Source organism: Benincasa hispida, chromosome 8, assembly GCF_009727055.1.
Source record: "Benincasa hispida cultivar B227 chromosome 8, ASM972705v1, whole genome shotgun sequence".
Taxonomy (NCBI): Eukaryota; Viridiplantae; Streptophyta; class Magnoliopsida; order Cucurbitales; family Cucurbitaceae; genus Benincasa; species Benincasa hispida.
In genome coordinates, this window is record NC_052356.1 from 35,486,851 (window position 1) to 35,558,939 (window position 72,089).

At 33.8% G+C, this 72,089-nt stretch overlaps 5 protein-coding genes across 11 annotated transcripts in view; 4 read left to right on the forward strand and 1 right to left on the reverse strand.

The window, feature by feature from the left end:
- The first annotated feature begins 12,949 nt into the window (after nt 1-12,949).
- LOC120083170 lies at nt 12,950-24,383 on the forward strand. 2 transcript variants are annotated; one of them, XM_039038782.1, is made up of 10 exons: nt 12,950-13,174; nt 15,430-15,490; nt 15,572-15,837; nt 15,990-18,529; nt 18,651-18,772; nt 20,264-22,096; nt 22,790-22,838; nt 22,958-23,202; nt 23,320-23,427; nt 23,582-24,383. In XM_039038782.1, exons 3-10 carry the CDS (start codon nt 15,645-15,647, stop codon nt 23,814-23,816), a joined length of 5,325 nt encoding a protein of 1,774 aa, XP_038894710.1. In that variant the 5' UTR covers nt 12,950-13,174; nt 15,430-15,490; nt 15,572-15,644; the 3' UTR covers nt 23,817-24,383. The 2 variants fall into 2 exon arrangements, with proteins under 2 accessions (XP_038894710.1, XP_038894711.1); XM_039038783.1 differs by having other exon boundaries at nt 12,950-13,172; nt 15,590-15,837.
- A 4,233-nt stretch (nt 24,384-28,616) lies between these two features.
- On the forward strand, nt 28,617-35,507 carry LOC120082617 (diacylglycerol kinase 1). The gene is made up of 8 exons (XM_039037868.1): nt 28,617-28,868; nt 29,388-30,819; nt 31,250-31,616; nt 31,838-31,914; nt 32,585-32,704; nt 32,967-33,131; nt 33,764-33,904; nt 35,140-35,507. The coding sequence occupies exons 2-8, from the start codon at nt 29,650-29,652 to the stop codon at nt 35,287-35,289; spliced, it is 2,190 nt and encodes a 729-aa protein (XP_038893796.1). The 5' UTR covers nt 28,617-28,868; nt 29,388-29,649; the 3' UTR covers nt 35,290-35,507.
- A 149-nt stretch (nt 35,508-35,656) lies between these two features.
- Nucleotides 35,657-44,855, forward strand: LOC120082618 (zinc finger protein ZAT9-like). Its single transcript, XM_039037870.1, has 2 exons — nt 35,657-38,563; nt 43,017-44,855. Exon 2 carries the CDS (start codon nt 43,086-43,088, stop codon nt 44,634-44,636), a length of 1,551 nt encoding a protein of 516 aa, XP_038893798.1. The 5' UTR covers nt 35,657-38,563; nt 43,017-43,085; the 3' UTR covers nt 44,637-44,855.
- A 19,506-nt stretch (nt 44,856-64,361) lies between these two features.
- On the reverse strand, nt 64,362-66,606 carry LOC120084030. Its single transcript, XM_039039934.1, has 4 exons — nt 66,376-66,606; nt 66,074-66,322; nt 64,716-64,979; nt 64,362-64,607 (listed from the first exon to the last, which is right to left on the reverse strand). Exons 1-4 carry the CDS (start codon nt 66,604-66,606, stop codon nt 64,362-64,364), a joined length of 990 nt encoding a protein of 329 aa, XP_038895862.1.
- Nucleotides 66,607-67,672: 1,066 nt separating this feature from the next.
- Nucleotides 67,673-72,089, forward strand: part of LOC120083557 (liprin-alpha-2) — a 4,801-nt gene continuing 384 nt past the window's right edge. Inside the window, exons 1-8 of one of the 6 annotated variants that reach the window (XM_039039367.1) lie at nt 67,674-67,871; nt 69,178-69,237; nt 69,510-69,612; nt 70,245-70,821; nt 71,179-71,311; nt 71,508-71,675; nt 71,769-71,874; nt 71,986-72,089. The exon at nt 71,986-72,089 is cut by the window's right edge and continues 384 nt beyond it. In XM_039039367.1, coding sequence (XP_038895295.1) covers nt 67,710-67,871; nt 69,178-69,237; nt 69,510-69,612; nt 70,245-70,821; nt 71,179-71,311; nt 71,508-71,675; nt 71,769-71,825 — 1,260 coding nt within the window. In that variant the 5' untranslated portion in view covers nt 67,674-67,709 and the 3' untranslated portion in view covers nt 71,826-71,874; nt 71,986-72,089. Of the gene's footprint in view, nt 67,872-67,921; nt 68,081-68,289; nt 68,424-69,177; nt 69,238-69,509; nt 69,613-70,244; nt 70,822-71,178; nt 71,312-71,507; nt 71,676-71,754 lie in introns of those variants that run through there. The other 5 variants (XM_039039370.1, XM_039039369.1, XM_039039371.1 and 2 more) reach the window with 5 other exon arrangements.

A 72,089-nucleotide genomic window follows, 5' to 3' on the forward strand; every position in this document is an offset into this window, starting at 1 on the left:
AATCCCAATGAATATGAATCCCTATTCATAATCTTGATATTTAAATTTAATTTAAATATCTCCTATTTTCTCTCTCTTTATGTTCAATTCACAATTAAACATTAGGTTAAATATATTGTATATATTTATCGCTTTGCTCCAAAAATCGAATTTGAACACTTCAAATTCGTTCGTCGCACTGTTCTAAGGTTTAGTTCGATATGAGCTAGTAGGGGAACTTCATGGACCTACAGATCATGGGCTCCAATGATCCACAATTAACCGACTAAACTCTTTAACTTAATTAACCACCACTTGTTAACTACCGAGTCATTCCATTAAAGCCCAGTAGTTGCACTCTTTTCACTATAGATATATTATGTCCACTCGATATAACTATGATTAGTAAGTTAACCATTCATAGGTTGTTCGTAATAATGGTTGGGTCAAAAACTGTTTTATCCCCGATATTATATCTTACTCTTTAAGTCCCACGGATCCTATAATGAACGATTGGTCTGTGATCCAATCGCTAAATCGAGTCCTTCTCGGGCCAATGAGAGGGTAGGGCCCATTGTTTAAGACCCGGAGTCAGCACTTAAGGGAACAACCTTTCTACAATCCCTAAAACCGGGTAGGAGTGAATTCTGTCTTGCATCTTATGTCCTCAACTATCTACTAGGTCTTACCCCTGAAATAGGAAGCTTATTGAGCTGATGCTGTTGAGCCAACCCTCGCTCATGCAAATCTAAGGATAATCCTAAATAAACTGAATTTTATAGTTAGCTCAGGATTAAGGTCAAGTTACCTAGGTCATTGTTTTGAAATAGTCAGTCTTAAATAGTAAATAATGTTATAGAGTAAGAGTGACTTATTTCTAGGTCCAATCTTATGCAAATTCATTGCATAGGATGCCCCCACTTCTCATGTCAATACATGAACGAGAAGAAACTCTTATATAAAAGTACCTTTGAGCGGAAGCAAATCGTTCCAAATTCATTGTACAAAACTACCGCATTTACATTCTAACAGAACAGATATGCATTACACACTAATTACAGGCATGCTTAGAACAATAAATAACAAGAGAACAAAATACGTACCAGCTGAAGAACTCCACTTCACAAAAATCTCGCTCTCAAATAATAGACTGCTCCTCTCGCTCTCGCTGGAACGTCCAAGCAATCGTTCACCAAATCATCCGTCGTCTACCCATGAACGACCTCCTCAAAAACACAGCAATGGGGATGACACCACCACTTAGAACTCTCAGTATTCTCAATGTGAGAATTTAGGAGGTGTGGGCTCTGTTAGATTTGGTTGAGGGAAGGAGGAGAGGAAGATTGTATACCATGACCAAGCAAGTGGGAGAATATTGGGTCTATCGTATAGACAATGCTTCATGCTTGATCGTTTAGGAAACGGTACACGATCGTTTAATAACTAGGTCGCGATCGTATAGACGGTTGTTTAGTAAACACTTGGGCGCGTGATCATTTAGGAAAAAACTAGACAATCATTTAGCAAATCCTATGCGATCATTTAAAAAGAGGCTCGTATGTATACGATCATTTAGAAACATTGTGCTATCGTGTAGGCTCTCAGTTTGCTATGCGATAGAAAGTATACAACTCGTGAGCAAATTCTCTAATATTTTTCAAAATGAAAACGATTTTATTTTATTCTTCAGTTATGAAAACTGAATGAAACCTCCCACTATCACACGGTTACGGAGAAAATGCGGCATAATTATCCTACAATTGTCTAATTAAAATAATAAATATAATCATATGATATTCATCAACCTATAATTTAATATCACATATAAACCATAGCCTTTTCTCCTCCACTAGATATAAATCTTATTTAAATCATTTTCCTCCAAATAATGTATCTCATACATAAAGTCAATCATATCATATATAATTAACCAGTTCAATCATATCATATATAATTGAACTCTCTCTTGTCAATTTGAACATTTCAAACTGACCCAAAAACTGATTCTCAGCTTGAATCCATTGAACTACCAAGGGGACCTTATGGACCTATGGCTTGAAGTTCCAACAGTACGTGAATAGTTGACTAAACTCTTTAACCACGAGATCCACCATTCGTTAACTGTCAGGCATTCCACTAATCGACAGTTGCACTATTTTTACCAGATATATTTCAGTGTCCATTGGATATAACCGATCAACAATACCATAATCCTTCACAGATGCTCATAAGTACAATTGGGCCACTTTACCGTTTTGCCCCTGTAGTTACATCTAACTTTTTAAGTACCACTTATCCCTCTAATGAACAATATAACATAGTCCCACTATGTGTGGACACCTCTCGAGCCATGAGAAGATGTGTGGCACCACATCGTTCAATCCCCGGGATCAGCCCTTAAAAAAGTAATCTATCTACTTACCCTTGCTTTGGGGGAAAGAGTGAATTCCATATTATGTAACTGAGTTCTCAACTCCCAAATCAAACAAATCCCTAAAGTGGTAGGGTTAAGTCGACGACCTGGCCACTCGCACCCATGCAAATCAAAGGATCGCCCTTACAGGCAGGAGTTCCCAACTCACTCAGAATTGAGGTCGTGTTACCTATGGTCATCCTAGTGAAGTGAAGTCTCTGTCATGAACGAAATTATATGACGAGACATTAACACTTTGTGGTCAGGTCTTATATAAACTCTTTGTGTAGGACGCCACTACTCACATATCCCCTACACGAATGATTAGGATTAGACCATCTGTGACAAGTCACAACACTTGTGACCATTCCACAGAGCGAGCCGCATTCGTAGCGTTACCAGGATAAGGTTTCCTTTCTATATCCATATACTACAGACCATTTTGGTTATCACTTGAGACATGATCCATTTATATATTTCTACATACATGCTTAAGTTAAAAATGACAATCAGGGATTTTAGTTTATTGGTTTGTGGTAAAGCAAATAAAACATCCAATGTCCATAGACAATAAGTGAAGAAAGTATCATATATTATACATCACAATCGTTTGTTCAAAACTGTGTTTACAAACTACAGGACACGAGAGTCTAGGGCACCATCCTTAACAATCTCCCACTTATTCTAAAGTGAGTGAGGTGTACATACAACTAGTACAAAACAATAAATTATGAGATAAGGCCCAGTATAAAATATCTCCCACTTGCCCTAGTCCAGCCGCGGGCGGTCCCGTAGACTCATGCTCTGAAGGTGACCTTCAAACATTATAGTTGCGAGAGCCTTTGTAAACAGGTTAACAACGTTGTGCTCTAAAGCGATCTTTTTGACTATCACATCCCCTTGATGCACTATCTCGCAGATCAGATGATACTTCCGCTCTCTGTGTTTATCGCGTCTGTGACTCCTAGGCTCCTTGGAGTTGTTCACAGCACCACTATTGTCACAATAGAGGGCGATGGACCTAGACATGTCTGTAACAACTTCCAGCTCTATTAGGATCTTTCTGAGCCAAACGGCCTCTTTAATAGCTTCACAAGCCGCTACGTACTCGAGCTTCATCGTGGAGTCGGCGATGCACCCATGCTTAGTGCTTTGCCACACCTCTACTTCTCCGTTAAGAGTAAAAACTGACCCTGAAGTGGACTTTCGAGAGTTATTATCAGTTTGAAAGTCAAAATCCGTGTATCGAGCAAGGATCAAATCCCTAGTTCTATACACGAGCATATAGTCCCTCGTTCTCCAAAGATACTTGATGATGTTCTTAACTGCAGTCCAATGACCCTCACCTGAGTTAAACTGATACCTACTAACTATTCCCATAGTATAGCAGATGTTTGGTCTAGTATAGAGCATCACATACATCAAACTGCCAACGACAAATGCATATGATACTCATCTCATCTCCTCAACCTCTTGAGGCGTCTTAGGACATATTTCCTTAGACAAAGTAACTCCATGCTTGAATAGCAGTAGGCCCCTTTTGAAGTTCTGCATCGAATACTTTAGCAATATCTTGTCAATGTACGATGCCAGATACAAGGGTGGCACTTTGTTCTTACGATCCCGAAAGATCTGGATACCCAAAACAAACTAAGCCGCTCCCAAATATTTCGTTTGAAATTGGGTCAGTAGCCAGTTCTTAACTGCAGCCAATAGACCTACATAATTTCCAATGAGTAGGATATCGTCTATATACAATACTAAGAAAACTACTGAATCTTTGACGATCTTCTTGTAGACACAAGACTCATCAACGTTTTGGTCAAAGGCGTATGATTTGATCGCAGTATCAAACCGAATATTCCAAAAATCTAGATGCCTTTTTTTAGCCCATAAATGGATCGCTTTAGTTTGTAAACTTTTTGCTCTTGACCTTGGGCAATGATCCTTCAGGCTACACCATATAAATGGTCTCCTCAAGATTGCCATTCAGAAAGGCCGTCTTGACATCCATTTGCCAAATCTCATAATCATAATAATCGGCAATGGATAGGAGGATGCGGATCGACTTCAACATGGCAACAGGTGAGAAAGTCTCCTCATAGTCGACTCCCTCCATCTGGGTATAACTCTTTGCCACGAGTCAAGCCTTGAAGGTTGCACCTTCCCATCGGCACCTAATTTCCTCTTGTAGATCCATTTGTAACCTATAAGTGATAAGACTTCTATTTCACAATGATGCCCCAATGAGGCAGGATAAATGTCACTGGTGGGATGGTCAGATGCCCTTTCACTAGGATGAGACATTCTCAACCATTAGGCATAACCAACTCTTGGAACTGCACTTAATAGTCACCATTCGTTCGGTTCAAAACTGTTAATCCTTAACAATTCCGCATAAGTGTAGCCCCTCGTTTTTGGCCCGAGAGTCCCGCTCTAATGCGCCCACCGTAGGGAAAAAGCAGATTAGGATACGAGACTAAGGAACCTTATCTTATACAAGAGATCAAATGAAGAAACGTGCAAAGTTGTCATCTTATACGGGGACACTCCTAGGATGCCTTGAGACGATGCACATAAACTTTATCCAACCTAACGAGAGAGACCGTGGGATATGCTATAGCACACCCCGCTCCCACTTACTATGAACATTCTCTTCATCCACCTTGTTATTGACCTACTCAAATACCATCCTTTAAGGGGACACTCTCAGGGTGCCATGAGGCCTAGGATAGATCTCACAGTGTGGATAATAAAGGGAGAAATGCGAGAGGTTTAAATGAAGCATCAGATGCCCTAAGTACCTCCCACTGAATGTTCTATCTAAGGATTCATAAACTTAGACAATCCAGTTACTAATTTTAATCTAAGTCAGTTTAATCCGTTAAAAACGACGCTTATATTTGAAATTAAACAAGTTCAAGTAGTCACATTGAACTCTGATGATGGGCAGAAATGCACGTAATTATAGCCCTTTTATTTAGAATTATGAGGGTTATTAAGTATAATATGCAGCGATTATATTAGGAATTCATGAGAAAACGAGTTTGCGTCAATCGACATTAAGAATCTCGACTAACCCATTATTATACATTATTATGCGTTCAATTGTTTATTTTTGTAGCAACCGCAGAAAGCGATCGCATGTGCGGAAGCCAGGCTATCGCAAAGACGACCGCATGCGGGGAATCTCTCTATTGCAGAAGCAAACGCATACGTTCGACGTATGGATGTTGCGGCCATTAACTGCATGCGTCCATCGCATAAAATTTGTGGCTGTCGAGTGAATGCGGTCATTGCGAGAAGATTGCGGCTACAGATAATAACCATAATAGAAGGGCGATCGCAAGGTTGGTGGAATGCAAGCATGAACGCATACACTGGGATTATCAAGAAGATGATGTTGACATTTCATCTACCACACCGTTAGTAGCAAAGATTCAAAAAAAGACCATTACACTGCAAGTTTCAGATTCAGAGCAGGTCCATTAATACTATCAGCGATCAAGCTCTATAAATAGAAGCCGTTGAGCAGAATTTCAAATCATCCAGGGTTTCCCCATCCGTCGTTTTCTGCCCGAGGGCAGATCCCTGTGATCCAGACCAAAGCGTGAGAAGATAGCTTGAGAATTCTTCATCCCCTTAACTATTTTGAGTGACGACTGGAGCCTTCACCAGAGTTAGAGCTCGAGAGAGTCTACTCCACCGCCCATCCATGGCACCACCGGTAGCCTTGACACACATCTGATGGAAACAAGGCATTGCTTCCATCTGGCCCTTAATTTCTCTTTTATCTTTGTATTGTATTACATTTTGGCTTAAAGAATTAATACATTTTGTGATCAATGCATTTCTATATTTTCCTACGATTCCATCTCCATCTTCATTTGCTTAGCATTATTTACTTTCATTGCATCACTAAGTAAAACTGTTAGAGTATCACATGCTTAATCATGCGACATAGGAATATGAAGCATGTAGCAAACCACCGAGAGGTGTGCGTTGTTTGAATGTTGTGAGAAAACCTTATTTGTTTAGTGTGAAGCTGTAGCAACACTTATCTATAAGCGGACGCAATGCTTGTCTATGAGTAGAATCAGCAGCAACTAACTGCCCATGAGGGTAAGTGGTTAGTCGCATTAAGCAATGTAAGCAAGTGTTCACTAGAGATAGGAATAATCTTACGTCAGCCAGGTTTATGCGATTACCTTGTCTTATGAGCGCATCATTCATCGTTTAGGCACACTTTGGAGAGTAGTCTGAAAACCAAATCTAAGATTCGAGAGAGCGAATTGGATCACATAAGCAATAATAGGGAACTTAGAAATAAGCTCAGTTTCCTACTACACAGCGTATACACCCTTTAAGTAGGATATGGTGGTATGCGGTCATCTTGCTTATGTGTGAGAGCACGTGAACGGGCATATAAAGGCTTAGAAATAGGCTTCTCGACACTATCGCATATACATCGCATGCGTCTACGTCAAGTGTGTATAGCATGATCGCATAGCTTGCGTTGGCTGGGGCTGTCTCTTATACACATCTAGATGTGTATAAGAGACAGCATATACATCGTATGCGTCTACGTCAAGTGTGTATAGCATGATCGCATAGCTTGCGTTGGCTGGGGTTACCCTTGCGATCAAGCTTAGTGTTACTGTGAAGACATCCTCGCCTTTTTATCTATTTTTCCATGCATTTTTCTATGTGTTAACAGTTGTCGTGTCTCTACCTCTCAGTCATACTTCCACTGCTTTAGCTGTTAGTTAGGAGTAGGAGTAGTGCATAGCTCATAACCCTCAACATTCTTTTATTTCTCTGTCGCAAACACACTACCGCATACCATTTAGCTACAAGTTCCTAAGTTCGACCTCGGATCACCCGAGAAACTTGCGATCTCGTTATACTTGGTGAGAGCACAAGAAAACATGTGATAGGAATGCATGGTCATTGCATAAGAGATTACCGCATACATTCCATTCCAACGCATGACCACCAACATATTACCTAATACATGCATCGCAAATAATGCTGACCAAAATTATGTCACCAAACTCTTTAATGAACTGTCCTCGATCTTGCATGCATGCATAAAATCTATCTAATTCACATTTCCAGGTAGGTTCCCAGATAGGGGTGTTCTGTTTCCGTCAACTTAAATACCCCAGCCTAGATAGAGCCCGTCTTAGACAAAAGGTCTCTTATAGATAAATTTGCTACACTTTAACCTTTTACTAGTCAATTTAATTCTATTAAACTGATTAAAATATTAAAGTATAAGGTTGCTAATCACCGTGATCTTAGGTCTATCTCCACCAAGTTTTAAAACACTTTTAAAACCATGATTTAAACCTAAATTGGCATGCATGTCTTTCTTATAGATTTTAGTTTTAATTTCCTTGTAACCCTTATAAAAGAGACAACTTAAACCATACATTGCCACACAACTAGGTATTTATAACACTTATAAATTTAACCTATGTGTCATGCTTTATGCAATGTCCGTTCATTATCATACATAACTTTTACATACAAGTAATGAACTAACCAAACATGCTCCATACACCCTTATATTATCACTTATAATATAAAGATGATGCATGTATATGCTTTATGCATGTATAAATATAACTCTTATAGTATATGATGCATGAGCATGCTCTTACTTAATTTAAAGCATGCTTCTCTAAATCATAACACTTATAATAAAGAGATGATGCATGACCAATGCATAACCTAAGGTGAGATTTCTTTTATATGGCATATCATATGACATATAAATAAACATACATCCTATGTACATTCACAAAGATTAATGGACTGGGATGAACCACCTCAAAAACCGAAAAGAAAAATTCTATCTATTACATTTTTCATTAGTAAACCGGTTCACAAGTGAGCCAGGTCTTGAACCGCGTGGGTGAAGCTCCCATCGTTTAGTAAATACGGCTGGGTATACGATCATTTAGCTACGATCGAGTACCAATAACTATGCGATGAAGTATGAGGTACCCGGTCATTTAGCGCACAAGAGAAAACACGCGAGTTCTAAACGATCGTTTAGACGACAACATAGCTGCTAAGCCCGATCGTCTAGACGATCACTTAACAAGCGATTAGTAAACGATTTACTCCACAATCGTGTAGTCAGTAGCTAAATGATGAAGCTTGTTGAGTTATACGATCATCTAGTGCGCGCGCGTAAACCAGCTCCCGAGTATTCGATACTCAACGATCATCTACCCCATCGTTTACACGACTCGGCCAATGCTTGGTCATCTTCATCCTCGAAGAACAGTAACCCTTGCCTTAAAGTTTCTTCACAAACGACTCACATACTCAAACAACTTTGAAATTACAGGCTCGATAGCAATTGATATGCCAAAAAATGCAGAGGCCTTTACAATTAACTCCAAATGTAAAATAATTTAAACAACTAAAGGCTTCATCCTAGAAACTCCATTAATCCCACATCCACAAACTATTTAATGCTTAAACAGAGAGCAAACATGCTTTTATCCACCGAGAAAGTAAATGCAATTCTTTGTATCAATGAATCTGGAATATCATAATCTGACTCTGATCCGAATTGAAGGAACTCTTATACAAGAGTACCTCTGAGCGAAAGCGAATCGTTCTAAACTCATTGTGATGGAATTACCGTATTTACATTCTAACATAACAAATATGCACTACACAACTAATTACAGACATGCTTAGAACAATAAATAACAAGAGAACGAAATATGTACCAGTTAAAGAATTATTCTTCACCAAAATCTCGCTCTCGAACAATGGACTGCTCATCTCGTTCTCACTAGAACGTCCAAGCAATCGTTCACCAAATCACCGGTCGTCTACCCTCGAATGAACTCCACACGAACGCAGCAATGGGGATGGCACCACCACTTAGAACTCTTGGTATTCTCGGTGTGAAAATCCAAGAGGTATGGGCTCTATTGGACTTGGTAGAGGGAAGGAGGAGAGGAAGATCGTATACCACGACCAAGCAAGTAGGAGAATATCGGGGTCTATCATATAGACAATGCTTGATTGTTTAGGAAGCGGCACACGATCGTTTAATAAATAGGCTGCGATCGTATAGACGATCAATCGTTTAGTAAACGCTTGGGCACGCGATCGTTTAGAAAAAAACTAGACAATCGTTTAGCAAATCCTATGCGATCATTTAGAAAGAGGCTCGTATGTTTAAGATCGTTTAGAAACGTTGAGCTATCGTGTAAGCTCTCGGTTTGCTATATGATGGGCAGTATATAACTCGTGAGCGAATTCTCTGATCTTTTGCAAAATGAAAACGATTTTCATTTTATTCTTCAGTTATGAAAACTAAATGAAACCTCCGACTATCACACGGTTACAGAGAAAACGCCGACACAATTATCCTATAATTGTCCAATTAAAATAATAAATATTATCATATTATATTCATTGACCTATGGTTTAATATCACATATAAACCGTAGCCTTTTCTCTTCTGCTGGATATAAATCATATTTATATCATTTTTCTCCAAATAATGTATCTCGTACATAAAGTCAATCATATCATATATAATTAACCAGTTCAATCATATCATATATAATTGAACTCTCTCTTGTCATTTTGAACATTTCAAACTAACCCAAAAACTGATTCTCAACTTGAATCCATTGAACTACCAAGGGGACCTCATGGACTTATAGAATCCATCTATTAAAATGTTTACTTAACTTATTTTTATAATAAAAAATTGATTAGATTAATGCAATTATTTTTTTACATACATAATTAACTAAATATCTAAGGATATCTTAAATATATTTAATTAGTAAAGTAGGATTTGTCATATTTAGTAGTACGAAATCTATCTTTCAACAACAATAATAATCGATTACTTATTTATTTATTTTTTTACAATCAAACAATTATTTATCGAGGTTGATTTTAATTTGATATTTCATTACAAGCATATAATCATCATCGATTATTTATAACCAAATAGTTATCTATTAGATTGATTTCTATTACTTCATTCACTTTTAACCTAACATATTTATAAACAAATTTTAGTATTGTTTATTAACATATCATATCTTTATATAATTTTTCACTTTTTTTATAATATATTATTTATTAAAATATATTTTCTTATATTATTTAATTTAAATTTATATTTCTAATGTTGAAGTTAATTAATTATAAAAATATTAATCTTAATTATAAAGTACTCAGTTTTCAAATATTTACCACTAAAACTGTTATTGATTCTTAATTATACCAATATACTCAATGATACTTATTTTTTATTAATTGATCTATTACGATGGTATATGATTGACATGTTTAATTTTATAAATTAAATAAAAATATAATTTTTATTCATAAAAGTATGATAGCATTTATAAAGCCTCAAATCAAATTGCTCCTAAATTATCAAAATTTCCTTGTTTTGTCCATGAATTTTTAAAAATAGGTTTAAAAATTTCTTACATAAATGTATTTTTATTGTTTTTAAATTAGAAAAAAAATTTAAAAAAATTTACTCTATCTAAACTTATTATTCAAATCCAAAGTGTCACAGTTATTAAATATAGTAGCAAAATTAGTTCCGGTATCTTTTTTTAAACTATTCTTAAAAAAATCACGGACTAAAAGAAATAATATATATTTTAGAAACTAGAACCAAATACATCTATTAAGGAAAAAAAAAATAATCAACTACTAGGAATATGTCTTGAAAACTAGCCAAACATACTTATCATTCAAAATTCAAAGACTAACAAATACTTTCCGAACACTTTTCTCTTGTGTTGCATTGTGTTAAAATAAATCACTATTTAAAACTTATTTCTCATTGTTTAGTACATTTTTCCCTAATAAAATATAAGTAGCAATAACCACATGATGATCATTTTGATTGTGTTTAACAGACAGCTGCATTTATTTTATAGGTCAATCATAACTTCTAGATGTATTTATCATGTAAACGAAGTTTGAAGTGGGGTATTGGATTGTTTTCATGGATAGTTGTATCAATTTAATTCTCGTACTACAATAAAAACAACATGCCTCGAGATCTATAAAATTTCGTTAATAGATGAAAAAAAAAATATCATGTAGAATTTGTTACCTTTCACGTTACAATGTCTTGAAAAATGTCTTAGCATGGTGCAAGACATGTCATATATGATAGAAAGACATGCCAACAAATATGCATTCACACACTAACACATAAGAAACCAATCTCAAACCAGAATCAACACGATAAGTAACGTATTACAAAAACATGTCGCTCAAATTTTGTCTGCAATAAAACTAGCCAGTCATACAACATAAACAAACCTCTTAACATATATTTTAGTCACCGAGTTATATTTAAGTTAACATATTTAAATATTTGACATTTAATACAAATGTACGATAGACTAATTAGTTGGACTATGACGTACATGTGTGCTATATTTTAGTGATTCTATACATACACCACTTCTAAATATGTATTTAATCATTCAAAATTAATTTCATGTTTAATATTATAATTTTAAATGAAATTTCATATCATCAAAATTGATTTCTATTTATTAAAAAAACAAATAACTATTTGAGACTTACTCCTAAATATCGTAATGTCGATGTACGAGTACAAGTTAAGTTCAAAATATGGAGCATGGATATTGGATAAGTCGATTGAAGAGCGGGCAATCACAAACAATCATCGACGTTTTGAAGTAATGTTCAATCACCATGGTTTTTAGTTTTCTAAAAATAAAAACAATACATGTTTGGTAGGCTGATAACTATTTTTGGTTTCACGATTTTCAAAAACAAAAAACAATGCATGTTTGATAAGAGTTTCGTTTTTCGTTTTTCGTATTTTTGTAATTAAGTCTATTTTCTCTTATTTTCTTACAATGGTTTGCATATTTATTAAGTACAAGAGTATAGTTCTTAGTTAAATTTTAAAAACAAAAACAAGTTTAAAACCATTTTTTTAGTTTTCAAATTTTGACTTTATTTAAAAAAACATAGATATAAAAGTAGATAATAAAATAAGAAATTTAGAGATGCAAGAGATGTTTTCGGGCTTAATTATTTTTTAAACCATTTTATTTTTTGTTTTCAAAAATCTATTTTTGGTTTTAACTTTCAAATTTACTTATAAACTAAATAAATTTAAAATTTGAAAATTGGGCATAAGCATAAAAAAAGGGGCAAGTTTGATTATTTTCCAAATGACTATTTTAATTTACCCTTTTTACCCCCCAGAAATCTAATGGGTCGATCGGTGCAAGCCTTATGACAGAATCCTAAGATCTGGGCTCTGGTCGATTGAATTGGGCTCGGGCCTGGTTTTATAGGACCAGCCCAAGCCCAAGCCCAAGCCCAAACCCAAGCCCAAGCCCAACGATGATATCAGTACACATTAAAGTCACGTGCATAAACTCATTATTGGGAGGAAGAAAAACATGAATTCTCAGTACCTCATTGGGCAATGGCAATGGCGATAGGGATAGTAATCGGGGCTCACATACATTCGGACCCAAATCACCCATATTCATCCCGAACCTCAGCTTCGGTCCGAGCCTCGGTTCTGTGCCCCAGTTCGTTGAAATTTTCGCACTCTTTCGATCACTTTATCTCTCTCTCTCTCTCTCTCTCTGAGCTCGGGGAGGCTCATATAGTCGTATCTCTCTCTCTCTCTGATTCAAACCCTAACACTCCAAAATCCAGCATTATCAGAGGATCGCCTTCAAGTTTTATACGCAAGCTCATCAAATCAGTGTGAGTTCGTTGCCTCCTTCTTTTATATTTTAAAACCCTAATTTTCCCCCTTTTCTGCGGGTCATTTGTTTTGAGAAATAGTAAATAGATGATTTAGTGGCGGCGTCTTGTGGTCGGGCAGCTTGTTACAGCTCGTACTGTTTTTTTGCACCTTCTCCTTGGGTTAATCTGGAGAAAATTTGTGGCTTATGTCCATGTTTGGTTGTCATAAAAATGGAGGGGGCAGGATGGGATTGGTTTTGTTTATGGTGTGTCTTTTACTTCCCTTTGTCGATAATGGAGTTTTCAGACGAGTCTAGTGCTGTTGCCCGTGTTACTGCAACATGGGGTCTCTCAATCCCCATCCCCATTTTCGTATTTTTTTTGCTTATCACGTGTTTGGTAAGCTTTTCTGGGATCTGGGGAAGAAGGTTTTTTACAATGCAATGTCGTAATATTTGCTCTGCGGTCCATAAATACTGCGAAAATGGGTGGTCACGTTCGTTCAATGGTTCTTTTAGAGAGATAGGTGTCCTGCTTATGTGGTACATGGAGTCTACCGAACATCTATTGAGAATATACCCAATCATTTTTATGTTATGGCTCGTGGAAATACTAGTATTCATGAAAATGGCTTCTCATATTCTTATGTTCCCTGGACATTGTTGATTTTATGGTCTTTGTTTCTTTGTTTTTACCGTTATGAAAAGGACTTGAAGTAGCAGGTCAATTTTCACAAGGATCCCATTCTGCTTAGTGTTGTAACTTTCATCTCACGTGGTTCATTGCTTGGTCTATAAGGCTACATTCACTAACCATGCACTTTATGGAGTGCAATTATAACGATTTTAGAAGTTATACCTCCGATCTGTTCAGTTGTTGATTGGATGGCTAGGTTTCTTTCCATTTTCTTTCCCTTTTGTACTGGCTACCTTCAGGTTGGGTTTGGTGTTTTTATCACGACGTATTGTAATACCCTTTGTTCTTGTTTTTGTGTTAAACTAGAAAAATAGCCAATTTACACCTCATAAACTATTGTTGATGCCGAACAACAAAATATCATTTTCTGGAAACTCTATACTCCAGTAGCTAAGAAGAAAAAAGGATGCTCTCTCTACCTCATTAAACAGATAAATAAAGATATTTAAAATTTCTAAACACTAGGAAAGACTATGGTGGTTCAGAACCTATGAATAAAAGTTAAATCTAAATCCATGTTAGTCTAGGAACAGCAACCTGAAAAGGATAGAGATCAGAAACTGGAAAGGTAAAAGAAATTTAAACTCAACAAAGACTATGGTGGTTCAGAACCTATGGATAAAAGTTAAATCTAAATCCATGTTAGTCTGGGAATAGCAACCTGAAAAAGATAGAGATCAGAAACTGGAAAGATAAAAGAAATTTAAACTCAACATTCAGGTCAGTTTAAATGGTTAAAAAATGGCCTTTACGTGGAATCACGAAGGAAAATCATAGGTTCTTATTCTTTGGAGCTTTAGAGCCTCTCTTCCTTAGGTATGATTTATGAAGTCTTACGAGGACCAAAGAGGATATCTATAAAACTCCAGGTTAGGAACGGGACAAAGGAAAAGAAGTATGGGGTTTTTTTTGTTGCCTTTGGTTGGTTTTCTGTCCGTTAATTTTTAAAGTCCACATTCTGATTGTAAATGATATACTAATATGGGCAACACTTGCTGTAGCTAGACTGAGAAAATTGCACAATTTACTGTTTGTAATGTTACATGTAGAAGGTTTATGAAGCTACCTAAATCAAATGACATCGAACCTCTTTTGATGATTACGAATGGGTCCTTTTTGGACTATTTGTATAGTTTCTATTTTTTTTTAATGGCCCTTATGTTGGTTTGGCCTTTGTTTTTATGGTCATTTCGTTTGTCTTCATTATTCTTAATGTAAGATGTTCCTTCAATTAAAAAGATGGTTTCAAGTGATAACTGAAATGGACACTACATGACTATTTTTCTGATTTAGCAGTTTTTAGACTTTAACTGCTCCCTCATATTTATTTACATTGTTTTGATAAGAATAATTGTTGTGTTGGAAGAAATACATAATTAAAGACGTGATTTCTCTTTCTAATGTGGGGGTGGGTGGGTGGTTTGGGAAGGTGTAATCATTACGAATTGCATTCCCATCTTCCTTGAGTAGGCAATGATGAGTAATTATCTATATTTGTGTTGTAACTCCTTGCTAGTTTCTCTGTCCTTAAAATCTATTTTCGATTTATTATGATTTAATGGAGTGGCTATATGCAGGATAAATTGGAACGGTTTCATCTTATGGCAATTCTGAGAAATCTTAAATGACCAAAAGAGGGTAGGTTTCTGTCAACAATCATACTCAAGAAATTTACATGTGTATTCATGGTAGAAGGCATGGATTTTAAACAATTTATAGCTTTTATTTTTCTTCTAGGTACCTATATTCACACCAAAAGTCATTACGAGCAGAACAGTGGGGTTGACCATCTATGCCTGGAAACGAAGTTGGAGACAGGGTCCACAATTTCTTTGGCCAAGAGAATTTGTACCAGGGCCAGCATCAGTCCCAGGCTGCTGATGGAAGCTGGGCTGGTCTGAATAATAATCTATGGGTTAGAAACCAGCGAGAGATTAATTCTCCTTTTATTTCAAATTTGAAGAATTATAATGCACATCAACCAGGTATTACTTTATGGTTTCTCAATGAATTAATTCTTTCTTTTGTACTTTGCGCACGTGTGTGATGAATGGATCATCGTTATTCCTCTCTCTCTCTCTGTTTTTTTTTTCCCGGTAGCATCTACTGTATTTTGTTTATATTTTTTCCCTAGCAGATTCTGGAGGACTTGGTCAGCCTTCTCATTCACTTCATGGTTTGAACTTCTCTCAATCATATATAAGTCCCGAGATTGGAAGAAGTGAGTCTCAAAATCAACATCAAACTCTGAATGGTTATGCAGCAGGCCAACAACTTTTCCATGCAAGGCAAATTGAAGCAAACTTTTTAGGTGCAGATGCAGTATCTGATAGGCATGTAACATCGAGAGGCCTATCTATTCATGAAGCACAACAAGTGAATAATCCTGAACTAAGCAAGAAAAATGTAGCTAGGTTGGAAACTACTGATTCTCCTGTAAATTTTGATTTTTTTGGGGGTCAACAGCAATTGAGTAGCAGGAATCCCAGTGTGACACAGATTTTGCCTAAGCAGCAGCCTGGGAATCCTGACATGCAGCTTCTGCAACAACAAGCAATATTGTCACAGATACAAGAACTTCAGAGGCAACACCAATATCAGCAGCAGGAAGCAAGACAACATGGTTCAATGAATCAGATTTCATCCAGTTCGAAGCTGGCAGCAGGAAACCATTCAGCAACGCTGATTGATGGCATTCCTGTTAACGAGTTGTCTAGCTCTCCTTGGCAGCCTGAGCATATGGGGAGCAATACAAACTCATTGCAGCATAGTTTGTCTACACCAATTCAGGGTCCCTCTAGTGGATTTGTATTTCCTTCTGAGCAGCAACAAGCACTGCGCATGATGGGTTTAATTCCTGAACAAGTTGATCAATCTTTGTATGGGGTTCCTATTTCTACTGCGAGTAGTTTTCTAGGTTCAAATTCTCTCATTCCAACAGATAAACCTGCTATGCAGCAGTTATCTGTTATTAACAACACCCTTTCAGGGAGCCATTATACTTCATACCCAGATCAGGTTAGCATGCAAGATGGAATGATTGTAAGACAGGATTTCCAGGGGAAAAGTATGTTTGGCATGTCTGCTAGTCAAGGTTTAAATGGTGGATTAAATTCTGAAAACTTGCAGCATGTGAATCTCCAACACAGAAATGTGTCTATGCAGGAGTTCAGTGGCAGACAAGAGTTTGATGGGCGATCAGAAGTGTCCCAGGAGAAGACAATGGCACAGGTTGCTCCATCGCAGAATGTGGCTACGTTAGATCCCACTGAGGAGAAGATTTTGTATGGTTCGGATGACAACTTGTGGGATGCTTTTGGCCGGAGTGATAATATTACAACTGGTGGTTTCAACATGGCAGATGGTAGTGATTTTAATTCTGGATATTCCTTTTTACAGAGTGGAAGTTGGAGTGCTTTGATGCAGTCAGCTGTAGCAGAAACTTCAAGCGGGGATATGGGAGTTCAAGAAGGGTGGGGTGGTGCAAACTTTAATAATAGTGGGCCTCCAAATGGGAATCAGCAACATTCAGATACTAATGACAGTGCAAAACTTCAACCGGTTTGGGTCGATAACAACTTGCAGACATTGAATTCTAGACATTCTTCTGTCTCTTCCGAGGCGAATAATAAGCCCAATAATTATATTAACTCAGCCAATGTACCTGCATTTCAGCAACCAGGCCATAAATCATTCTTTCAACAAACTGAAGGCTTTCAGAACAGTAGTGCCCAAAGTTCAACTCCTCCATCATTGGAAGGTGAAAGAAAGTGGATAGACCGTAATCTGCAACAGAAGTCACTTGCTGAAGGTCGAAATTTATCTGAAAACGAAGGTAATACATCAGGTGTGGAAATCAATGCAGATAATTTGTCAGGTTCTTGGCTCCGTCAACAGAGTGTGTCCTCTTATAATAGCCAACCAAGCAAGCCTAATGGTTGGAGCTATATTGAACCGATGTTCTCCCATGGAAGTAACAATATGAAAAATCATGAGAATCATAACATGTCACAATCTTCTCAGGGTGGAGATCATAAGCGATCTATACGTGAAGAGATGGGTCCTTCTGCTACTTTCAAGCAAAACCATGATTCAATTTCTAACCCAACTCATGAATTGCAGCATGCAAATCATGGTGTTGAGAACTCGCAGGTGTACAATGAAGGTTCTAATTTAATAAATAATGCTGCAGCAGCCAATGCTAGCAGTTTAAGAGATGACGTAGGAAGCAGGCAACAGAATCCAATAAATCGTAACCTTTCCTTTTGGAAAGATGCTAATTCTTCAATGGACTTAAAAGAAAGTGGTTTTGGGGCAAAACAGCATCATATCGATAAGGGCTCTCAATTGGAATCACCTGGGAGCAGTTGCCTAGAAAAGGGCGCAACTGAAATGCATGAGATTGAAAATTCAAATGCTAGTGATACACACACTTCTGGAAGCAAACAAAAAGTAGGAGGTAATAGCAGCCGGAAGCCATCTGTAACTCCTCGAAGATTCCAGTATCATCCAATGGGGAATTTAGATATGGATGTGGAACCTTCTTTTGGAACAAGCCATGTAACACAGCCACAGGCTCATGTGCAGCAGAACTCTCATGGATTTAAAGGCGGTGAGCTGAGTAATCTTAGGCAACCCAAATCTGGAACAGAGGGCAATTCAATTGAAGTTGAAAAGGTGATTGTGATTTCAGTTTGTTGTAATGCCCATTCTTTTAATCTTGTTCTTTTGTATATTTCTAATTTTGAGTATACATTCAAAATTTCCGTGATTAATGGAGGCTTAAGCTTGTTTTCAGAGTGAAATGAGAGCCTTTGGAGATTTACCTTCTAAAAGAATGCTTCCACCATTTGGATCTCGTTTTTCTTCTTCGGATAAACTTGCTGGTCATGATCCGCGACATGTGGCCTTCCCATCAAGGTAGTTTGACACTTGAACAATGGTTTATTATCCTTTATGCAATTTATGCTTGATGTTAATACCATTTATGCAACTGCTGATTTATATATATATATATATATATATATATATATTGGGATAAGAAACCGTGTAGTCAGACAGAAATAAAAGAATTTACAAGGGCAAAAATAAACCCAATGAAACATAAATCCAAGAACTAAGACTAACTACACTCTTTATAAAGAAAAGTAGACATAGATATTACTACCATTTATGCAATTTATGCTTGATGCTACTGCCATTTTCTTTAATCCTTCATCAAGTATTTATTTCAGTAATACTAATACATATGACTTCCAATCTTGCAATTATCTTTTTTAATTTTTTTTATATCAATCATTTAACAAAGTTTTGAAGCCATTCAGGAACCTAGCACTTGACCTATTACATATGACTTCAAATATTATTCACGATGTACATTTGATCAGCCTAGGTTTTGATTTCTGTTAAAAAAATTATAAAAATGAACAAGGACTAGACTGGTTTTTATGCCAAGTTTAGGACTAAATAGAAAATCTGGTAGTTTAGGGGAAAAAATGTAATAAAAAGTTGAGGGACTAAAATGGGGTTGTGACCTTATAACTATTATCTATCATTGACTTATGCTAATTGAAGGGTTTTCTTTGAGTTATCTTCTTGGCTTGGTTACGAGGTGGATATCTTGCCTTGCCTTGCCTTTTCTTTTTCTGTTGTGGTTTTGTTCGATACAATATATACTCGTGATTGGTTAAGGAGAGTTTGGTTTCTTATTTAAACAAACCACAATTTGATTGCTATTTTGAATTCATTATCTTTCATGCTATGAGTTGGTGTAAATGCACATCTTTCTTCCCTTTTGACTAATTGGACTTGTGTAACTCCTTTGGCTTGGGCTTTGCCCCTTTTTGTAATTTTCATACATCAATAAACAAAGTTTTTTAATTGAAAAAAACCACAGAGGGAGACATAAGCATAGTTTGAAGGGTTGTTTTCAAGTATAGGAAACGAACCAAAATATTTACAAATATAGCAATTTTCGCTGTCTATCTGTGATAGATTGCGATAAACTACTATCTATGTCATGATAGACACAAATAGTAGTCTATCGTGGTCTATCACAGATAGATTGTGCTGCGATATTTTGCTATTATTTGTAAATATTTTCAGCAGTTTCGTTATTTAAAATAATTTTCCTAATTTGAACAGTGTTTCATCAACTGTTAATTTAAAAATGTATCCCGACCATCTATTAGATTGTATCAAAGGGTAGCCATAATTTACCAAATTTTCTGTTCAAAGGAGGTTTCTCTTAATTTTGTGTATGAGCTTAGAAATTGGTGAGTTCATTTTACCACCTTTTGTATGATTTCTGAATTATCACATTAATGTGTGGGCATTTATATGTTTCTGGATTATGTATTTCTATTCGAATGTTGATTTAAGTAACGTCCTTATTTTTTATTGATTTGCCAGCCAAAATATGCTTGAGCTTCTTCACAAAGTGGATCAACCAAGAGAGCATACTAATGCAACACATAGTCCCTCTTACCGAAATCATTCTTCAGAAATGGGTGAAGCAGAAACTTCTGATGGATCAGTTGGTCAAACACCACGAAATCAGTCCTCCGATTCTCAAGTTTTTGGTTTGCAACTGGGCCCCCCTCAACGATTGTCCATGCAAGATGCTGCTTTATCTTCTCAATTTTCCTCACCCATGGTTATGAATTCAACCAATTCCACCTCTGAAACGGGAGAATGTGGCCATATGTTGCCTCCTGTAGCCTCTAAACAGAGGGATTTGAGAAATAATTTAACTGGACCTTCTGGACATAGTGGCAATAAAAGCCCTCATATCAATGCTCAAGGAAACTTGGCTGCAACTTCTCAATCTGCCTTTCCTTATCCTAGAAGTCATCTTCAAAATCAGCACTTTGTTGCGAATCACTCTGCTAATGTATTTTCAGATAGAATTGGTATTCATTCAAGAAATTTTGATAGCTCTTCTGAGCGAGTTGAAAATAGTCATATGTTATCGACAGATATTTCCAGAAGTGATCTCCAAATGAACCTGGTTTCTTCTGCTGATGCATCTCAGCATAGCAGTGGGGATATATCTAATGCACAATATTCCCCCCAGCTTGCCCAGGAATTGGGTTCTGTGTCTATGTCTCAACGTGCCGCTTTCTCAAAACTATCGCCTAATGAGTGGGCAAATGTTACAACCCAGAAACATTCACTACATGCGGATCCATCAAAAGCTGCCTCAGATTTGTTCAAATCTCGTATGCATATGGACAATTCGGACAAGAGTTTTTCAGGACAAAAAGAGATGGACAGCCGAGAGAAATTGGAACTAGAGGCTGTGGTCCATGGTGAAAATTCCATCAATATGCAAAATATTATTGGGGGAGAAAAGCAAATGCAAGAAAGCCCTTCGAAGCAAGTTTCAGGTGGGAAGAGTGAAACTTCCCTGCAAGCCACAACTGCAACAGGTGGACAGGAATCTTCTGGGCATCACTCATTAGGTGCATCTCCATCGAATTCTATGGGTACTCGAGTAAATATTGACCCTTCTGGCCATTCTCTGCGTCCAAACATTAGTTCACAGCAGCATTACTCCTTAATGCATCAAATGCAGGCCATGAAAAATGCAGATAATGACCCAACTAACAGGAGTGGGAAGAGATTTAAAGGTCCAGATTCTGGTTTGGATTCTCAGCAAGTTGCTATGGATGGGGGCCAACTTTTATCACATGGACACAGTAATGCCATCAGAGAGTCATTACTTAACCATGCTTCCAATTCACGTGTAGATGCAGCAGCGGCAATTTTTTCATCAAAGAAGGGTGATGCCTATGTATCATCTAGTAGTGACATTGCATCTTCTGTAAGAAGCGAGCACTCTCAAATCAGTCCTCAGATGGCACCATCTTGGTTTGATCAATATGGAACATTTAAAAATGGACAAACTTTAACAGTATTTCCTGGATCTAAAAATGCAACCATGAAGCCGCCTTTAGTTCAACCTTTGGTTGTTGAGAAGCCTCCGGATGGTTTCAATGCTCAAAATTCTGCGAAGCAAGCAAATGCTTCTGCTGATGGTAGTGAGCACATTAATGCAAGGGAAAGTTCAACTCTTATTTCGATAGAACACAGAAATTTATCTGCAGGTCAACCTTTGCCACTTAATTTCATTAATCAAAGTTTGGTTGCTGCCAGACCAAAAAAGCGCAAAAGCTCTGCACCTGAACTGTTACCATGGAATGAAGAAATGACACAAAGTTTTAGAAGGCTGCAGGATATAAGGTTGTTCTATTTCCCTAGTAATGAAACCAAATTTTTTTAATTTAAAGGAAAGGAACTGCTAGATAAGGTTGGACTAGAGATTTGTAACTGCAAACTGACTGCTCAAAATACAAAAAAGGATTTATTGCACCATTACCCAATGTTTTATTAGTGTCTCTGATTGATTAGGGTAAAGGATGGGAATGCTTTGAAAATAAGGGTGAAGGATTGGATTGCTTCGATAATTTACAATAACGTTCTGGTGAAAAAAGTCGATCCATTCTTGTCTTACAAAATTTGGTTCTTGTTATATACTGTTAGATGATATAATTAAATTTATCTTCACCTATTAGCTTAAGTTTTTGGGTCAATCGGTGATTTAAGATGGTATTAGAGCAGGTTAGTTCAGGATGTCATGTGTTCAAATCCCTACCATGTTATTTCCTCTCCAATTAATATTATTTTCATTTATTTGACTCTTCATCATATTTCAAGTCCACAAGTAAAAATTGATATACTATCTTAAATCATTGATTGGTCCAAAAGTGTTCGGGTCATTTGGTGATTTAAGATATACATATACATTCTTCATCCTGTGCAACAAGTTATCTCGTGGAAGGTGGATTTCATGGATTTAGAATATTGCTTGATTTATTTATTTACTGTTTTTTAATGCTGTTCTTATGTACGTCAACTGCTGATTTCTGTCTGCAGCATGGCGGATGTTGACTGGGCTCAGGCAACAAACCGGCTGACTGAGAAGGTATGCTAATTGCTAAACTATGCTCTTCTTGAGTAGCTGATATTTGTTATTCCAGATCTCTGATTTAGTCAGTTATTCTATTAAAAAAATGGCTCTTATTGCGTTCAACCCTTTGACAGAAAGAAGATGAAGTTGAAATGATCGACGATGGACTGATGATAAAACTGAAGAGGAGGCTTAATTTGACCACACAGCTAGTTCAACAACTCCTTCGTGCTCCTCCTTTTACAACTCTCTCTTCAGATGCCAGCTTACATTATGAGAGTGTGGCTTACCTTGTTGCGAGACTAGCATTAGGGGATGCTTGTAATATAGTTTCTTCCACAGGAACTGATAATACCTTGCATCCAGAAAGCAGAGATCCGTAAGAATTTTCCTCTACGATTTTAAAGTTTTGAATGTCCATGCAAGGACGACAGGTCACATTGTTTCCATTATTTGTTTATACTAATACAATGGCTTATTTGTATGTTTCTTTTAGCCTTCCTGAGAGACCTAAGGTATCGGGAAAAACTGGTGATCATAAAATTATAGAAGTTGTGGAGGAGTTCACAAAACGGGGACAGAATTTGGAAGATGATTTATTGAGGTAGCTTCTTGTATTGTTTTAGCTTTTCAATCGCACTTTTTTCACCTTTTTGGTGTCTGCTGATGCTGCTATTACCTTGTTTACTGACCTTATTTGGTTGTCAATTTTATGTGATTTACTTAAAATTAGTAATCAGTTGTTTTTGCCATGCCAGAGTGGAGAAGAGAGCTTCAATCTTAGATTTGAGAGTGGAATGCCAGGATCTTGAAAAGTTCTCCGTCATCAATCGGTTTGCCAAGTTCCATAGCCGAGGACAAGTTGATGGAGGTGAGGCCTCATCATCCTCTGATTTAACCGCAAGTTCTCAGAAATCTTGCCCCCAGAGATATGTTACTGCACTTCCCATTCCTAGAAATCTTCCTGACAGGGTACAATGTCTTTCACTTTAATTATTAATTGATTGATTTTGTTCGCGTCGGCCAATTATCTCTACATCCCTAATGCTTCTCTGGTCGATTTTCTTTCAACTTAAGTCAATATGCTTCACAAATAGAACCATACAAATGGGAATGTCAGAGAGAAATGATTTCTAAGTTATCTCCTTGAAATCAATTGAGGATGTTAGATATGTGCAACTTAGGTCATCAATGTCATTTTGAGTAATATAAATAGGTCCCTTCACACTTAATGTACAAAAGAAATTGCAATGCTCTGTCTTTCTTCTCTTTTCCTTTTTTCTTTTCCTGCAAACGGGAGGGCAGAAGAAGTGCGGTTGTTTTCCAGAAGTCTCCATGCATCCCTAAACCCAGGTATTAATTGTACTTGTTTGGGTTTCTTATTCACGATTTAAGCTTTAGCCTTTCTTATTTAGGAAAAAAGAAAATGAGTGTTAGATGTGGAGGCACAGAGTTGGGCTCGAAGTTAGTGTGCTGATATTTCAATTTACAGATTATTTGGCCGTTACATGTAAAAATTGTAAATCTTTATCAGTATTTTAGCTGAAGTAATAAAATTTTTTTTTTTATCAAGTGTTTACTTTTAGTTATATACCCCAATCATCATATTTGTTGTCAATGTCATGATCCGTTCTCCAATTTGGTTCAACTATCCCAGTCTGTCTACTCAGGGGCATTGTGGTTATTTTGGTCAATTCCACCGGAGGTTTCAAGGTACCATTGCCCATCTGTGCTTTATTATGGTTCAAAGGATTTATCTCTTTGGCTTTTTTCCCCTCTTTTTCTTTTTTCTTTTTTTTTGGCAAATTGTAAAAATCAATCTAAAGTAAAAATCAATCTAAAGTATGGAGGTAGTTGTAATTACACCTCAAACTTATACCAATGTTAAAGTGGACCCTCAAACTTACAATAGTGATAGAAATTAGACTCCCAAAATAAAAATTGCATTCAAAGGTATACAATTTTTACAATTCCTACAATTATTGAGGGTCCAATTTTAACATTTGTGTAAGTTTGAGGGCTTAATTTTACAATTGAGAGTTTGAGAGAGTAATGGCTACTACCATCATACTTTAGTTTTAAGGGAGGTTTTTTGCAATTTGTCGTCTTTTTTTTTTCTTTATTTTTTTTGTAATAAATAGAATTTTAGCAAAATGATAGTCAGTTCCTAGAAGGTTAGTTGGCACCAAGAAAACCAATTCCTCTAAAATCTAGAAGACTTTTTTTCTTCCAGTAAATATATTCTCCCTCGTCTATGTTTGGAATAATTAGAATCTGTAACTGTTATTTGATTGTCATTCATCCAGTAATCTCGATGAGTTAGTGAATTGAGATACCGAAATAGCATTTGAAATTTTACATAAAGAATCAATTCGTTAGAGTAATTACTTTGAAAACCAAATCTTTGAGATTTCATAATTCTAGTTCTATGGTAAAAAAGCACGTTTAATGATTATTTTGTTTGATTATTCTTATGATTTATTTTGCTTGAAGTGATCAAGTTATATTACTTTTTTTAGATTCGTTTTTTTAAATTTTCTTGGATGAGTAATCATGATGACCGAATATTTAAAGGAGCAAGAAAGATTTGGGTTGACTTGATAATAAGAACCATTTAGTTGTCTTGGGGTTTTGTTGCTGTGACTTAATATTCCCTTTGTCCAACGATATTCTGTTTTAGATAAATATAGTTGCCCCGGTTTTATAGCATTTAATATTAGCCAAGATGAGGGGGAGAGAAGATTTAATCATGTTGAGGTTCTTATTATCTTGTATGAATTCAACATATTATACCAGCAAATCACCTAAAATCCAGGTGGAGGATGGTTGAGATCACAATGAAAAGTTGTTAAACTTGAAGGTAATATTAATTTTGTAAAATTAATGTTAAAATTAAGTTTATAAACGGCTTTCGAGTTAATTTTGTAAGGGCTAAAAAATAAAGGCAAGTTTTGAAAACCAAATAAATTGTTTTAAAAAAGGAAAATTTTCAAAAATAGAAAAATAAGAAAAATTATTTGTATAAAATAAAAAATTTTAATCTTCAGAGGCCAATAGAAGTATTTATCTATCAATGACAGAATTGATATAAGCTTATCATTAATAAATGCTAATAGATGTCATTCATACAAGATAATAGTAACTATTAGTATTTTTTTTTAGTTATTTTTGTAAATAGTTCGACATTTTTTCTATTCGTGAAAAGTGAAAATTTTTAAAATTATTTGTATTATAGTAAAAGGTTTCAAAAATGTTTTGTATTTTTGGAATTTTTTTTCTAAAAGAAAATATTTTTAAATATTTTTTATATTAAAAAAGGTGTCAGGCAAATATCCCTTTAAAAAACTTCTTATTATTTTTTAAAGATTCAGTGTGAAAACAAGTCAGATTTAAAAAATTAAAGATTCAGTGTGAAAACAAGTCAGATTTAAAAAATTAAACAGTTACGAGATTAAAGATATATATTTAAGGTTTGAATTTTGACTCTCGATATTTGTAGTTCTATATTCAAAACAAAACGTGTGACGAGTTTTGTATTTAAAAGTACATTATACTTATTTAACGAATTTGGAAGATTAGGCTATGGAGATGTGTCCTTATTCCGATTTTAAATGACCGAGAAATCAGTCTAACCTTTTCTCCTTTATTTTTTAATTCAAATAATCCTTTTTTGAATAACTAATCCAAGTTCATAGGATCCAAATTAATGCGAAAAAGAAAAATATAATTTTTTTTACTACAAAGTACAAACTGAGATCTTATTAAAAGGAAATTGTAGACTGTCCCCATGAAAGTCAAATATATTCTTTAACCTTAATTAATGGCAACGCCTTTATACAAAAACTAAAAGAAAATAAAAAAGAAGGAAAAAAAAAAAAGAATTAATGCCGACAAAAATGGGTGGATACTAATTAATAAAGAATGAAAGTGAAATGCTTTTTTCCTCCATAACATTTTATTTCCACGTTTTTAAACGCGGAATCTTTAATATTTTTAGGTCGACCTATTATTTATATTAATTTTAAGAAAGAAAAAGGTGACTGTGTAAACTTTGTTTTGAACTAACTAGGTGATGAAATATAAATATTATATGTTATTTTATTTTTTTTCTAATTGTATTGTAGTACAATTCATGTCAACAAGAAAATGAATGGATAAATAAATAGGAATATATTTTTCTTGGTTGCATTTTCTCTCTATTTGTCTAATATTATGACTTTTCTTTTCCTTTTTCTTTTGAATTCAACATGTAGATCGAAAGTTCAAATAGTGATTTATACAAACCAATAGTGCAGGACAATTAGTGCAAACAAAGATGGGTGGAAATTGATTTTTTTGGTAAGAAACCGAACTTTCATTTAAGAGATGGGGTGACAGTTAACCAATAAAGAATTAAAGCAAATAGTCCCTTCTCCAGTACATTTCTTAACACATGACTTCTATATATATATATATATATATATATGTATGTATATATGTATGTATGTATGTATGTATGTATGTATATGTATGTATGTATGTATGTATATTAAAAGATTTTTTTAAAATGATATATATATAACTATATAATAATCAAATTACAAGTTTGGCTTCTATGGTTTGAAGAAAGTTAAAATTTAGTTTCTAATAAAATATTATGAGGTCTATAAAGATTTTATCCAATCATAGAAACTATTAATGAAGTTTTATCAAATTATAGGACTGAATTTTGACTTTTAAAATCATAACATAGGTATGAACTTTATAATTTAAAGTTAAATTCCATATGAAATTTGATTGTTTTTTTTTTTTTTTTTTTTTTTTTCCATTTTTAAAAAAAGGAAATTGAGAATATCTATCTAATATAATTAAGCTATATATACATATTCTATCTCTCTCAAAACTTAGATCGACTTTATCTTTTTGCAAATAACATTTAAAATTATATTTTTATGCTAAAAATTATATCTTTCAATAAAAGTAATGCGACGAAAATGAAAAACTATAATATAATGGGAACGCAGATATGAAGAAAATATAATAATAATAATAATAATAATAATAATAATAATAATAATAATAATAATAATAATAATAAATATAATTTAAATAAAAAAATGAAATAATTAAAATTATAAAATTGGAAAATTTAGTGAAATTTGTAGTGGATTTCTTAAATGAGTGTTCATTCTAAGATTCACCAAATACCACTTAAATAAAGTGACAAGTAAGATATGAACTTAATGGACACCAAACATGAATAATTACAAATCACATAGACAACATGAAGGTGACACATATGACTTTTGGAATACTAAACAATGTACATCTATTTGTTATTATAATATTCATAATAAATTGATTTGATTAGATCATTTTTTTAAATTATAAATCAAATAATTTTGTTTAGTCTAATGAATATTCAGTCTTTGGCTTTCGAAAATAATAAGTAGATTTATTTATTGTGCTATCCACACAATTATTTAAAAGATAATTAATGTTTTTTAATAATAATTTGAATATGATTATATGAATCAGATATATTTATATTTTTCATTAATTAAAATAAAAGACGTATTAAAAAGATGAAACCTCTTTCAAACGGCACATCGTGGAATTAATCCTAGAACGCTGAGTCACCGCGGAATTCACACGAGGGAGGTGAGTCCCACGTGTCACAATCAGAGGTCCAGTTGTCCGAATCCAAAAATGCCACGTCTAAAGTATCTGTGGGAGCCAGTTCCGAATAGAAGATTCTCTGATAGAATCTTAATTTTATAAATCTGGAAACGAAATAAAAAAGATTCTAAAATTTATTTGATTTGGAAAATTGATGAAAAAAAGAGGAAAAAGAGAGAGAGAGAGAGAGAGAGAGGGAACGTGACTTCCATCTGAAAATTCTCAAATCCGTACCTTTCTCCCGACATCGAAAGCTTCGGATTTGAGTCTTGACATGATTCCTTCGATTCAAGGAATACCGGGCGATTATACTATTCGAAGATCGAGTTAGGGTTTTCTGTGATCGGAGCATTTGATCCTGTTCTTCACTCATTGTTTTCTTTTTCAGTAAGTTTAATTCATCCATTAAGTTCTGTTGTGTCCCATTTTCACCGTTCTTCGTGGTTATGCTTGTATTTTTTAAAATGAATTTTCTCTGTACATTTGTTAGTTTTGAGAGGAAGATTAGAAGGAACATGTTTAGTGTGGTATGAACTTGAATATTTTGTGCTGCTGGTCGTTTTTTGCTATACTTTTTTGCTGCTAAACGCCTTATTGAGATTGCTGGTCTATTAATTTCTGAATTAGAAATTTTCTGTGTTCAGATGTTGTTACAATCTCTATCGAGGTCTTCTTTTTCTTATTATATATATATATATATCTTTATTGAATTAATCGTTGTAAATCTTATTAAATATATCTTCTAGAATTTAATATGACTCCGGCATTCGTGATATTCTTAAGAATACATTGGAATTTCAACGTTAGAGGATAGCTTTGAAGATGTTTGTTTTTCATTGTCTTTTTTAATGATAGCGTTCAAACTTTGAAGTTTTATTTTTAATGTTTACTGTTTCACATTTTCAGGAATTATTTGGATTGCCTTTCAATATTTTATTTGACCCCTTGGAAGTGTGGTGGGGGTTTAAATTCGTGATGTTGAGACGTGAAGAAGTGAGTTACCACCTATAAATTGGTAATGTCATCATTAAGTTGGACTCGATTATTAAAATTTGGTTCTGATTTGGATTACGTTGGAGTTTGGGCAGCAACTGGCCGTCAACTGTCTTGAGCCAGATTTCTTATTTCAGCATTAGATGGTTCTCTTTTCATATCTGTGATTATACAGATGGATGAGGATTCGGAAATGGGATTGTTGTTCCCTAGTTGGAACAGCAAGAATCCAACTGATCGCCTTTTTGTTATTTCTTGCTTTAGTGCTGCCATAATTGGAATTTTGACCATAGCCTTTACGGCCTTCCAATGGCGGAGAAATATTAATTTGAGTTGGATGAAAGCTATAGCCAGGTCGAAGAGAAACCCCAAAAAAACACAGAGAGTTCCTGTAGCTGCACACGACTGGATTCTAGAATCTGTATCTCGTGGAAAGAATTTGAGTTGTTGTGTGTGCTTAAAGTCTGTGTCCCCTTCACAAACTCTCGGTCCTATGGTCGCTTCAAATAGTTTTATTCACCGTTGCAACATTTGTGGTGTGGCAGCTCACCTAAGCTGTTCTTCTAATGCTCAAAAGGATTGCAAGTGTGTATCTATGATCGGCTTTGAGCATGTGATCCACCAATGGGCTGTTCGTTGGACTGAGATTACTGATCAACCTGATGAAACCTCTTTCTGCAGTTACTGTGAAGAACCATGTAGTGGATCTTTTCTTGGTGGTTCTCCAATATGGTGTTGCTTATGGTGCCAACGTCTAGTGCATGTTGATTGCCATAGTAGTATGTGTAATGAAACTGGTGATATTTGTGACTTAGGTTCATTTAGAAGGTTGATTCTGTCACCACTTTACGTCAAAGAGTCAAATAGGACGTCCTCCAGTGGATTTTTGAGCACCATCACCCATGGAGCAAATGAGATTGCATCCTCAGTGCGTGCAAGTATAAGGAATCAGAGTAAGAAGAGTAAACATAGTCGTAAACCATCTGTTCCTACAGGTTCAAGTGGCAGTCTTCGTGACATGTCTACAGAAAGCACTGCTGATTCTCATCGCACAGTTAATGGTTATCATGGAACTGAAAGAAACTGTAATGGTAACAGAACTTCAGATGGTCGGCATCAAAATGTTGATATAGATGATAAAAGTATTTCAAATCCAAGCTTCAAAAAAAATTCTTCACTCAATCATAAGGATGAAACTCATATATTAGGAATGAACCTGAGATATGAGTTGATTGAAATGCCTTCAGATTCACGTCCCCTGCTAGTATTTATCAACAAGAAAAGTGGGGCCCGCCGTGGAGATTCTTTAAAACAACGGTTAAACATGCTTTTGAATCCTGTGCAGGTATGTGTTTTTCTCCACTCTATTCAAAACAGGCTTTAACTTTAGAAGTAGACTGTTGTATGTTACAGCCTAGAATAATTTGTTCAACCTGCTCTGTACTCTCTGTTTGATACCCGTGATAAACGAGCCAGACAGCAATGTTTTTTGTATAGCTTTTGCACAACTTCCCTTTCTTTATGGAATTCGGTGCGAACTTGGAGCATATATGTTTGGTTCTGTTCTATCGAAAATACAATATTGAGGTCAATGAAACCCACTAAAAGTAACTGATTTATTTATCTTTAAACTTGGTGTTGTAAATGTTTGTTATGAAATAGAAAAAATGCTTTATACGAGTAGGGTTAAACCTAATTTTCTTTGAAATATTTTCACGGCAAGTGTTAATGATGTTTATGGGGTAATCATCGTCGAGTCTGTGCTGATATTTCAGGTATTTGAGTTGAGTTCTACACAAGGCCCTGAATCTGGTCTTTATTTATTCAGAAAAGTGCCGCACTTCAAGATTCTTGTCTGTGGGGGCGACGGAACTGTTGGTTGGGTATTAAACTGTATAGACAAGCAAAATTTTGTTTCACCTCCTCCAGTTGCTATTCTTCCTGCTGGAACAGGAAATGATCTGGCTAGAGTATTAAACTGGGGTGGTGGTTTGGGCTCAGTGGAGAGACAGGGAGGGCTTTGTACAGTCTTGCATCATGTAGAAAATGCTGCAGTGACTGTTCTTGACCGTTGGAAGGTGGCGATAGTCGATCAACACGGAAAGCAACTCAAGTCTTCACAATTTATGAATAATTATCTAGGTAAGTTTTATTGATATATATGTGTGTCTGTGTGTGTATTTGGTGTATTTAAGGTATTGGATATTAAGTATGACAAGACTTCAGGGCACTTTTGAAACATATATGGGATCTCATAATCTGGGATCTTCTATTGAACCCTCGTTGCATCGTCTTTTTCTCTAATTTCTTTCGTTTTGTCTATATTTTACTGCATTATTACCAATTTGCCCCTCAAAATGCAGGAATTGGGTGTGATGCTAAGGTTGCCCTTGACATACATAATTTACGGGAGGAAAATCCAGAAAAATTTTATAACCAGGTGATAAATGTTGTAGACTTAAAAGATAACTTCAACTTCCTTGAAAATAATCCATCACATAAAGTCGTGCTGACCGTAATTGCAACCATGCATGAGCGCTATTACAACTTTTCAAATTGCATGTTTATTATTCAAAATCAGTGTAGTTATATTATAGCCATCTTGCGCCATTAGACATTAAATTTTTTATCAGGGTCGTGTCTTCTTTTATTCCCAAAGCGTGGATAATTTTATGAGCATTTATTTATTTTTAATGTCGAATGCCTAAACTCTTTGTTGCCAAAAACAAAAAAAGGTTATAATGAAGGGTGGTCATATTATGGAACCTGAGAGGATTTACTACTGCATGGTAAAAATCTTAATGCAATACTTGCCTCTAGTACTAAGTTGAATGCATATTGATATAGTTCATACATTTTGCTTCCTAATTGCAGGTGCACTAATGTCTAAAAAATTCATCAATAGAAGTGTTCATTTTATTCAATGTATAAGTTTTTATCATTTCTTAACTTGATTTCTCCTTTCTTAAAAAAAAAATTAACGTATTAGTTCCATATACATTATTAAAGAATATGTCTATATTTTCAGAAGTTCTAGCTAGTTGTTGCTTGTATGCTGTCTCTGATCTTAGGCTATTTGAGTATAGCTGACACTATTAACATAACTGCAGTTTATGAATAAAGTTCTTTATGCAAGAGAAGGAGCCAAGAGCATAATGGATAGGACATTTGCAGATATTCCGTGGCAAGTTCGTGTGGAAGTGGATGGTGTTGAAGTAGAGGTTCCTGAGGTAAGAACTTAACTTTCAAGTCTTTGGTTCTGAAACATTACTAAATTGTCGCTCTATTTTTTATTTTATCACTTGGAAGTTTTAGGCTAGTGTTCAATAGCATAATGATACATTTTAGTTTTTAGTTGTGAATTCTTGGAGATTTTAAATTAATCAAGGATTGGTGCGTAATATTTGTGTTATTTATTTCTGATTATCTTGTCCTGAATTTTCATTTACTTGAAGTCGGTTATTTGGGACTTTAATGTGAATATTTTTACAGGATGCAGAAGGCGTGCTTGTTGCGAACATTGGAAGCTACATGGGTGGCGTGGATCTTTGGCATAATGAGGACGAGACTTTTGATAATTTTGATTCACAGTCCATGCATGATAAACTACTCGAGGTTGTCAGCATATCTGGGACCTGGCACCTCGGGAAGCTACAGGTATATAATAATTCAAATAAATGTTCTTGTCTTCACATGCAATCAAGTCAAATTTGATGGAGCTATGTTAGCCTTCATGTCTAATGACGCCTTCTCTAATTTTTTGTTGCTAGGCACTCATAAAAATGGGTTAGCTTTCACTTTAGTGGGTCTCGATTAAGTGTGCGTGTGTTGGAGAAAGAGATCCCCAATAATATTTAAGAGATTCTCTAAATGAAATATTAGAGGGGTTCAAGCGCAATAAGGCATGCACATTTGCACTAAGGCATGCGGTAGTACTCGTTAGTTAGAGTGCCTCCTTGTGGAGCACGTACTCCTCACTAAACTGTGGCATGTCTGCGCTTTCCAAACTCTCTACAAGGTTTATTAAAACTAAGGATATTAATACCTGGGGAAATGGACGGTGAAATCATGAAAGCCTTTTTAGTGTTAGGTCATGTATCAATCCCAATTCAAATGTTAGGGACCTCCAACTTAGCCATTAAAGTGATATTCTGAGTCCTGGCCTATACTAGGAGTCCTAAGACATGAAGTGCTTGGAATCTTGGGTAAAGTACAAGGTTCATTCTTAGAGTTGTGTTGCAGCCTCGTTGCTTAGATGTTTGATGGCTGCTGCTTTCTTTTTGAAACAGGTGGGGCTTTCTCGAGCTAGACGACTTGCACAGGGGAAGTCGATTAGGATACAATTATGTGCTGCATTGCCTGTTCAAATTGATGGAGAGCCTTGGTTTCAGGACTTACCGTGTACACTAGTCATATCCCACCATGGACAGGTAGTTGCTCTTGTTCTCTCCTCTAGTTTCTCTTCATTGAAGAAGATCTTTACGTAGCCCATGACCTTGTGGAATGTGGAGTTCGTTACTTGCAAAGCATCATGCTTAGTATTTCTCTCTCTGGGATTGCAAAAGAAAATAAATAAGTAATAACAACAATAACAACAATAATAATAAATCATGCATGATCTTTCTCTATTATTGGTGCAAATAACCCCTGTCATGCTTTGAGCCTTGATGCGGAGGCCATAATATAAATTATAAACAAACAAACAAATAAAGGCATTTAGGCTCTATATGTTTTGGTCTCTAATGGTTGGGTGCCTTTTCAAGGTTAATAAGTACGAATTTGGTATTTTATGCTCTAATAATTTTTAATTGTTACATTTTCAACAACGAAGGTTACTTTGTGGTCTGATAGGAGTTTTAAGGAGAAATTAGGTTACTCGAGAAAAATTGAATATTTTGCCAACTTAGTGGAGGAATTATGGAAGTTTTTCACCTGGCAGCCTAGTTTATTCTCTAAATTTATGCCAAGTTACCGAGTACGATTAAACTTAAGCCTTATCATATGTCAATTTTAACATTCACCAATTTCGTTGGTTATAATTGAAAAATCTTAAAACATAAGATTCTATATTGAATTGATTGGGAAGATATATATTTTTTAAAAACATATCCGGTGTTAAGGACTAACACATATTTAACTTATGTATTTATTTCCTTGAAATTAAAAAAGAAGGGAATGGGTTAGAGAAGATGAGGGAGAATTTGGGTAGAAACTGAGGAGCATCTATCACGATGCTTCTCCTGAGAATATGAAATGTGTTCAACTCCGTCACTCTCGATCTTTTGATTTCGAAGGATTGGCTTTGGTGAAAATACAAGTTTCTTGGATCTACTTGGTGTTTCTGCTGTGAGCATGTTTCTACTTTCATTTGTTCAGATCTAATACTTGTACGTTGCTTTGAAATACTCTCTTCAATTTCATAATTATTTTCACCATTCAATAAAAATATCTCCTTAACTAGTTTATAAAGAAAAGATTAGAGGTACTATTTACCTGGCTTAGAGATTTTCTCGCTTCTTGTAGTGTAGGAAACAAGACATTTCTCTGGCATGATTAGATTTCTTTTAAGATCTCCCCGTTTTCTGTGGTATGACATAAAATGTGTTTGATCTGTTTCCCAATAGATATATGTGAATTTCATGCTGATTTAAATTTTGCTTTATAGGCCTTCATGTTGAAAAGGGCAGTTGAGGAGCCTCTTGGTCACGCAGCTGCAATTATCACTGATGTTCTGGAGAGTGCTGAATCTAATAATGTAATTAATGCTTCACAAAAGCGAGTACTCCTCCAAGAAATGGCAAAGAGGTTAACTTGAAAGTGTCTTTCTGTCCTTCCTGTAATTGTCAGGGTTTTGAGTACGAATCATTTTCTGCTTTTTATGCCGCCCTTCACATCTCTCCATAGAGGTAAGATCTAGTGGTTATTATTTTGTTTTTTTGTTTTCCCTTGATGGGTTATAGATAGCTGAGGCATGATTGTATATCAACGATATCTGTTATATAAATATATACATATACATAGAGTTTCCCAACATTATCAAGGTTTTCTTTGCCCTTTCCAAATAATTTCTGGTGTGTGGTTGAGATTGAACAATTTTATAGCGTTTGTGATCTTGTTTATTCTCAACCATATATTCCGTTAGTAAACCAGTCTAAAACAGAACTGTAACTTTTTCACATTCCTGATGGAATCTCTATCATTATATGATCCTCAGAGTTGAAACTTCATGAACTCTCTCTTTCTCTCGTGAAATTAACTTAAAAAGTTTGGTTCAAAATGTAACTTTCAGAAAGCCCGCTTGAAAACTGCCACCTTTGCTTATTATTGAGAATTTGTACTATTAGAAACATGTGGAAGTCTCACATTTGTAGAACTTGGAGCAGTGCCTCTAAATCTATAAAACAGTCTTTGGTTGCTTTTTTTCTCCAAACGAATCTGGTCTGTCCAATCAAATGTGGAGAACTAAAGCCAGTGAGTTTTCTTTTTTATAGTAGTGATACCAGTAAAATTTCAATGATGTTCCACCACCTGGCTGATAATGTTTTTGTCTGCTTAAGTAGCCACTAAAGTTAGTGTTTTGGTTCACTTTCCAAGTGGAAAGGGGATTCATGTTCTGCTGACACTGTGCTAAGTATTTATCCATTAATTACATTGTTGAAATGCTATTTCATTTCATTGGAAGCTACTTGAGATCCCACAATCATGGTTCAAGGTAGAGACACAAATACTTATAAACAGAAGATTTGTCCTTTAATGGCTAACTGCTTTTTACTGTTAGGCTTTGATTTGTGTGTGACCACAGAAAATATGGAAAGCGAATCATTTCATTTACAAATTTACTTTTGAGATTCTAATGAGGTCATTTCTATTCTGTTTTAATGTGAGATGTGGATAATTATGTTATTTTGCCTTAGAATATTCTCAAGCCATTACATTTACATTATAGCTTTGCCGTTGGTTCCTTGCCCATTTTTGGTGTCATGTCACCTTCCACATGACATTTTAAAAATCTTTTGGAATCCTCCTTTTGGCTTGACTCACTTGGCTTACTAATTCCATTAGAAGACTCCACATCACCACAATTTTGGAAGTAATTTGTATTTAGCATATTTACTTATTTGTAGTTATTTACGATTATAACTTGGGTTTAGAGTAATGCGTTATATAAATTCTCTAACTCTAGTGACGTCGTATGTGTATTCATAAAACATTCTTTGTTTCGTTGCCAACACATTGTTAGTGAATCACGTATATCTGTGTGTTGATTTTTTTAACGTTTTTCTGTATTTTTTAATTGACAATTTCGTAACAAATATATTGTAAGCTTGTAAATTATGTGTGAATCGAATGTTCTAGGTCATTTTCATAAAGCAAAAACTTGAAATAGATAAACCACTATTCAAATGTGTGGCTATGATGATATTCATATTGTTTTAGATCATATTCTATTTCTGTTCTTTTCCATATGTATTTTTCACTAGGATATGCTTAAGACATGCTACAAATTTTCTCTATTTGCATTTTGCCAGAACATTCTTTTGCTGTTGTTTGCATTATTAAGTTCAGTAGTGGAGCTTGTTTTCTTTTAATTCTTTAGTGAAAGAATCAACTTTCACTTCAGAAACTAGCTTTTATTTTCTCTTGTCCAAATGTTCTATTAGTTTCTCTTATCCAAATGCATCATTTATTTAATTAATTTTGTTGGGTTTATGACCAAGATAATTTAGATTAGGCTAGGTATTATGTTATGTTGGACCAATCAAACTTTTGCATTTATAGATCCACATTCCTTTGGATGAGTATCTTCTTTTGCGCAGTGCTTTCTAGCCTAATTAGCTACACAGCATGAATTACAGACGACAATTTTATGGTGGATTATGCTTATTAATTATTATAGTAAGCTAGCACTAGTTTGATCACTTTATGCGATGAATAGTGGCCTAGTTTATTAGATTTGGTTAAATCAACCTCTAGTTTGTCAATTTTGTGCAAACTAAACTTCTTGCATGAGTTTCGATATTCATTTTACATTTCAACGCTATTAAAAGAAAATTAAATTATATATGTTAGAATATATTTACTAGTTTTTGAATATTTGACAAGTATAAATTTTGTTATAGAATTACCAGGCTATATATCTATATATTGAATGGATGATAATGGAAAGGTGAAGAGATTATCTTACGCTATCTTATCCTAAATCTTAAACCCTAAACACTAGGAATTCTAAACTCTATACTCTAAATGTCATAGTTTGATCCAAAAGTAATAAAATTTAAGACTTTGATTTCTGTTTGATATTCCTTTTCTTTCAATCAAGTATGCCCCAAATGGCAGCATACTTTCTTAGCATTGCTTAGTAGATCAAAAGAGGTTCAGCTATTTTTCATTATAATTAGAATATGATGAGCTTTGGACATTGCTATTTTCTTCTTCTCTCTTAAGAAATTTAATTAAAATAGCATTGATCTTTGTGCAGTTGATTTTGATGATTTTTAAGCAACCCATTTGTAGCCATGAAGAGACACCTTAATTTAAAACTATCTAAGATGATAAAATTATGTCATGGTTGAGACTAGATAACAGAATGCAACAGGTGCTTATGAGATGTGTTTTGGTAATGAAATCTGTAAAATTCAGTCTCAACCTCATGAAAAAATTGCCACTTTCAACTTTCAAGTATTCTTTTACCTATCTCTCCATTTTTCTTTTGAAAGTTTGGTTACCAACCATCTCTTTAATAAAGTGGTTGGTACATTCTTGTCCTCTAATTTCTACCCCATTTAAAAAGTTACAAGCTTCATTTGAAGCTTAATTTATTTAATAAATCACCAGCCATGTGGTTTATTTAGTGTCACTTTTCAAGTACTTAAAAAGTCATTCCAAACAAGTCTCAAGACAGGTAAAAAAATAAGAACGAAATATTTCTACCCTTTACTTTTTAAAATCTCAATACAAATACATAAGTTACAACATATCAGAAAGCAAAAGTCGAAAAACGTTACTATACGGACATCAAAACGCCACTAAATCGTGAAGAAGAACAAGAGGTGAAAGCAAAAAGCCAAAGGAGAGAGCATCTTATTCAGGTATATATATCTATAGATCTTTATAATAAAGACAAGTGTGGACTTGCAATCTTTCATTTGAAGAAGTATACCTCATAGTATATAGTATAATAGAATAACTGTCTTCTTTTTTTTTTTTTTTTTTTTGATGAGTATCACTTTTGAAACCCCAATTTCCTTTACTCCAAAGGCAACTCTCCAAGAAAAAGCAGTAGCTTGACTTTGTTCAGATATGACCCACAAAACAAAACCCAATTGTTCATTCATCTTTGTTTCCAATATGTGCATAAAATTACGTATTATAATCCATAAAGAGTAATAATTAGGTGCAGCTTAGATTGTACCTAAAAAATTAAAAAAGAAATTCTTTAAAAAAATCAAATTACCACATAATAATATTTTATTGGTGCAATATAGGATGTACAGATGACAACCAGCTGCACCCAAGTTTTTTTTTGGGCAGAAAATATCATTAAATCATTTCTATTTTTTTTTTTTTCTAATGAATTCAATCATGGTAGTCTCATACCTAGAATTTAATATTCTATGAGCTACCTTATACTCGAATGTCGTAGGGTCTGAGAGTTTGTCTCGTGAAATTAAGTCGAGGTTTGCACAAACTGACTTAGCACTAACAAATAGCGAACAAGAAAATTCTTTTTCTTCCTTTCCAATGATGAATTAAAAGAGAAGATAAGAGGAGTCCCTACATAGGGATAATTTCTTTGGGAGAACAAGAATATTTATACTCTGTTTTTCAAAGCCAACCCTTGTAAGTTTTTAACTATTCTTCACTTTGTTCTATTTGGATAGATTTGGTTTCGTGTTGTTGAAGAGGTTGAAGAAAAAAACAAGAGCAATTAAAGGAGAACACTGATGTAAACAGATGAAGTCAAGTGGAAGCAAAAGGGCAAAATTATCTATATATATATATATTTTTTGGCAGCTATTTAGACACTGACATTATTAATTTCTTAACTATGTTTATTATTCAATGCCAAGCCGGCGATCTCCCTAACAAGAGCCAATTTTTTACTTCCACAAGGTCCGAATATGTTTCTCTATAGTAAATAAATATGTATCCCTCCAGAGCAATCGAAGCATAGCTTAGTAAACAAAATACTTATTTATCTTCTTCAAATTTAAGATTTAAATTTCATTCATATATTTATGATACGTCACATAGTGCACTTGGTTTAAAAAGAGAGCTTTGATTTTCTTTAACGATAATTAGAAACTCTAATAAATAATTAATGATTATTTATAGGTAGTTGATTAATTTAGTAAAAGTGAAAGAAAAACATGAAAATCGCTAGAGATGTCCACCGGGCGGGGCGGGGACAGAAAAGGCTTCCCCGTCTCCATCCCTGCCACCTATTTCAATCCCCATCCTCGCGAAATTCCCCATAGGGATCGGGGCGGGGTTCCCCGATAGGGAATTCACGGGGAAAAATTTTTCATTTTTTTTTTTATTATTTATTATTTTTTAACCACTTTAAAACTATTTATGTTCAACCTTAATGAAAATTTATTAGTAAGAGTCATTTCCAATGCATTCTTTTCAAAGAAATATTTATAAATTTTCTAATAAAGACAATAATATCTTATGTGCAAATATGTATATAAAAATTTAACCTCATAATTACTAAGTTTTAAACCTTACAAGTCTAGCCTTCAATTTAAACATTATAACATTCATGGTCATAAAAGTAATAAAATTTTAAATATAAAAAACATACATATCTTAAAAATGTATTAAAGCATGAAAAAGTTGAGATGAAAAGTAAAAAATAAGTAATGGTTGATGTAATGTTAATTTTGTAATATATGATGGTATTATATGTATGATGGATATGCGTTATTATATATATGTCATATGTTAGTTAGTTGAGTATATATATTCGTCAAGGTGGGGTGGGGAATTGGGGCAGGAACGGGGACGAGGATGAGATCGGAGAATGTAATCCCCGTCTCTGTTTAGTCAATGAAAAAAAATCTTCCCCATTCCTCGTCTAATCAGAAATTCCCCATCCCGCAGTTAAATGGACGCTCTAGAAATCTCCTTAAAAATGATCTTACCATATACTAATTTTGTCTTTGCCCACTCCGTGACATTTTCTAACTTTGTTTTATAATGTTATGTGTTTTCTTGTTATTCTTACTAATACGTGACAAGTAGTTCACAATATTTTTTTTTAGAGAAGGAAATTAATAAAGATTCAAATTCTCTAAAAAAATTTAACACAATGAATTTTAAGGAGAAAAAAGATTTTTTTCTCTTTTTCTAAAGATTAGTTTTTAGTTTTCTATTTTTTTTTTCTTATAACGATATCTATGGTTATTAGTTTTAGCAAGCTTAACCGGGAATCGGAGATTTAATCCTACATCCCGTAATCTAGATTGTAAAAATGTAGCAAACAAGTAAAACCTAATATTAATGGCAAGGAAAAGTATTTATATATTTAGAAAAGAGAGAGAGTTAGAAGATGGCCACTTGGCATCCCAAAAGGCATGGTGCTTTTCCATGTTCAATCTTGTGATATTGTATTTTCAAGTAACCTAAGCAACATTGATTATTTAGCCCATAGAAATAGAAAAAGTGGTTCACAACAAGTAAATGTATAAATCCAACTCCTTCACTTTTCTATCATTCCACAGTTATTACACTGTTCTTTCCCATGATATTTGTGTATGTATTTCCTCCAAAACAGTTACATATTTGATTACCATTTTACCTTAAGAAGAAAATCATTTGCAAAACAATTCTCTTGCACACTTTAAAAATAAATTCAAATTAGATATAATTTTAAAGAAGAATACTTAGGTGTATCTCGGACAACATTTATCTTTGTACATTCCACTAAATTACTCAATTCGTGACACATTCTTCTATTTTTTTTTTATATTTTAATTCATTTTTTATGTGTGTGATGAAAGTGAGATGCATAAAGATAGGTACAGCTTAGAATGAACCTAAGTATTGTTCATTTTCAAATATGTGTAGTTTGTGATTAAATTATGTAAAGTGATGTGTTTTAGAATCTAAATTTATATACAACGAGAATAAAACAAGGACTGAGAAACTAAAAAAGGAGTAAATTAGCACCAACAATCCAGGAAGAATAATCTTGAATCTCGTACATAAAAAACGAGATCATGACCTAGTGCATGTTTGAGAGTTATTTAAAATGGTTATACCTACTTTGAAACATACTTTTAATCAATCAAAATCAATTAATTGTTTATTTTGATATTTTTAAATGTATATTTCATAATGCTTTTAAATGATTAAAAGTATTTTTTAAGTAATTTTGAAAATGACAAAAGTGATATCAACAATTTAAAATTACTCTCTATCATGCCTCTATTGTATTACCAACATATGGTATGAACATTAATGTTTAAAAATGTAGTCCAAGACATTGAAATATACTTAACTTGGTCATATATGTTACCTATAAAATTAATCATAGATACGTAACAGATCAATTACTAAACTTGAATTCTAGTATTTGGTTTTTCTTAAAGCAAAAAAGAAAAGAAAAAAAAAGAACTATAGTATTTGGTTCCATCAAATGAACATTGGTTGAATAGTGTACTGTCAAACAGTATTGAACTGCTCCAATAGAAATCAGTCATTTTTTCTTTTTCATAGTAAAGAAAGAAAAAGAGACAAAATGAGAGAGATATATATAAGTCCAAATGATAGAATAAGAGGCCCACAGAGAGAGAGAGAGAAAGAAATGTAATTCCTTTATATGAAGACAAAGGAAGGAATTGTTAGGAAGACAGTTAGTTTAAGAGGTTCCTCAACCATAGGGATAGTCACCAGTAAGCAAGACAAATCTTGGGCCATTGGATTTGTGGGTCAGTTGAGTTGGTGCACGTGCTCCTTGCTTTGCTTTCTTCTTATTTACCCCTCTCTTTCTCTTTAGCTTTCTTTTCATGCATGGATTTCTCCTCCCAACATAGTCCACAGAGAGAGAGAGAGAGAGAGGGAGGGAGAGAGAGATAGAGTCATTTAAGCCTAGCTTCACCTTTTAATTTTTCCTCCATGCTTTGTTCACATCCATCATTAGCAATAAAAGTAGCACCTCCGCAAACTTCTAACATTATTTTTCTTTCTTTGCTTTTTTTCCTCCCTTAAAACTTTCAACTGCCCAAGAGAAGCTAGTGGTGAGAGAAAAAAGCTAGTTGAACTACATTAACAAAGCTTTCCTTGTTCCACCTTTTGTGCATCAGATCCTGTTCTTTCTCTCCATCACTAGAACTCATCAAATCTGAGATGGGTTTTCTGTCATCAGATCAAAAAAAGGAAAAAAAAGAAAAGATCAAGCTTGCTGTGTTCTCTGATGGAGTTTACTACTTTACTCACTAAATTTGAGCTCTCCACTTTAATTTTCTGATCTGGGTTATCTTGTTTTTTCTATTCCTCTCCTCTCTCTTTCTTTCTATTTCTGGGCTTTGGCTTTAGAATTGTTACAGTTGCTTTGGCTGGATTTTGGATCTCTGCTGCTTCTTCCTTGAATTCTAATTCTTGTCGATGGAGGCTGATCGAGAGTTCAAACACTTCTGCAAGTTATGCAACAGGAGCTTCCCTTGTGGGAGATCTTTGGGAGGTCATATGAGGTCCCATCTGATCAACAGTCAAGCTGGAACTGGCGAAAATCTGAAGAAGGTGAATTTGAAAAAAGCTGGAAGGAACTCTGACATGGATAAGTTTCTGGGAGATGGAACTTCTGATGGCTATAGTCTTAGAAAGAACCCCAGAAAAACTTGCAGGCTTGCTGAATTCAGTGCTGAAGACAGGTTCTGTAGAGAATGTGGTAAAAGCTTTCAGTCTTGGAAGGCCCTGTTTGGCCACATGAAATGTCACTCAACTGAAACTGAGAGAGTGTCTAGTAATTTGGAGTTCGATGGCCAATCAGATAGTGAAATTGCAGCTGCAAATCGTGGGAAGAGATCTGGGAGACAAACAAGGTACATGGCTGCTGAAATTTCATCTTCTTTTTCATTTGCTACTGCTGCTGCTGCTGCTTCTTCATCTGTTTCTGATCAGAATGATGAAGAACAAGAAGAGGTTGCTTTGTGTTTAATGATGCTTTCTAGAGATGTTGGTGGTTTTTTTTCAACCACCGAGTCTTCGGACAACAACTTTATGCCTAAACAAGTTCCATCTCTGGTCCCAAAAAATCACACCTCCAAAGTTGTTGAAGCTATTCCTTCTATATACATGGGAAGTAAGATGGTGAAACTGAAAGAATTCCACAGCAGAAAGTTGGAGCTCAGTGAGATGGATTCTGGGTATCTCAAATTTGAAGGGTCAAACTCAGAATTCAGTGCTTCTGCCGTCCAGATGAACAAGAACGAGGAGAAGTTCCAGCAGGATAACAGATTTGGATCAAGTTCGGACAACCCAACTGACATTGACCAACCTCGTTTTATTTCCAGTAAGTTCAATTCAGATCAGAGAAAGTTCCATGAGCTTTATAATGGGGAATTGAGGTCAAATTCCTTTAGAAGATCAACACCCAATGAACTAAACTCAGAATCATACAGAAACAAAGGAAAGAGAAGCAAATTCCAGTGTAATTCTTGCAACAAGATCTTTCACTCATATCAAGCACTTGGTGGGCATAGAGCCAGCCACAAGAAAACCAAAGGATGTTTAGCTTCAAAGACGGAAAACAGTGAAACTAGCATCGAAACAGAGATTTCGAACGACCCAACTTTTGAAAGTAAGTCCACAGCCACAGTGTTAGAGATGGAAAATCAGCATGAATCAGACATTCACATGGGTTATGAGAAAAAGAACATAAAGCATCATCAATGCTCAATTTGCTTCAAAATTTTTAGTTCAGGCCAAGCTTTGGGCGGCCATAAGAGATCCCATTTGATAAGCGGGTCCGAATCGAGAAACAAATTGCCACAAGCCACATCGATTCAGAAACCAGAGGCAGAAATAAGAGACTACCTGGATCTGAATCTTCCAGCGCCCATTGATGAAGAGGGCAGCAGCCATTTGGGGTCTTTGGAGCCATGGTGGGTCGGTGCTAGCCATTCGCACGAGCAGGCATTAGTGGGTTTGATTTGAGTGCTTCGTTTGCTTGTGGCTTCGGGCATTGTACAGTATAGCCTTTACCTTTTCGCTATGATTCATTGATTCTTTACAGATTTGGGAATCCAAGTTATAATTCTTCTGAATCAATATGATGGTTTTTGTTATAATTTGTGAGATTGCAAAATTTTAGCAATGGAAGTGGAGATGGGTTTTTGCTCATTGTTTGTTGGGTTTGATTTAGAAAGCACAGTCTCTCAGTCTTTTGTGGGTTTTCAAATTTTTACTTGGGATCAAAGATACATGAATTTTCAAAGAAATTCATATGTAGTCAAATGAGTCTAACTTATTAAAAAAAATTGTAACTAACCATAGACCAGCCATAATATCTATAATTAAGAGACACTGATATTTTACCATATTTAAAAATATTTTTAGTAGTTTTGTCTTTTAAAACAATTACTCAGATTCTAAATGGAGAATTGAATTTGTTTTTAGGCCATTCTTTGAATTTTGTTTTTCCAAACCTGATGAGATCGAATTATCGACCTTTTGTAATGGTACATTATCTTTGAGAGAAGAAAAGTTCTATCTATTAGAATGATTCTCTCTTTATTTTTTTAAAAAAATTAATTTCTCTAGGATTAATACTAATTTACATCACATGATACTTTATATATCTATATCTATTTGGGTCTAAGTTAACTTTAGACTTCATTTTAATCCTTTTAATTTCAAATTTTTGTTCTGATACTTAAATTTTGTATAATATTTATTTTGGATATTGTTGGCAAATTTACTCATAGAATTGATGCAGTATATTAAAGTAGTATAATGTATGAAAACAAGTAGCTTAAAATCACGTTTAATAATAGTTGTATTGTTCAATTTGAACATAACTCAACGAATTAATAGTCTAAAATATATATTAGAAAGTATAAAAGTCAAATAAAATAAATATAAAAGTTTAAACAACACGATATATATAAGCCAATAACTTAATCGAGTGATGTTTAATGAAAACTATTAATTATAATTAAATATTAATTAAGCAATAATGCTAAAGTCAGTTTTCAAATCTTTAGGATCTAACAAGTGTAACTAACTTTTTTTTTTTTTTTGCTGCATTTAAGTACTTCCAATAGGCTTAAGCTTTGCCACATTAGAGGATGTTGGATGTTCTTTTTGATTTAAGTAAACTTTCTTTACATGTAATTAAGCACTAAACATTATCAAGAGGGAGTTTATTTCATTAACTTGTTGAACTTTTTTTATATGATTTTGGTGAAATGTGAATTGGGAAAGGAAATGGGCATGTTGAATTTATATTGGTAGATTGTTTGGGTGGGAGAAAATTTTTCACCTCAATCAATTAACTACTCTTAATGGGTAATTATGAATTCAAATTCAAGTAAACTAATGTATATAGGAAGGACAAGTGGAGCCAGCCCACTTTTGTGTTGGGATCAAGTAAAATGGCATGGATTGGTTAGATGAATTTATTATTACTATTTTGGGGCTTTCAAATTCTTAAATTGGGTTGTAAAATAGTTAGGACATATGACAATTATTGTTTTGTAAACTTCTGATTAAATAACAAAATATTGAGATGACGTTTGGGGCAAAGAGTTGATTATTACAGTTGAGTTATAGTAGTTTGTATTTGGGATGTAGAGTATTTTAGTTTGGATTATGATAGTATGCGTTTGAGGTGTAAACTATTTTAGTTTGACAAGAAAATAGTAAACACTGTAACAAAGAATAAAAAAAATGGTGAATGTAAAATAGTAAAAACTGTAGCAAATAGTAAATACTGTAACAAATGAGAGTTTTGAGACAGTGTTTATTGTAGTTATTTGGAGTTTTGAAATAGTATTTATTGTAGTAAGAGGTGGTTATTATGTCTTAAGATAGTCTTCGCCCCAAACGATCCCCAAATAGTAAGGATACTTCATAATTTCTCTAAAGTGGAGATATGCCAATATATATTCATTGTTTCATATCCATTTTGAACTAATTTCAAATGATTAGACATATATATCTCTCTAAATGGTAGGTTTGAATCTTCTCATCTTTTTATTTTTATGTTATACTTTAAAAACAACTAGTGGCCGAGCCAGAAATTCTACATCGGGGTACTATATGTACAAGTCTAACAAAAAAAATCTATAAATAAATGTAAAAAAGTATTCATAACTTCATAGATTAACTAATTTAATACATTACAATTGTCTTCTACGAATTTTCATGTTTTGAAATGGATCCATTTAACTCCAGTATCTAACTTATCAAATAAATTATTTTCAATATAGGTTATAAGACAATCATTCATCCATTGATCTCCCATTCAATTACGCAATAAAGTTTTCATAATTTGAATAGCATAAAATGTTCTCTCTACAATAATTGCAATAGGTAAAATCAACGCCAATGTGAGTAATTTGTAAACTAATGGATATATTCGTCATGACCATTTTTACTGTAAGATCACATATGCTTTTTAGCTCAACAAACTTAATATTTGAACGCATATCAATAATATAATTTTGAAGTTGATCCTCAAACATAGAGAGTTCAATAGTTGAAAAGTCTTTTAGGTAAAATTGAGCAAGTTAACTAAGTTTTTTCTACCAAAAGAAACAAATGAATTAGTTAGATTTAATATGCCACACAGAGAAGCAATTTAATATTTCTTTCAGTAAAATGATTATTCAGCTTGAATTTGTAACTGCCTGAGAATTTCGTCTTTGTCGTCCTTGAATTAGAAATAGGCTATCCATTTTAAGAACTTCAATATCATGATTGACATAAATAAGAAACCATACTCAATCACGAATCCCAATAAGATTCTCTTATTTTCTGCAGTATTTCTTTACAAATTTTGACTAAATTCATTGCATTCATAATATCTTAGACCAAGATTTGTAGGTAGTTCTTCTAGATTTATTTATGTATAAGATTGATCAGAATCCAAAATATTTTTCTTCTTTGAAGATGATAGCTCTACAGTCTCTATTGTTATTTTTCTTTTATAATATCTTTCCATATTAATTTCGAATTAACTCTATAAAAGTATTAACAATAAGAATTCTATTATATGGATTTAAAAGCATCGAAGCTTAAAGTCTAAGAATATTTTAAAACTTACTTGTCGAGCTCGTATATCCAAATGAGTGACAACAAATAATTCTCTAACTTGAACTTTGAAATTAATTTTAAAAACCTATAAGATAATGTGAATGTAAAAATAACATGGAAATAAACGCAAATATATATAGTGTAATGTGAATATAAAAATTAAGTAAAAAAAATGAATGAAACCTTTTTGATAGAATGTTCTTGAGAGTTGAGATTGAAAAGTGAATTTCGAAAAAAAAAAGTTTATAAATTGTCCAATTTCGTTTCCGATAAAAAAAGTATTGTTTGACTATTTATTTATTAAAAAAACACATTATATTTTAAAGGACATATTGTTGGACCGACTTTTCTTTTATTAGGATTTACATGAGTTGAGCTTTAGAAATCTATTAGAGATTAAAAAATATGGGTAAAAAGTCATTTAAAATTGAAAATAGTTGGTAAGCTATAAGATTTGAATCCTTGTGGGTCAACAAATATGCAATACTCCATACCAACAAGCAAGCATCAATATCATTGCCTAAGGTGAATTTTTATTATATATTAATATATATCACTTTATAATTTATATTAAAAACACAAAAAATAGGTAAGTTGAGGTGAGGCACGTGCCCTGGCCCCTACGTGGCTTCGTCCATGAAAACAACCAAATTCATTTAGTTTGATCGGAATAACTTTAAATAATTTTCATTAATGTAAACATTATGAGAGTAGTTGAATCAATATTGATTTATTTGACATCTAAAAGATCACTTGTAATTGTAGGTTCGAGTTATGAGAATGTACTATGCATGAAGTTGTACAATGCATGAAGTTGTACAATGCATAACATTACTTTTTGACAAAAAATCATGACTTTTCTATTGTATGGTGTATAGTTTTAAAAAGCAACTCAAATCTTTAGTATTATCAATATACATATCAATCTAAACCTAATTCAATTAGCTAAGACAAATATTAAGAAGCTAAAAATTGAATTCCCTACTCTATAAATTGGTGTAATAAACAAAATATACATATAATAAATACATAGCATTCAGTTTAAGTTTTCTAATAAATACATTGCATTTAGTTTAAGTAAGGCAAAATTCCCACTTATACATCACACACTTTTTTTAAGTTTTCTAAATTTTGAACAAATCTAATTACAAAAATACTCCTGCACTTAAAGAAATGTTTCAAAACTAGGATATGAAACAAGTGTGGTTGTTCCTTAAAATGAATATGCTTGATCTAGATGTTTTCAAATTCACTTAACGGCCTGGTTTAAGATTTTAAAGATGTCTGATAATAGAATGTCTGAAAATCAAATATGACTGTATTTAGTTGTGTATAGAAAATACTATTAGAATTGAATGGAAAAAATTCATGTTTGTATTTAATTTATGAAATTGAGCATGACAATCTTATATAATTGTAATAGACTAATTAATTAAAAATAAATATCATTCAATATAATGATAAAATGTAACTAATTAAGAATCAATAATAATTTTAATTATAAATATTTAAAAATTGAGTATTTATGATTAAAAATAACCAATTAATATACTTATGAACGTCATGTTAATTATAATTTAATATCTAATCATTTTTATAATTAATGAAGCTCAACATTAGTAATCTTAATAAGAAAATATATTTTAGTAAAAAATATGTTATATAAAAAAGTGAAAATGAGATAAAAATATGATATGTTAATAAAATTATTAATAGAAAATACTAAACAAGTTTGATGTGCTAATAATAAAATGAGTAATAAAAATTAATCACAATAAATAATTAATCGACTATAAATAATCAATAATAATTATGTGTTTATAATGAAAGATCTGTTATGAATATCATAAAAATAGATGTCTAATGCTTAGTGTCCTAAAAACCATGTGTCATTTTTCATGTTGTTCACGTGCATTATAATAATCCATGCTTGGTGTCCATGTAAGTCCATATTGTTGGGTATTATGTCCTAAAATTCATGGTTTTGTAAACATTATAACTTATTCTGAGAATTCAATAAAGTTATTATTGAAAATATTGTTTTTTTAGAGATCCAATAAACCTAAGTCCCTTGACTATTATATGTGTACTTGAAATTTATGTGGAGACATACAAGTGGATCAAGTTCGAGTAAATAGTCAAAATAATCTATAGTATATGAATAAGGTTGGGTACCTTATTCTAGTAACACTATTGGATGCGACCTACTATGTAGTTGTTACAAAGAGTTGTAAAGTGCTACATACGAAGTGATTCTAATTCGTGTATGTTGAGACATGAGGAGTGAGGGTGTCCTGTGCAAATGAGTTTTGTGTAAGATCGGACATGAAACCTGTCACTCTTACTTTATAACGTTGTTTACTGTTTAAGACTGACTATTTCAAAGCGATGACCTAGGTAACTTAACCTTAATCCTGAGCTAACTATGAACTTCTGTTTGTTCAGGATTATCCTTTGATCTGCAAATGGTGAGAGTAGACCAATTGCCTCTACTCAATAAGCTTACCATTTTGGGGATAAAACCGAATGAATAGCTGGGAACATAGGGTGCAAGAGGGAATTCACTTCTACCCGATTAGGGTTAGTAGAGAGGTTGTTCTCTTTAAGTGCTGATTCTGGGTCTTGAACAAGAGGCCTCACCCTCTCATTGACCTGAGAGGGATTCGATTTGTTGATTGGATAAAAAATCAATTGTTCATTAGGGGATCAGTGGAACTTAAGGAACAAGAGGTAATTTCGGGGATAAAATAGAGATTCAACCTAACCGTTATTACGAGCAACTTGTGAAGGGTTAACTTACTAATCATGGTTATATCGAGTGGACATAATATATCTATAGTGAGGGGAGTTCAACTATGGGCTTTAGTAGAATCATCCATTAGTTAACGAATGGAGGTTAGATTGGTCTAATGAGTTTAACCGATTAATCTCGGATCGTTGGAGCCCATGATCTGTAGGTCTGCGAGGTTCCCCTACTAGCTCGTACATGGATAAGCTTTAGAATAGTGTGATAAGTTAATTTGAAGTGTTCAAATTAGAATTAAATGAATTTGGAGAAATAATATTTAAATATGATTTAAATATTTGAAGATGGAATTATGTTAAAAATTAATTTAATATTTGATATTAAAGTAATTAGAATTATTTAAATAATTATTTATTAATTTTATTAAAGAAAATTAATTTATGAAATTAATTTTGTAAAATTAATAATATTTTCAGTTTTATTAAATAAAATTGATTTTTGAAATCAATTTTGATAAAATTGAAAAAAGAAAAGAAAAACACAAAGTTGGAAAAATTGATTTTCCATTTACTTTATGAACTAGCTCACCAACTGATGGAACACGAGACATACGCAACGGAAAAAGGACCTAATTACACTCTAATTGTTTTTAATCAAAAGGAAATTAACATGCAAAATGAAGGAAAAACAGTAAATTAACTTACCTTTGAAGCTCCCGAAAATCGCTTTTTCTCATTGAATCTCGACCCGAACTCTTCCGGACCACCACTAGAGTTGACCTACTATCCTCTGGACTCAGAACTGGGTTGTGGGACCCAGTGGATGAAGAAACCCAAGAGAGAGAAAGAGTTGGAAATAAAAGATAGATTTTGGGTTAGGTATAGGTTTTCTTTTTTTGAACTTCACTCAAAGAAAAGTGATTTTTTCAGCCCAAATTTAGAAAACAATTTTGGAAAAATGACAAAAGTTTTTAATGCATAATTGAAAGCCCATTTTATAGAAAAAAAACCATGCAACATTTGTATGAAATAAATCCATAAAAATCCAACACCTAGAATCCACTATCTAAGTAGGCTTAATGTCTCCACTATAAGCCATCACCTAGCCCACTATTTTGTTAGTAGAATTATCTAACAAAAGTTTGGATTTTCCCACTAACTTTAGTCAAATGGCAAAATAGTCATTTGGTCAAAGTCAAACTTTGACCAAAAAAGTCAACAATTTGACTTTTTATGTTTTTTTCGTGTTGACTAATTTTGACCTCCCGAGCATGAATCCACATTCATTCTCTCGAATTTCAAATCACATTTGAATATAAGGTCGGTCAAAGTTTGACTTTTTAAAGTCAAAAGTCAACTAATTGACTTTTTACATCTTTGCCCATTTCCATTATTTCCGAAATTCCGAATATGAACGTATTCATATTCTTGATATTTAAATCACATTTGAATATTAAAGCTGTATCTCTAAACTGAAAAATCTGACCACTATATCACATATACTTGTCAGTTTCTCTCTCTTCACCTAATTCGAACAATTCGAACAATTCGAATCATTCTATCATACTGTTATAAGTTTATTCCATATGAGCTAGAAGGGGAACCTAATGGACCTACAGATCATGGGCTCCAACAATCCGAGATTAATCGATAAAACTCTTTAACCTAATTAATCAACATTTGTTAACTAACGGGTCATTCCACTAAAGTTCTGTAGTTACACTCCCCTCACTGTAGATATATTTGTGTCTATTTGATATAACCATGATTAGTAAGCTAATCCTTCATAGGTTGTTTGTAATCTCGGCTGGGTCATAAAAACCGTTTTACCCCAAAACTACATCTTGTTCCTTAAGTTCCATTGATCCTCTAATGAACAATTGGTTTAAGGTTCAACCTATAAACCGAATCCCTCTCGGGCCAAGGGGAGGGCGGGGCCTCTTGTTTAAGACCTGGATTCAGTACTATAGTGAACAACCTATCTACTATCCCTATAGTAGGGAGGAGTGAATTCCATCTTGCACCCTATGTTCCTAGCTATCCACTTGATTTTACCCTTGAAATGGGAAGCTTATTGGACCAACGATGATGAACTGCCCTCACATATACATATCTAAGGATAATTCCGAGTGAACAGAAGTTCATAGTTAGCTCAGGATTAAGATTAAGTTACCTAGGTCATCAATTAACGAAATAGTCAATTTTATACATAAAACGATATTTAGAACGTAAAAAGTGACTATTTCATGGTTCAGTCTTATACAAACTCATTGCATAGGATGCCCCCACTCACATATCTCTATATGAACGATTCAGGATCACATTTTGTACTAACTACAAAGTGGGCCGCATCCATAGTGTCCCCAGAATAAGGCGTCCAACCTTATTCATATACTATAGACCATTTTGGCTATATATTTGAACTTGATCCATATTTATATCACTACATAAAGTTCAAACTAAATTAAATTGCCTCAGGACCTTAGTTTATTGGGTTCAAGATTACTTATTTCAATTAACAACTTTAATCGAAAAAAAAAAACAGAATAATATTATTAATTTACAAACACGAAGTTTTAGGATCTAAAACCTAAACCAACAACTCACTTTAACTCTTCATTAACTCCAAGCATGAGGGCATCTCCATGCAGCAAACTTCTTTGCATAAATTCTGCAATATATAGAAGAATTTGGAGTGTTTTTAAGATATAGCAATCCGAACAAAATTTTGGAGAAAATTTGAGAGAAGAAGGGTGTTCTTCTACATGGTTGCTACTATGAGCTTCTCCTAATTACCTTATTCTAGCTTATTTGAGTCCCACTACTCAATCTTGGATCTCTAAGAGGATAGTAAGAAAGATCTTGAGGTGGGTCTACAACAAGATCCTGTGGAGATTTGCAGCTAAATCGAAGCTTAAGAGGAAGTTTTCTTCAAACCCATTTTTTCCTTTGAAGCATGGTTTCATTTCTGCCAAAATTAATGAATTAGAGTATTTATGGATCCTGGTTTTCTTCTGCTGCACATTGTTACCTTCCAACACATATCTCACTTGTCCACTTTAACCATAAAGAGTGTCTTTTGGGATGGATCTTACAGATGATGCACATTGGTTAGAATAAAAAAGAAAATTTCTATTATTCCTATTTCCATTAAAATTATAATTTTAGTTATTTTATTTTATATTTATTTATTATTATTATATAAATATATTATTATATTATATTTTCTCAATATATGTGTTCCCGTCGTGCTCCTCAATTTCATAACATGTTATCAGCACGAGCTCCTGTTGCTTCCATTGCTGAAGGTAGGTCGATTTTTTTCCTCTTTATTATAATTAATAAATTAAATGTTATTTTATATATTTCGTACATATTAAATTTCTAATATAAATACACTATTTTATGATAGTGTTACCATAACAAACCTTACAAAATTAGAATTTGCAGCTCTTGATACTAATGACAATAATTATTTGTTATGGGTGGTTGATGTCGAAATTCACTTGGATGCTACGAACTTGGGAGAAACAATTAAAGAAGAAAATACAAAATCCAGTCAGGATAAAGCAAAAACTATTATTTTCCTTCGTCATTATCTCCACGAGGGATTAAAAATGGAATATCTTATAATAAAAGATCCCCGTATCTTGTGAAAAAATTGGAAAGAAATATATAATCATCAAAAGAAAGTTATTCTTCCCAAAACCCGTTATGAGTGGATGCATTTGAGGCTGCAAGATTTTAAATCAGTAAGTGATTACAATTCTGCATTATTTAAAATTAGTTCAAAATTGTTATGTGGAGAAAAAATTACTGATGCTAATATGTTAGAGAAAACATTTTCTACATTTTATGTCTCGAATATGCTCCTGCAGCAATATCAAGAGAAAGGTTTTAAACAATATTTTGAACAATTTCATTTCTTTTTGTGGTCGAACAAAATAACAAGTTATTGTGAATAACCACAAACATCAATCAACTGGAACAACACCATTCCCTGAAGTGAATGTTGTGAATGTTAATAATCGTGGTCGAGGTCATGACTGTGGTAGAGGAAGAAATAATTATTATTTTCGTGGTAGTCATTTTAATCATTTAAATTTCAAAAGAACAACACAAAATGATTATCAGAAAGGAAAAGTTCCACAAGATAAGAGTTCAAAGAGTGTTGAAAATAAATGTTTCTCATGCGGAATGACTGGGCATTGGTCACGTACCTGTCGTACGTCAAAACACTTAGTTGACCTTTATCAAGCCTCTGTGAAGGAAAAGGAGAAAAATGTCGAAGCACATTTTGCATACCAGAATAAGGACATATTTGACCTATCCCACATGACAAATTTGGATGTGGCGGACTTCTTTGAATCTCTTGAAGAGAAGATTGACACAGTTGGTGGAACATCAAATGTTTCTTTTGACTTTGAGAATATCTAGACTTAATGTTGTTGTTTTCTTTTATCTATCTTCATGTTTTTTTTTTTAGTAATTTTTGTATATTTTAAGTGTTATTTTTCTTATTATAAATATTTTCTTTTAGTGAAGAAACATGGATCGTTTTCATATGATGAGTGTTTCAAAAATGAACAAAGAAGATTTATGTTTGGCAGACAGTGCAACTACACACACAATACTTACAATTTTATTTTTTTTCAAATTGATAATGCTGAAAGCAAAAGTAAATATAATATTAGGTTCTACAAACTTGATCGAATATTTTGGAAAAATAAATATTATATTGCCTAGAGGAACAAAATTTACAATCGACAATGCATTGTTCTCTAATCAATCAAAGAGAAATCTTCTAAGTTTTAAAGATATATGTTGTAATGGTTATCATATTGAGATTGATCGTAAGAATAATGTGGAATATCTATATATTATCCCTACTGTCTCAAATGAAAAACGTATATTAGAAAAGTTGCATGCTTTATCTTATGGATTGCATTATACTCATATACGAGCAATTGAAACATATGCAACAATGAACCTGAAGTTCATGAATCTAGATATATTTGCTATTTGACACGATAGATTGGGTCATCCAAGGTCTATAATAATGAGAAGAATTATTGAGAATTCAAGTGGACACCCATTGAAGAGCCAAAAGAATCTTCAATCTAATGAATTATCATGTGATGCTTGCTCTGAAGGCACATTAATAATTAGACCATCACTAGCTAAAGTGGGAACTGAATTACCTGCATTTTTAAAACGAATTCATAGTTATATACATGGACCTATTAACCCACCAAGTAGACCATTTAAATATTTTATGGTATTAATAGATGCATCTAGTAGATGGTCACACGTGTGCTTATTATCAAGTCGAAATCTTGCAATTGCAAGATTACTTGCTCAAATAATTAAGTTAAGAGCACAATTTTCTGATTATACAATTAAGACCATTTTTCTTGATAATGTTGGTGAATTTACATCCCAAACTTTTGATAATTATTGTTTGTTAATTGGGATAAGTGTTGAACATCCTATAGCTTATGTTCATACACAAAATGGTTTAGCAGAATCATTTATAAAACGTTTGCAATTAATTGCAAGACCATTACTTATAAAAGTTAAGTTTCCTTCATTTGTATGGGGACATGCTATTTTGTATGCAACGTCACTTATATGCATTAGGCTAGTAGTCTATCATAAGTACTCGCTATTACAATTAGCTTATGGTCATGAGCCAAATATTTCCCATATGAGAATTTTGGATGTGCAGTATATGTTCCAATTGCTCCACCACAATGCACTAAAATGAGTCCTCAAAGGAGGTTAAGAATATATGTTGGATATGATTCCCCAGCAATTATCAAATATCTTGAACCCCTAACGGGTGATGTATTTATTGCACGATTTGCTGATTATCATTTTAGTGAGACAAATTTTACATTAGAGGGGAAGAATTAAGAAATTAGAAAAAGAAATTACACGGAATGCATCGTTATTGTCTCATTTACAGATCAATGTGAACTTGAAGTTTAGAAAATAATTCATTTGTAAAATATAGAAAATCAATTACCAGATGCATTTATAGGTGCAAAGAAAGTAACTAAGTCACATATACCAGCTGTAAATGTTCCATAAAAAATTGATATCCCAACACAACAAGTTGTCGCTTATGAGTCTGGAACACGCCATAAGCGTGGTAGACCAGTGGGTTCCAAATATAAAAATCCTAAAAAACAAAAAATAATTAATAGTTAAAAAAGACTTGGTTGAGGATGTAAATACTCATGAAGAAATCCTCAACATGACTAGTGTGGAAAGTGAAATACCTAAAGATAATAATGAGATTTCAATGAACTATATCATGACAAGAAAATGATGGAATTAAACAAATGTACTTATTGATAATATTTTTTAGTATATGTTACTCTTGATATTATATTTGAAAATGAGGATCCTGAACCAAAATTCGTTGAAGAATGTCGACATAGAAAAAATTGGCTTTAGTGGAAAGAAGCAATCGAGACAAAATTAAATTTGCTTTCAAAACAGCAGGTTTTTGGACTAGTAATCTGAACACCAGAAGGTGTCAACCTTGTGAGATACAAATAGGTATTTGTGAGAAAAAGAAATGAAAATAATGAGGTCATAAGATACAAAATAAGACTAGTTACACAAGGTTTTTCATAAATACCTGGTATTGATTATGAGGAGACATATTCTCCAATGGTGGATGCAATCACACTAAGATATTTAATTGACCTGTTGTGTATGAAAGTCTGGATATGTATCTTATGGATCTAGTCACAATATATTTATATGGATCTTTTGATAATGATATTTACATGAGAATCCCAAAAGAATTTAAGGTACTTGAAACATATACATCAATTTTCTGGGAATGACATTCCATAAAGTTACAGAGATCACTATATGGATTAAAGAAACCAAGATGAATATGGTACAATCGCCTGAGTGGATATTTATTGAAAGAAGGATATCAAAATAATCCAATATGTCCGTGTGTTTTTTTAAAGAAATCACAATTAGAATTTGCTATTATAATTGTATATGTTGATGACTTGAATATAATTGGAACTCCTGAAAAGCTTTCAAAGGCAATAGAATATCTTAAGAAATAATTTGAGATGAAAGATCTCGAAAAAAATTTTTTTTGTCTTGGTTTGCAAATTGAGCATTTAACAGATTGAATATTTATTCATCAATCAATTTATACAGAAAAAATCTTGAAAAGATTTTATATGGACAAAACACATCCATTAAATATTCCAATAGAAGTCCATTCATTGGATATAAAGAAAGATATATTTCAACCTCGAGACGATAATGAAGAACTAATTGGTCCTGAAGTACCATATCTTAGTACAATTGGTGCGCTTGTATATCTTGCTAATAATACAAGACCAGATATTGTCTTTTAGTAAATTTATTAGCTAAATATAGTCCTTCTCCTACAAAAATACATTGGAACAGAATTGAGCATATACTTCATTATCTCCGAGGAACAATTGATATGAGTTTGTTTTATTTAAATAAATCAAATTTTGATCTAGTTGGTTATGTAGATTATGGATATTTATCTGATCCACAAAAGCTAGATCTCAAACAGATTATCAGTTCACATGTGGAGGAACTGCTATATCATAGCGATCAGTGAAACAGACCATAACAACCACTTCCTTAAATCATACTGAAATTCTTGCCATTCACGAGGCTAGTCGAGAATGTGTGTGGTTGAGGTTAATGACTCAGTACATTCGTGAAATGTGTGGCTTGTCTTGTAATAAAAATCTTCTAACAATATTATACGAAGGCAACACAACTTGCATAGCTCAAACCAAAGGAGGATATATTAAAGGAGATAGAATAAAACAAATTTCACTGAAGTTTTTCTACATTCATGATCTTGAAGAAAATGATGACATCACTGTACAACAAATTTGTTTGAAGGATAACCCGGTAGACTTATTTACAAAAGCATTACCAACCACAACTTTTGAAAAATTGGTGCACAATATTGGAATGTGACGACTAAGAGATTTGAAGTGATGTTTTCGTAAGGGGAGTAAATATATTGTATTCTTTTAGGAGTATGTATTATATAAAATATGTACTATTTTTCGTTCATTAGGGTTTTTTTTCCCATTGAGTTTTTCTTGGTAAGATTTTAACGAGGCATGTTTCATATATATATATGGGCATCTAAGAGGAGTATTATAAATATCATAAAAATAGATGCCCAAAGCCTAGTGTTCGGAAAGCCATGTGTCATTTTTTATATTGTCCATGTGTCTTGTAATAATCTATGCTTGGTGTCCATATAAGTTCACATCCTACTTGCCACTTTGCCTATAAATAGTGGCATTTGGTAGATCTTAAGATGATGCACATTGGTGAGAATTCCATTAATTTTCATATTATCCAATTTTATAATTTTAGTTATTTTATGATTTAGTTTTATTATATTTATTATTATTATTATATAAATATATTATTATATTATACTTTCTCCGTATCTGTGTTCCCGCCGTGCTCCTCAATTTCACAATAAAATCAAGTTAAAGTTAATCTCAATAATAATTGCCTGATTATAAAAAATAAGTAATCAATTATTATTATTGACGAATAAATTTTTGTACTAACTAAATTTAACTAATCTTAGTTTATTAATTAAATATATTTAAGATATTGTTAGTTAATTAATTAATTACCAAAATTCTATTGTAAAAATAAGTTAAATAAATATTTTAGTAGATTATTATTGATTTATTAAAATAAATATTTATATTAATTTTGTTAAATTAATACTAATTAATTAATTAATTAACTATATACAAAATGAAAAAACATGTAGAGAAGGGAAGGAGAAAACCCACAGTTTTCGAATGAAATAGAAAACCCTTGTATGTGGGACATGAGGATGCTCGGGAATAGCTACTTGTTGGGAAAAACCTCCTATTTCTACCGCAGGAATAAATAAAAAATGAGAGAGAAGTTAAAAGGAAACCAATAAAATAGGAAATACAAGAATTTACGTAAAAACTCCCAACTTAGGAGAAAAACCATGCCCCACAAAAAAGAAATCCACTATATGAAAAATTGTTACAATCACATGGAACAATTCTCTTTCATAATCCTAATTACAAGAGCACTCTCTCAAACCTTTTATACTACTCACACCATTTTCCTACTCTTAAATTAGAGAATACATAAAGGAATTTAACTAGAGTTATCACACTCAAGCTTAAAATGTTTCTAACTGGAATGACTGAAAATCAAAGGTATGGACTCATTTTATAGGCTTGGAGCCAATGTCTTTCCTAAAACTTTTCGATGTAGGACAAGCCCATGACTTTCTTCAACCTTTTTAATGTAGGACAAGCCTATGACTTTACTTTATATTTTTGATGTGGGAAATCTATACTTCTAATATTTTGTCAAAAATCCAACACTACTCACACAAAGTGTTGAAACTGTGAAACAAACATGAGTTTTGTGTGTCTGTCAATTTTCATGCAAAAAATCTTTCAACCAAATGACTCAAAGAAATGGATTCAATTAAGATTTTTTTTTAGAACTATTTGCTGATTTCATGATCATCTATCATAGAAACTATGGAAATAACATGCGTCCAAAATTTGAATTTAGAATTTTTATATTCACAATTATATTTAAAATAATAAAAAACTTATATAAGTATAATATTCCATATTATAAATCCATTTTACTTTTGTTAACTTAAGATATATATATATACCTGTCTCTTATACACATCTAGATGTGTATAAGAGACAGTAATAATATATTATAAATTATATGATACTATAAATAACTATTATAAAAAATTTATAGCATAAAACATAAAACACATATTCATGCTAATATGAACATATTCAACTGGTATAAGTTATAGTACTAACAAATATATTTAAAAATACCAACACAAAGAAGGTTAAATAACAAATTGGTCTCTATGATTTGAAGAAAGTTAAAATTTAGTCATTACGTCGTATATTAAAATTTAGTCCAATGATCATAAATACTCCATACGGTGTACAAGAATTTTATTAAACTATAAAGGAAAATTTTCACAAAATGACCCAAAAACCAAAAATTTTTCTACTAATGACCTATTCCTAGAAACTTTTCAACTATTGACTTTTTGCCGATGCGAAATTCCAAAATTACCCCCAATTTTAAAAGTCTTCAGACCAAAGCCTTCCATCTTCTTCCTTCAACAATTTCTCAAGCATTCATTTAACATGCATTCAATGTAATACGAACATTCCACCAAAGCATTTATTCCCAACTAATATTCTACCAATAGCATTGAATAATATTGGTATGAACAGAATGAAAGATCATTCTCAGTATTCACTTTCTGTCAAACTCCCCATGAAATTCTCTCACTGTTCTCTCGGAGTGTTCTCTCATAACTTCAGTCTAACATCCTCGTTTATCGCTTTCATCGTCAGATTCAGAAATGGAGATAATGTAAGTGATATTTTACAATATTTCTTGTCCCAGATTGCTTTCATAATAAGTGTTATTTAGCATTAAATGAACGATTGTATAGTAATATATACACAATCGTTCATTACAATATAAACGATCGTTCATAAATTACTAGACGATCGTGTAGTAAGTTATAAACGATTATATAGTAAGTTATAAACGATCGTGTAGTAATTTATAAACGATCGTGTAGTAATTTATAAACGAACGTGTAGTATTGTATAAATGATCCTTCAGAAATTTATATAAGATCACATATACAATACTAAACGAACACTTATAAATAGTTGGGCGATCACTTATCAATTACTGGGTGATTTCTTAAACTTTTATGGGATATTGCTTAAGATTTGCTTATCCCATTGTAGATCGATGATGCTACTTTGCATCTTTGTACGATTTGGTGGGGATTGGGATGAGTCTAGAAGAAATTATGTTGGAGGTCATATGAAAGGTCTGAAAATCAGAAATGATAATAACAGTTAGTGAATTAGTGAGTATTATGCACCAACAACTGAATATCGATCCGGATATGTTTGATATACATATCAAATGTTGTTACAATTTATTAGTCCTAGCTCCCGCGGTTGACATAATCAATGATGAAGACCTTAACTTTTTTCTAGAAGGCAGTGATGCATCTTGGATGTCATTATTTGTATCAGTTACACCTTGTGAAAGTCATGGAGTACACATAGACAATATGTACCAACATTGTAATTCAACTGATCAACCCATTTCAACCAGTCAAAACTTTGGGTTTGCAACCATTCCAGCGTAATATTCACACCATGTCTTCACTAGATATCATATTGAGCCATGTAACTTGAACCCGGATATACTTCGCAGTTTGATACTGAACATGGATATGGACAACCTTCAGGACCACAAACTTCTCCAACACCTTACATCCATGTTTCAACACCACTTGCTCTCATCCCACCAGTTGTGATGCCTTCTGTTCAAATGCATTCTACCGTTCCAATCTGACTATTTATAGATATATCCTGACCATCAGAGGGTCCATCATATGACGACGTCATCACAATACCTCATGACTATCTGAATGATGAAGATATAAAGATTGGTCAAATTTTCTTTTCGAAATATGATTTATCAATTAAATTATCGATGCTTGCACTAAGAAAGAACTTTGACTACCGTGTAAAAAAGTCAACAAAGAGCTTGTTAATTATTTGGTGTTTGGTGAAGGAATGCAAGTGGAGGGTCCATGAAAAAAAAAAAAAAAGAAAAAAGAAAGTGATTCCTTCAAAGTGACGAAATATCCAAGCGAACATACATGTTCTCTTGAAATGAAAATGAGTAATCATCGAAAAGTAAAAAGTTGGATTATCGAACACTTAATTAAGTCCAAATACGAACAAGTTGGTTGAACATACTGCCTGAGAGATATAATTAAAGACGTCCGACGAGATTATGAAGTGAACATAAGTTACGAGTGGGCTTATCATGCTTGAGAATATGGATTGTGTTCACACGAGGGTCGTCGAAAGGATCATATGCTATTGCTAGAGCATATGGCGAGACACTTAAGCTTGCAAATCCAGGTACGATCTTTGAGGTTGAAGTAGAGGGCATGCAATACTTTAAGTACATCTTCATGGCACTTGGTCCGTGTATCAGGGGTTTTTTGAATTGCACTCACCTAGTAATCGTTGTTGATGGGAACCATTTGCACGAGAAATACAAAGGTGTGTTGTTAATAGCAATGTGTATTGATGGCAATAATAACGTTTATCTTATCATCTTCAATATTGTAGATGGTGAGAACGATGCATCATGGACTTGGTTCATGATTCATTATAAGGCTTTGATAGAAGGCATTTTGAATTCAATGATTATATTAGATTGTCACATCTAAAATGCGAAGGCTATCTCAAGTATATTCCCTGATGCATTTCATGTCCTATGTATATACCATATTCAGAACAATTTGATTGAAAAATTTAAGAATAAGGACATAATCCCACACTTTTACCTAACGGCGAAAGTTTATAGAATGTCTGAGTTTCAGATGTCTTGGGCTAAGCTCCATTAATATCCTGGTGTGACGGCCTATCTCGAGGAGGTTGGATTAAAACAGTGGGCAAGGGTTTATCAAGTCTATTGTAGGTATGACAAGATGACGACAAATATAGAAGAATGCCTCAATGGAGTATTGAAAGATGCACGAGAACTACCAATCATGAAGTTATTAGAGCATATCTGCGAGTGGCTACAAGGTTGGTTCTATATCTGACGTACACATGAAATGGAATGCACAAACATTGTAAATAATTACGCAATGAGTATTCTTAAGGAATCAGAATTGATGTCTAAAACATATCGTATTTCTCTGGTGGACATGCATATAATTAATGTGGATGATGGATATTTAAGGGGGTTCGTTGATCTTCGTTCATGGACATGTACTTGTATGGAGTTTAATTGCATTGAGATCCTGTGCTCTTATGCAATATCTGCAGCAACCCTAGAAACATTAATGTTTAAACATTATGTGCAAAATGGTTTATAGTTGAATGTATGCTTGCTGCTTATATTGAATCAATCTTTCCAATTGGACATCGACAAGAATGGAATCGAAGACCAGAATTTGAAGACTTTGAAATTCTACCACCATGAAAGGTAGAAAGTGTCGGTCGACATCAAACCATTAGGATACTTCTATGGGAGAGGAGCCACGTCAAATACATAGGTGTACACGATGTGGTCAGAGAGAACATAACAAAAAAATGTGCAAACAAACATGAATAACATCTGACACTGGCCCATCTAGGCTCAATGATATGTAATTTGTATTCGATCGATTTGTTATAAATGAAGGGCGATCACTTAGTTATTTATGCGCGATCTCTTAGTTATTATGTGCGTTCGTTTACTTCGATCGATGCGATAACTTTGTTATTCTATGCAATCGCTTTATCATTTGTATGCGATTGCTTTGTTATTTGTATACGATATTGTATTTATTATGTGTGATTGTTTACTTAGATATATACAAACGTTTAGTTAGTTTTAGGCGATTGCTTAGTTAAATGTATAGTACAATTTGAATTCTATTACCATAAATATTTATTTGCCCACAACTGGGCAACATACTGTTTCCTATACAATGCCATATTATCCTGTATTAAGCTAGCCCTATCAACACTAGTTACACAATATTCTATAAATTTAGCACAAAAAATGCCACAGTCTACAGACTTGCCCTTTTGGAGGTTCACCTTCGATCTCTTCTCTTCCTATTGCCCGTACTTAAACCTCCTATGTTAAATGTCAAATCTGATAGTGGCCACGAGTTGAAGATAACCACAATTATGTCGCTACCGATGTAGTTGGAGTCAAATACAAGGATTGTGCACCTCTCTAAATTGATGGCAAGTATAAGCAAGTGTTGTTTGATGTTGATTGGCCAAATAAGAAGTTAACATCTGTCCACATTGGCTTGTATTCTTTATATTGTCCAAGCACGTAGTCAGTAAAGAAGCGAGAGTCCACCCAAAACCTCATGTGTGCTTCGTGATCCAACAAGCTTGCCACTTTGCCATCCTTCATTTCAAGACCTTCTAACCAGATCTTAGAAGCGATTCCCTCTGGCTCCATCAAAGCATCCTGGGAAAGGGAAGATGTAAATACATGGTTGAGTGAAGAGTAATTTCAACAAATATGTGAAATTTTCGTACCATGAACTCAAATCAATCACTGTGAATCGATACTTGCACAGGTCAAGTTTTGAGTGCAACTTCTAAATGCACATGCATCATTGGCCTGATGAATCTCTGTATTGACATGTTCGTTGACATGTTCTTCTGCACTGGTTTGAAGGGGATCTTCTCCATGGTAGGTTTCTTTGTGGGTATAAGGGAGATCTTCTGCACTGGTATGATGAACCTTTGTATTGTTACCATAATCAATATTATTATCACGAGAAATCCCCTCATTATTGTCCCCCTCATCATGATGAGTCCTTATATTATTATTATCCTGAACAAATCAAACAAAATATTCTGTTAAGCGAGGTAATCGACTAAGAGTATCTAAACGATCATTTAATAATCTTAAATGACCGTCTATATTTTCTAAATAATCATTTAAGAATATGTAAACGATCGTTTATGATAATTTATGATTGTTTAGGCCTATCTAAATGATCGTTTAAGATTACCTAAACGATTGTCAAAGAATATTTAAACGATCGTTTAGAAAATATAAGCAATCGTTTATATTATCTTAACAATCTTCTTTAATTTCCTCCCTAAGAACCTTGTAGGATTTGGAATGACGATGTCTTTAGGACTTCTGCTGCCTATTTGATGTTTCATCACATGCCCTCTTACCCTTCAAGGGTTTAGTCTGAATTGGTATACATGGTTTTGACTCTATGGGGTTAGTCTGAATCGACATACGTGGTTCCGATTCTATACATTGCATATTTACAGGCTGATTTACATGGGGTTCATGCTCTTCGTGCCTCCTAAAGAATTTGTGAGTATCGATGGAGTGTTCAACCCCTTCGATCCTTCTTTCTCCAACAACATGAACCACATTAAGTCATTCCAGTCGGTCTTCTTTGTACCTTATCTCATTTGCACTATAAGTGTCAACACAACAATAGTCTGTGCATAAACAAATGAGCAAGTCAGAATGCTTGAAACTATAAACAAATAAGCAAGTTAGAAGCGATAAGTTACTTACTTTTTTTGGCTAGAGAACTTTATTGTTTGATGCTTTATAAGATGTAGCACGAGAACAAGTTCATCTAAGAATTCTAGGAATTGCAACCTTGCTGACTTTGGTGGCTATGAACTTACTTGACGTGGATAAAATTTCGTAAGCCCAAACCTACGATATGGGAACTTTGTTATAAATCTATAACACACAGGTTTAATGTATATTAAAGTGAATCAGAAACAAAAGTACATATGTGGAATGCAAGTGCGAATCCCTTTATACAGTAATATGAGATATGGTGATTATTTTCTGCATTCTTTGAATCATATGCCTCATTATTCCCGTACATGATAGTCCTCATGCTATTCAATGTATTTATAAAAGAGAGAAGACTAGTCGTAATGTACAAAGACTTCATGGTCATCGACAATCCCAAATATATTCACATCAAATTGGGTTTTCTTGTCTTTTTCAATCATTACCATTTCAATGAATAGTGCCAATGCAACATTGACAACATCTTCGTCATTAGTAAAATTGAACTTCTCGAATGTGGTCTCCACATCCTTGCAAGAACTATCCTTTTCATTTGGGTCCTTCAGTCCAAGAATTAGCTCTCGTAGCCTTTCACCATTTTTTCTCTTTCTACTGTTTCCCTAGTCGGCCACAACCCAGTTATCAAGTTATAATCATCTTGGGAGAATGTTACCTTCTCCCCTAGAATGTTGAATGATATAACGTCTGGGTTCACATTCGTTACCCCTCTTAACAGAAAATGGTGTAAAAGTTGTCCATTAAAAACAAGATCTATATCTAACAATGGACCATTTCCTATAAGTCTCATATGTTCTTCTGTCAACTTATTCTTAATCACAGAGGTAGTTTTGTGGACTTGGTAAGAGGCTGTAGCAGGGAAATATTTCTCTGCAGGGATGATCATCTTACCAATCTGACAAGCATGTACATTACAACAATTAGTAAATGATCGCATAACAAAAATTAAACGATCGCATAACACAAACTAACCGATCGTATAATAGATATATCAACGATCACGTAACAGTTAGCTAAATGATCGCATAACAGATAGCTAAACAATCACACGATATAAACCTAAACGATCACAAAATAAATATTTCAATGATCGCTTAATATTCTCTATTTGACTGTTTAGTAATCTCTATTCGATTGCTTAATAATACCTAAAAGCTCGTTTAATATTCTCTAAACGCTTAATATTCTCTATACGCTCGCTTAATATTCTCTATCCGATTGCTTAATATTCTCTTAACAGTCGATTACGAACGAATACGCGATTAAACCCTAAAAGATAGTCAAACCTCGAATACATGCATTCTTCAAAGAGAAGAGTCTCATACCTTTCAGATCACGATGATGGTGGCAAGTGCGTAGAGAAGACCGGCGAGAAACTTGCGAGGAGTGCTCGGCTGAAGTTTGGAGAGAAAATGAGAGCAAATTTGAGAGAAAATTCTTCGGAGAGAAATACTTTGAGAAGGAAACGAAGGAAATGAAGGGATCTATCATTGTAAAATATTCCTAGAGGCACAAATATCAAACAGTCTGATGTGTTTTTCAATTGGGTGTAATTTTGGAATTTCACAAAGGCAAAAGATCAGTTGTATAAAAATTTTTAGGAAGAGGTAATTGGTAAAAGCTTTTGGTTTTTAGGTCATTTTGTGAAATTTTCCACTCTAAAGACTATTTATGAGCCTCATCAAATCGCAAAAACTAAATTCTAATATTTTCTAAACCATAGAGACCAAATTTATAATTAAACATAACCTGAAATATATATCTTTTTTATTTTTTTGGGTTAAATTCCTTATTTTCAAATTTATATTCAGGATATTAAGTTTATATTTTGGGCCTTTGAGGCCCAACCATATAAGTATTTAAACTATCAAACCGGCCCAAATCAGTTCAATTCAATTCCACCGTCATGATTCATGACAGCTTAAAATCTCCGCCATTATTTTGGCTGTCGATGGGACCCAACCATAATTGGAAACCAAATCAATTTTGATGCATTTCTTTCTGACTGTTGATGAATTGCTTTCGAGGATTCAAATTCGTTTCTTTATACGTTTTCTGCGAGCCATTTTTTTCAAAGTCGATCGGAAAATACGAAATCATCGATATTCTCAGGTACTCATCCTTCGGAGGATAAAGTTCGCTTTCATTAAGGTACTTTCCCGTGTAATCTTTTTCAGCTTCCGGTAGATAAAAGCAAAGTATTGTTCATTGTTCCATATGCTTTGCGTATGGATTACTTGGTTAAAGTTTACTGAAATTTGTTGAACGGATTTTTGGCTTGTTGCGATGAATTTGTTGAACCGTATTATCCTATATCTTTATTGGACCTGTAATTGTTTGTCAGCAGGAAAGGGATGGAGGTATAATTCATTTTCTTTTTTCCCCAGCTGTGGACCTTTTTTTGAAAATTGAAATTGACATTTTTTTTCTTTTGTTCCCATTTCTGAATGGAAACTGTAGTTGGGGTTTCCCTTTTATTCTCTTAGCTTCCTTATGGGAATTTGTTCATGCTCATGCTTTAGTAATAATTTTGTGTTTTACGTTTTTTCTGACGGTTTTAGATGTCCAGGTACTTGTCCTTGTCGCCTGTGCATTCCTCGTATGTCTAAGGATTCCATTTCACCAATGTTGAGTCGCAGGAGCATTAGCTATAGTTCATCTGATTTAGAGGAACTTCTAGAGATTGAGTCAAGATGTCGGCAGGTATATTGTCTGTGTACTTTCTGAAAGTTTGTCTTGAGACACGAGTTTGGAAATTAAAATTACTAGAAGTGGTTGTGTTGCTTCAAGTTGTTGGAAATATCCTTCTTGTGACCCGTATAACCAGTGTTTTAAAAAGCCCTCTCGGGCACGCGCCTAGGCCCAAGGCGCAAGTCTGGCGCCTTGGAAAAGCGAGTCTCACAAAATAAGGCATGCCTTAGGCGCACGCCTTTTGTGAAGCCTCAAAGATCAAAGCCCTGCGCCTTGGGGCTTTTCAATTATTTTAAAAAATAGTAATAATTAAGGATTTTCCTCTTTGTTAACTAAAAGGATCAAGTTTACCAAACTTAAATGCAAAATTTCTTGTGTTTTGGGTCCCTTTTTTCCATATTTCCACTTTAATTATACTCTCTCTTTTTAATGTAATATTTTTATATACAGTGCGTCTCACAAAAAAAAGCCTGCGCTTTTTTGTGCGCCTTGTGCCTAGGCTCTGGAGGGCCATTGCGCCTTAAGGCGCCTTGGGCATTTAAAAACACTGCGTATAACTTCATATTCCTCTTGGGAATTTTTTTGATGTCTGTAATATTGGCTCAAGTTTGGTCATAAAGTCCCTTTGTCTTAAAATAAGAAAAGACATTAATATTCCCAAGTATTATATGTGTCCTGTATATTTGGGCAAATTAGATAGATTTGTGCCTTTATCATCTTCTTTAAGTTTTTTTTTTCTTTAATTGGTATCATTTTAATTATGCAGCTAAAGAAAGAAAAGGACACACTAATACATTCACGGCCTCAAAGCTTTGACCTGATAAGAGTAAGTTTCACGCTGAATGTTTCCCCTTTTACTATGCAGAATGTGATGGGTAATCTTGATATGCTCGATGTTTTTTTCATCTCCTCAGCAGCTATTTGGATTAGTTCGGTGAATTGAGATTGTTTTAGTATTGTAACCTTATATTCCTTTTGCATGCCTACTCAGTTCATCTAAATTGAGCACTTGAAACATAACATAGACATTTCCATTACAATCTAGAAGAACGTTGTGACTTTTTTTCTTTTCTTTTTTTTTTACTTCATCTGATGCAGCGGCTGGAACTACATGTGAACTCCTTATCAGAAGCAAGCAAGGAAGACAAGCTACGCATTGAAAGCTTGGAGAAGGAGTTGACAAACTGCACTCAGGAAATAGGTACTGGAAGTTGTCTGTAATGGTAATGTGTTAGGGACCCTTCTATTTTGGACTCTTGTAAATGAACATTTGAGGAAGCTTTTAAAATCATTTATAGACTAAATTGATAAGTCTATCTTATAAATTCAGATATGCATACATATGCGCGTGTGTATATAAATTTAGGTTTGTTAGATGGTGTTTGATGTAGACTTTTCTAGCTAAACGCTTTTTCATTTGAAGTCCATTGGAAGAGTGTGTGCGTGCGTATGTGTTTTAATAATTATTATTTCTTATCAACCCCTAGGATTGGAGTTTAGGACTCGTCCTTTTCTTCCCCTTTCAACATTTCTTATGTCCTACAATTTTAGCGATATTAAATTATGAAATTATTTGTTCTTTTAATTAATGTTTTGTTTTGGTGACATTTTTTAATGTGGATAATTTTTTCGGCCTTAAGCGATCGTTTACATTAAGAGCTGACATGTAGACTATTATTGCATTTTCTGGTCGTTAATGATTCTAAGAAAATGATGATTGTTGAATTTCTGGCATGGTTCAATGTCTCTGGCAGCATGCTGTCCTCCATTTGACGTCATATTCATTCTTATGAGTCTCTTTTTAACTTAGTCCAACAACAACATTCATCACAGATTACCTGCAGGATCAACTATGTACAAGGAACACAGAACTAAACTACCTTGTAGAACACGTTGAGAACCTCGAATTTAAATTAGTTCACATGGAGCGTTTGCAAGAAAAGGCTGGCAAGTTAGAGGAAGAGGTGAAGCGTTCAAACTCGGAGTATCTTTTCTTGATGCAGAAATTAGATGACAAAGAAAAGGAGCTACAGGAATCAAATTCGATCATAGAAAAACTTGAGGAGTCTATCTCGGCTATGACACTGGAGTCTCAATGTGAAATTGAGAGTATGAAATTGGATATGGTGGCCATGGAGCAGCGTTACTTAGAAACTAAGAAAGTCCAGGAAGAAGCTCTTAATTTAAATGATAAGATGGATAGATTGATTGAGGAGCTTCAGAATGCACAGAAAAATGTTAAGTCTCTGGAGAGAGAAAATAAGGAACTTCAAAGAGAGCTGGATATGTCAACAAGAAATGGCTCCACATTTTGTCGAAGTGTTGAGGAATTGATTGAAAACAAGGAGAGATCACAAAATACTGTGAGGAATGACCACGATAGCAAGTTAACATCATTACTTGAGACTAGGTACATATGATATAACTTTAAAATCCACGGCCTATGCCTCTGGATTTTAATTACTTTGGGAAGTGTGTTAGAACTTCATTGTTGACCATATGTGTTGGTGCGTAACACTCTTTTCATCACAATTTTCTATGGTTGTTGGTGCCTTGGCAGAGTTTTTTGTTGTTTGAATACTCCGTACCTGCTTTCCTTCCAAGTTATAAATAACGACCCTTTATCCCAGTGAAGAATGAAATCTGGATTACAACTTATGACTTATCTGGTCCTAGAGAATCCATTAATTCACTTTCGAAAATGCTAATTCAGAAGTGGATGCAAATTCTTGCCCTGCCATTTACATAATATTATTTTTTATGACAGTTGTGGCGAAGTCTTAGGCCAACTTCTTCCAAAATTAGCAGTTGCACTATTTGCAGATGCAAATTCAGAAGTCAAAATGGATGTGATGGCAAAGCAGATACAAGATTATGAACTTCTTGTGATGCAACTCAAGGTATGATGCATGCTATGGTCTCTGATATCTTATACACAGATGCAAGATTCTCATGGAGACCCCATTTCCTTTTTTCTAATTTTGAGCTGTCTATAGAATCCAGTTGGTTTAGTTAATTGGTTCTTCTTCTAGGCAATATGATTCTGCTTATTTGAAGCCTCCAGGTTTTAACGTTCTAGTGGTCGACACTTGACAGGAGGAGTTAAGAGAGGAGAAGTTGAAAGCAAAAGAAGAAGCAGAAGACCTTGCTCAAGAAATGGCTGAGCTAAGATACCAAATTACTGGTTTGCTTGAAGAAGAGTGCAAGCGCCGGGCTTGCATTGAACAGGCGTCTTTACAGAGGATTGCCCAGTTAGAGGCACAGGTATTATGCCTGGGTTTGAAATGTCTTATATCCCACTTGAAGCACCATATCTATTTACTATCATTATTTGAACTTACAGCTTCTTCTTTATAGGTTCTAAAAGAACAAAACAGATCATTTCCTGTTGCAAAGTGCATGCGGGAAATATAATAGCTTGCGCATCGATTAAAAGCTGCTTGAGAAGGAATGTAAATAAGAGGTTTGCATTGCTTACTAATGTCATCATTCTCATAACCTACCTCTTTCTCATTTGTTTGCTCCAACACATCCTTTGCAATGAAGTAGCTTACTTTCTGAGTGCCTTTGGTAGAGCCAGAGGACTGCTCAATTTCACAGCAAAACAAGACAATGACTCCTATATCTTCCTCTTGGTTTTCCCAAATGTCGTCGTCTTGATTTGAAAAATTTTGCCAC

What these genes read in the sequence shown, in the direction of transcription:
- LOC120082617 (XM_039037868.1), top strand. Translation starts at nt 29,650, where the DNA reads ATGGATGAGGATTCGGAAATGGGATTGTTGTTCCCTAGTTGGAACAGC. An exon ending in CAGAAAAATTTTATAACCAG is followed by an intron (nt 31,915 to 32,584) that starts GTGATAAATGTT and finishes ACATAACTGCAG; the next exon opens with TTTATGAATAAAGTTCTTTA. An exon ending in TCATATCCCACCATGGACAG is followed by an intron (nt 33,905 to 35,139) that starts GTAGTTGCTCTT and finishes TTTGCTTTATAG; the next exon opens with GCCTTCATGTTGAAAAGGGC.
- LOC120083170 (XM_039038782.1), top strand. Translation starts at nt 15,645, where the DNA reads ATGCCTGGAAACGAAGTTGGAGACAGGGTCCACAATTTCTTTGGCCAA. An exon ending in AGAAGGCTGCAGGATATAAG is followed by an intron (nt 22,097 to 22,789) that starts GTTGTTCTATTT and finishes TTCTGTCTGCAG; the next exon opens with CATGGCGGATGTTGACTGGG. An exon ending in CATCCAGAAAGCAGAGATCC is followed by an intron (nt 23,203 to 23,319) that starts GTAAGAATTTTC and finishes TGTTTCTTTTAG; the next exon opens with CCTTCCTGAGAGACCTAAGG.
- LOC120084030 (XM_039039934.1), bottom strand. Translation starts at nt 66,606, where the DNA reads ATGATCATCCCTGCAGAGAAATATTTCCCTGCTACAGCCTCTTACCAA. An exon ending in TCAACATTCTAGGGGAGAAG is followed by an intron (nt 66,323 to 66,375) that starts GTAACATTCTCC and finishes GTGGCCGACTAG; the next exon opens with GGAAACAGTAGAAAGAGAAA. An exon ending in TCGATGACCATGAAGTCTTT is followed by an intron (nt 64,980 to 66,073) that starts GTACATTACGAC and finishes TGATTTGTTCAG; the next exon opens with GATAATAATAATATAAGGAC.
- LOC120082618 (XM_039037870.1), top strand. Translation starts at nt 43,086, where the DNA reads ATGGAGGCTGATCGAGAGTTCAAACACTTCTGCAAGTTATGCAACAGG.